Here is a 72089-nt window from a genome sequence, read left to right as displayed (position 1 = left end):
GTTTTTTAGGAGTGGGGCTGGGGGTGTTTCTGCGATGTTTTATGAAGACAGATGTGCACAGAAACATTTTTTAAATTACCGGTGTTCAGGAAAGCTGCTTGGAGATGAAAAGAGGGATTGTCCAGGGACGAGACGCATGTGTGTACTCAGGCTAATCAGGAAGAAGGATACAACTGCTAGACAAAGGCAGAGATAAAGGCAAACAAGCCCAAATAGTCATTTTATTCCGGATCTTCCTTATAAACAGTTCTAGGTCCATTTTTAAAGTTATTATGAGAAACACTGGATTGCTGGACAGCAAAGACATAACACAGCTGTGCTTTTTCTTGTTGCTAACCATCCTTTAGTGCTAAAAAAACGCTGAATCTTTGTCTGTTCTTTGTTTTCTGAAAGCAGGTAATGGAAATGCTGGACATTTCACCTCAGGAAAACATTTTCCATTCTCTAACCATGTTAGTTTTATCCCCAAACACTTTTCTGTACGCACAGATTGGTAAATCATATCCATTGCTTATGCAAGGCACAATATATCCCCCACATTGCACTCAATATATCAACACTGCAGTGATTATTTGATTAACATTAAAATCAGATTATTAATGAACAATATCAGCAGCTTCTTTATGTTAATAATGACTAATTGCACTTCTATTTTGGAAAACAACCGACCTCCCGCAATGGATGAGAACAACATTTGGTGCTGGCGTGTCTCCTGCAAAGCTTACAAATAATTTGGTAGAGCAGCTAATTATCTGACAAAGCCAATCAGTTATTAATCTCTTAGGAGATTCCATGAGACCATCCTTTTATAGAAGTCAATAATTATTAATTTTTTTTGCTCTTTTCACTGGACAGACTCTCTGATGTCAGCACTCAAATTCTGGGTGTGCTAAATCAGGAGCTCTCCTCAGTCTGCATGATTAAATCCATTGGAGCTGCACCATTTTTATTAAAATCAAACATTTATTGAGTTCTGAAGTTCTTAAAAGGAAGTGTGTGCAGAAATTTGTTTCAAAAATTATATATGTTATATGGAAATGTTTTTTCATAGGAATTTAATACTTAGTACATAATCAAGTGGGTTTCAGCCCAAATACCAGCAGTTTAGTTTGGATTCTGTGATACATAAGGAACTTCGAAATAAGAATTATTAAACACTCATCACAGAATTGGCCCATAATATAGTGGTGAAAACTTCACAAAAACTGCTCCTATTCTCAGAAGAGAGCTTCCATATTAATTTTCCTTCCAAAATAGGTCACTCTTTGTTATTAAATAGCTATTGCTTGCTTGATTTCTTTTTTTAGAGGAAAACTACAAGGCTGACATGAAACTTGGGAGGTATTTTTGACTGGAATGTGCTTTTAAATGAGACCTACTTCTACTCCTTCTAGTTCTTTTTCTGTTTCTTGCACCGGTTCCTCTTGTTGAACTTTCAAATTCAGGAGGAGATTATGCCCTCATTTATTCCCTCTTGCTCTGGGTTGCTTGCAGAAACTTATTTTCCCCACTTTTCATTCCCATCACTTTTTCAAAAGGAGGTGGGATGAAAGGGGTGTATTTATGGAATCCTTTGTTATTTATTATATATTTTATAAAACGTGTGGAATACTGGATCAGATCCATAGGTGCACACCTGCAGGCAAACTGAGGAGCAGGAGAAGGAAAACAAGCCTGGCAAGTGGACAACTGTGAGATTTTACAGTATCTTGAGGGGAGGGGGGTTTTTTATCCAATGAAGATGCAAGAAATTATCAAAACACTGCGTAGAATGCAATGAAACATAAAAACCTCAATGGTTTTACATGAGAATCCATCAAAAAAGGGGTGGATTGAGGTTCTCCAGGCTGGGGGTGCTCTCCAAGGGATCTGCAACAGCTGCTCAACCTCCAGGCCACATGCAGATCCCAAATTTCAGCTCCTCCCATGACCCTGGGCACCGTGACCCACTGCCAACATCGCTTTGTTCCTCTCCCCACCACCTGCACCCCACAGAGGGTGTCCCTGCTCCATCCTGTGGGAGTCCAGGGCTTCCCTCTGGTCCGGGACCCTGGCAGGGGTCAGGAACCCCCTGGACAGAGCCCCCAGGGACACTGGCTGTGATCTCTGCCCATGGAAAAGAGTTTCCAGTCTTACAGCATGAATTACCAGCTCTGAGTGTTTGATATCAGTCATAATTAAGTGTGGCACAGGTGCAAAAGTAAAATTTTAGGATTCTAGATGAGGGGTCCAAAGGGGACAAGATGGAGGAAATTGGGTGTGCCTTGTCCTTTTTCTCCTCCTTCATGCCCTCCATGTCTCACTGTGGTGTTGGCATTTTTCTGTTGGTTCAGGCTGGGGACACACTGTCCAACGTAGGTGACAGATATTGGCACGTTCTTGTAAATGCAGCCCAGGGAGTTTCTGGTATTTAATGTTTGTCACATCCCACTGAGGGCAGAGCCCCACACGCTGCCCTGCAGGACAGAGCTGGGCAGGGCAGCAGAACATGTGAGAGATCAACAGAATAAACAACCTGGAAACCAGCACAGACCAATTATGGCTTCTGCTTTGGCAGGGGGCTGAAAGACAGAGACTTTTACAATCTCAGAATCATCAATAGCACAGATTCCAACACATCCCAGGTGTTTGGAGATGGGGAATTGATTCCCATGGGCAGCTTGTCCCTCTCCTGCACCCCAGAGCCCAAGGACATCCCAGCAAAGGTGGTACCCATGGAAACCATGGCGCTGCCGAGTTTTACAGCCCACATTTCTGATAAAGTGGTGGCAAAGTGTTTCCCATATCTTTTTTCAAAGTAGCAATTATGGGATCTCCTGCGCTTCAGCTTACAATAAAACACCTGATTGTAGAAGTTTTTTGGAAATGTCTACACACGACCCTTGCCACTCGGTGGTTTCAGCCTCATAAACCCTTTTACTGTTCACTTTGCTTTGCATAACTGCAGGACAATTAATTTTCCTTTACATTAACTTGCCTGAGCAGGAACACATGGTCCCCAAGGGATTGATGCATTCCTTGCCCTCCTCATTTGCCTCCCCAAAATGAGCTGAGGGCACTTTGGGTACCCAAAGCAGCTGTAAATCTCCCAGGCTGTTCAGGAGAGGTGGGCTGCAGGTAAGATGCCATCCAAAATTTCTCCTAAATGCACTGGGATTGAGCCATGAGGGAGAATCCTTGCACAGAACTTGTCTTTGAAGAAGGGAAGCTCAGCCACACTCCCTACCCATGTCAGGAGGTTGGAATGAGATGATTTTTAAAGTCCCTTCCAACCCAAACCACTCTGTGATTTTTTTGATATGTTCTTTACCAGAATCCTCCAGGATTTTTATTAATTCCAAGAGTTGCCAGGTGCCCTTTATAAATAGGGGACATACCAAGATATGAACAAGGAGATGTTTTCTTGTCCCTCAGCCATGTGGAGGATGATTGCAGAGCATCCATATGGTTCCTCTTCTGTGCTTGGTACAACTACACCTGGCCCAAAACATTTATTGGATGTAGTATCCCAGGAATTATATGGCCCCTGAGACAGCAGAGCTGGTGTTTCTGCCAGGGTAAGTTATGTTACAGCTAAATAATGTTACAACCCAAAGTTCATTGTGCTACAGGAAGTGTGGGAAAAGGTTTAAAGGGATCTTTGCTTTCCCAAAGGACCTATGCTTCTTCACCTTCCATCTCTGCAGTCTAAAAATGTTATCTCTATTACCTCAACAATCTTTTTTTAAGGCTTTGCTGGTTATTATTATGTGTGCTTGTAGGTTTTGGTGGCTTTTTCCTCTTTGCTGTCTTTTATGTGTGCATGGAAAATGAATAAAAGCAGTGAAACAAAAGATATTTCATTAATAAAAGCTTTTCAGATCTTTATTAACCCCTAGTGCCATTACTAAGGGAGAGGAGAAAATTACTCACAGTCAGAATTCCCAAGCTGATTCTCTGAGTCAGCAAAAAAGGGTAAAAAAAAAAGGGTAAAAAGGTGTTGCAATAAAATAAAATGTCGAGCTGCTGCCTTCACTGCTTCATGATTGTGTTGTTTACATTTGTCTGATGAAAAGAAGCACTGTCTGTAAAAGTAAAACATCAGGATCTGAAGCAGAACTGATGGTGCCTGGCCCACAGTGGAACCATTTCCACCCCACAGTTATTGCACTTATTGCCAACCCACCCTGCTTTCCCCTCATATTTTGTATTTTTGTGACTCACCACACACTAGAGCTTCACACAAATGCTTCATTAAGGAACTTTTGATTAGTCATGAGCGCTCCACAGCCACCAAGAGATTTGCTGAATATTAAAAACTTTTCCTGTCCCACCTTGCCATGAAAAAGTTTGACATATTTAATAGGAGCAAACAGTCACATCTATTCTACAGTCATCATTTTGGAATCTAAAATCCGATCTCACACTAAGAAATACTTGTCTTAATATCCTAATTAATTTCCTTAATTTTCTCTTTCTCATCCTCTTTTTTTATTCAAACATGATATTTGTTTCTTAAACACAGGAACACACAAAGGCACTTGTGATCCCTGCACCGAACTCTATTTCTGGGCAATTCCTGAAGCCTTGTTGAGGCTGTGCAGCCAAACATTCTCATAAACACTTTGCAACTGCAAAATAAATTTTCTCTTCACAGAAGCTCTTTTAGGGTACAGGGGAATTCCTAAAGATATTGCGTTCTTTAAAGGAAGAGAGATCCCAAAGGTTGGATGCTCCATGAGCTAAAGAAATGGTTTTTATGAGCTGGTTAACATGGCAAAGTTAACTGCAGTTAATCAAACACAGGAACGGATGATCTGTTAATCAAACACAGACATCAATGACCTAATATTATTTTGGGGATAATTATTTTGAAGAAAATGAGCTCCAGGTTGTCAAAGATTTGGACTTGGACTTCAATTTGGTTTTAGATGGACTCAGAGTCTTGTGATGATTCCTGTCATGATAGTTGAAGTCTTAAGCAAAGAGCCATAGGAAAAATACTGTGAGGAAAATATTCTGGTGCTCCAAAAGTGAGGATTACATTGAAGTTCTGCAGGATGAAGAGAAGCATTTTTGACAAATTATCCTCAATACTTCAAACAACCGTGCCTTGTAGGCACTGATTAAATTATAGGAAGGAAAGAAACCAAATATTTGATTTCTCATGGTAGCTTTCCTAAAGAGCATTTTAGCCATCTCTGACCCTTTGCACCCAACAAAGGGAAGGACAAAACCGATCTCGTGTTGTGCTTTGGTGGGGTTGCTGAAGTTGAGCACACACGTTGGAGACACCTCATTCCTGCAAAAAACAGGAGCTGATTTCCCACTAACTGGGATCATTTTCTCAGGTTCAGTGGAGACACTCCTTGTTCATATCCTTGAGACAAAGGAAGGCCCACGGTGTTTGCAATAAATTTTGCTTTTTGCCTCAAGATAAAGCAGCCAGGATTACATTTGCAGCAGGAACAGTCATGGCCTCTATCCTATTGATTTTCCATGCTGCTGCAGATCAGGAATATTGTCTGCTCCTGCCCAGCTGGAGGTGTTGGGTGAATTTCCAAGATTTAAATATTTATTGCTCTTTCAGTAATTTCACAAAGTTTCCTCAAGTTGTTTTCAACTTGTCTGATCTCCACCTATGGGGAGGAAAACTTTTAAAGCTGCCAAAAGCCAAAGTATTTTTAGAGAGGGCATCATGTATTGATTATTGCCAAATCTCCATGGACTAAGACAATATGTTATTGTCAGCATCTTTATTGCTGCCACTGCTTTTTCTTTTTTTTCCCCTTAATGGTTACAAGTGAGTCTAATATATTTTAGGTCAAACTCTTCTACCAGCTAGAAGCCACTGAAAACTTTCCATAAGAACCATATCCAGCTTCAAGAGGCAGAAAAATGAATATTTTTGCTGTGTTTCTGTTTCTATCAGCCATTGCAGAGAAGAAGAGATGCTATTTCTGTTTGTTTTGACAAGCAAAGAGAATAATCTCGCTCTTCTCTTGATCTCACTATCCCTTCACAGATTACAGTTATCTCACTTGTAATGTAAAAATCATATAGAAATTGAAATGCGTGAAGGGGAGACAGGAACAGATCCCTCCGGATGCAGGGGAACAGGAGTTTGTCAGGGGAGCTGGGCCCAGAAAACACAGGGATAATTTGTGAACGATGAAGAATCCACCCTTCTGGAAAATGTTACGGAAAGTTCAATTTGATGCAGATCCAAGAGGCAAAGCCCTCCTTGTGCTCCCCTCTCTCTGCAGCTTGGTCAGTATTTACCCTCCCAAAACCAGCCCTGGACAGAGCACAAGGCCAAAAGAGACATCAGGTCTTGGGGCCAGACCATTCATGGTCCTGTGGGGAGGGGCTGAGGGAGCTGGGAAGGGTTTGGAGCCCCAGGAGGGGCTGAGGGAGCTGGAAATGGCTCAGCCTGGAGAAAAGGGGGATCAGGGGGGACCTTGTGGCTCTGCACAGCTCCTGCCAGGAGGGAACAGCCGGGGGGATTTGGGATCTTATCCCAAAGAACAGGGACAGGAGGAGAGGGAGCGACCTCAGGTTGAGCCAGGGAAGGCTCAGGGTGGAATCAGCAGGAATTTCCCAATGGAAAGGGTGAATAAACTTTGGAACATACTGTCCAGGGAGGTTTGGAGTGCCCATCCCTGGAGGTGTCCAAGGAATTCCTGGAGGTGGCACTCAGAGCTCTGGGCTGGGGACAAGGTGGGGATGGGCTACAGGATGGACTCCATCATCTTGGAGGTCTTTTCCACCCTTCATGATTCTTTATTCTGTGACCTTCATGGCTGGCAAAATTTTATTTCTGCATTTATCTTCATGAAACAGCTTTTTATCTCTCTTGCTTTAGATTATTCAAAAAGAGAAAATCATATCAGAGATGCACTCCTTTTTTCATGTCATAATTTGGTATGGACCCTGACATTAAGCAGACCTTTTTTTTTAGATCCTGATAGCACATTTCTGTTCCCAAACAGAGCCAGACAACCAAGGCCACTGCTGATGAGAGGCTTATCTGTGGTGTTTCTGTCAGAGAAAGTGCAGCGTAACACAGGTCAAGTAAGCCAGGGTTTGTGTGAGAAAAAGGAAAAATTAATTGCAAAGCCCAGCTTACAACATCTCCAATAATGAACTCTTTCAGCTCACAGTTCTCTCTGATGTTGAAATTCAGGAGTCTGGGGTGGAACCCACTGCATTCCAGCTGTGTGCACAGCATTGCTGTCCGCAGGAATAAATGGGATTTTTATTCCTTGCACTCCTCCCTCTGGGTCAGATCGGGGGATGCCAGTGGGGATGGTGTGACAGATCAAACAGGAGCATCAGCACGCCCAGATTTCCTGCTGCAGTTTGGACGTGCCATTCCTGTGTCCCGGTGTCCCTTGTCAAACATCCTGGGACAGAGGGAAAGCACTGAGGGGGTCACTGGAGAGGAGCAGGAATGCTGCAGCTGCTTCCCAGGGCCACATGGAGGGAGCAGGAACCACTCCAGAAATGAGGTGTGAGGAGACGTGAGCTCCACTTGAAAGGACTTAGAGAAAACTCAAACTGCTCGAGTTACTGGATCAGCAGTGATGGAGAGGAGAGCAGCTCCTCTGCTCCATGCCAAGGCAAATCCTTGGAAAACGGGGTGGGAATTACCCAGGTACACACATTGCCAGCACTGGAAAATATTTCTTCTCCTCTTCTCTGGTGTTTCCTATTGCTTAAGTAAGGGGAAGCATGGAATGAGAGCTGGAGCTGCAGAAGCTCCAAGGATTTTAAAGCCCTTTAGCTGATCTGCTCTGGTAGCACCTCCCCAACACCTCTGCTGTGTCCAAACCCGATGCTCTCATCCTGCTCATCCCTGCAAGTAACCCAGATTATTTCAACCAACTTCTGGGCAAAATCTAAACTGTTCCATGTGTTTTCCACACCCAGAGAGCAATGACAGAGCCAATACCATGGATCACATTGAGAGTGCCCTCACTAAACTCAGCCTAATGCACAGCACAGGCCAGCAGGAGTATCCTGAATTTGCTCAGCAGAGTTCTCCTTTCCGCATTTGTTTCACACAAACTTTGTACAAATAACATTATTTTCTTTCTTTTTCTTTTTTTTTCTGCCTTTGCTTATTATTCCCATCAGCTTTGTTTTAGTGCTGTTTTGCCATTTCTCACAAGTTTCTCTGTGCTGTAATTATGCCAGTCTGCTTTCCAGATATACTTTTTTCTTGGTACTGAAATAGAAAGGTTGGGGCTGCATGAGGAAAGGGGGAATAATTTTCACAGAATTATTTCGGCGACTTTGGGGACAGCACACGATGTTTTTACAGCTTTCCATAGATTTTCCTTCTCCCTCCTCTTGCACATGTTTGGAAATCACTCAGGCAACACGACATCCTGAATATCCCAGCCCAGGAAAAGCAACTGCTGTGCCTGCAGGAGTGGATATTTTACATGAGACAAGTGGTTATTGTCAACGAGACTGGGAATAACTTGCCTGAACATTTGCAAGCTGGCTCCAGCTCTGTATATGCAACACGAGCAGTGATGGAGTATTTACAATATTTCTCGAGCAGCACAGCTCCCTGCAGACGTCAGCAGGTTTTATCAGGCTCACAGGGAATGTTCCCACTGTTTATTGCACTGGGGAAGTTCTGCCTCCAACAGCTCAGGCCAGATTAGGCCTATCAAAAGCCCTGATTCTTGAATTTTATATTTTAATGCTTTTTGACTGGCAGGTCTGAAGGGGTTTTTTTGGCAGATTTTTATCAGAAGCAAAGAGGCAAAATACTTTCCAGAGACTGCTCAAACATCCATAATTTGATATTATTTTGGGGCTGAAATGTGCAAACAACGTGATTAGGCAACATAAGAAATGCCATATAAGATAAAACCCCCAAGAACATGTTCCTAATATTCTGAGCAGACTTTGGGGCTGGTTATATTTAAAGCTATGAACTCCAGCTCTCTTAAGATAAGCAAGAGAAATCCACTGCAGCTGTCTGCACCAAGGTGGAGATGCAGGGATATCGCCTTTAAAATCTCTTTTCATCAGTATGGGAGGCCAGCTCTCCTGCCTCAGCTCGGAACTCTCCCTCCAGCAAGGTTAGAGAGTGCCATTACCATTTCATAATAAGGCACAGGATGAGCACAGCATTCCTGATATGTGCAGGACTCTTTGGAACGAGGAGGTGCCTCCAATTAAATAAAGGCAAATTGCACGGCCCTGTTAAAATACTGAATCGGAACTTTGTGCAGCAAAGGGCTCCAAGCCCAGCCCTTCCCAGCAAAGCACTTATTTCTGGGGGTAGCTCTCAGCTGATTTTAAGAGGGCTTTGCTGCTTAGATGCTTGTTGAAACTAAACCCAGGAGAAGAGTTTAGCAAAGGCCACCCAGTTCTCCTGGCAGAGGCATCAGCGCTCACATTCGCAGAGAAGAGATTCTGCTCCCTGCCAGCACAGCTCCTCTGCCTCTCCCTGAGCCCTCAGCTCACTTGCTGGCCAAGGGACAGGTCTGTCACTGTGCCAGCGGGGAGGAGATGTTTCTGCCAGAGAAGTTCTGTGGTACGTGATCAGGAATGGCATTTCTGCCATTCCCTTCCATTTCCCGCTCACCCCCGTCCCAGGATAACTCTGTCATCACTCCTCGGAGCACAGTGGGGACAGAAACCAGATCTCTGACTCCATTTCCTTCCAGGCACCTGCTTGAAGCAGGATTAGAAGGATAACAAGCCCAACCTTCCCCTGCCAGGTCTGCAAGAGGAGCTTGCAGGCCAAATATTCTGTCCCACACAGGATCCAGGATTGCAGTGATCTTGCTGATGGCAATTTACTCACACACATGAGATAAAATAATGAATAAATGAATAAACAAACCCCCATATTTTGAAGTCCTAGCCCAGCAGGTGACCTCCACAGGCTCCCCAGCTGGCACACTGGGCTTGGCAGTGTCACACATCCCTGTTTGTGAGATGGGAGCAGTTTGGATAGTCCCACCGTGGGGTTTGTTGCCATCCACCACTCCTGACACGAATCCTCAGGAGGAGGATGGAGCTGCTGAGGTACCTCTGGTCTGTGAGACCCTTCTGCAGCATTCTAATATATTATTGATATCATAGAATGACTTGGGGCGGGAGGGGCTTTAAGCTCATCTCATTCCACCCCTGCCATGGGCACCCTCCTCTAGACCAGGTTGCTCCAAGCTCCTTCCAACCTGGCCTTGGACACTTCCAGGGATGGGGCATGAAGAATTTGGTGTTCCCCTAAAGCTGTTCCAAAATAAATGAAAATAATTAGTATTAAAAGCACCTCTCAAGAGTGTTAAATCCAGATTTTCCACCCCAGATGAGGCCTGGAGACAGTTGATGGCAAAAGATTTTGGTCTCTGAGTTCTCAATTGGAATAGCTGGCTGAGCTGGTGGCTGTGTTATAACGCTGTGTGGAATCACAGGCATAATAAATCCAGGGAAAGAGCTCCTGAAATCGAGAGGGAGATTCGCACTTCATTGAATTCCGTGTCAGCTTCCATTAAACTCAAAGGGACAGGAGAGTCTTCACGGGGTTACTGAGCATCTGTAAACACTTCCAAGCATGCCCCAAGTTACAGGTTTATTTTTCAGTTCAAAAAAATTGGCCAGGCGAAGAAACGTTTATTTCTTATTACAGAAATAGGAGAGCAAAGAAGAACGAGCCAAGAGGCTTCATAAGTGAGCAAAGGCATCAAAAAAATTGATCTAAATATTACATACTACACAGTTTAGGAATCCCATTAGATGAGGGGAGCCTTATCTAATATGACTTATTTTATTATTGTTTACTGCTCTTGGCAGTGCATTTTCATTCTAGGGTGGCCTCAGAGGCATTCGATATCCTCACATTTCATGTCTGATGTGCTTCACGTTGAGGCTCTGGATTAATGGACACGTCCACAGAGCCTCAGGATGGGTCAGGTTGAAGGAACCTCCACAGATCACTTGGTCCATCCCTTCTGCTCAAACAGGACCACCCAGAGCCAGTTGCCAAGGTCAGCTTGGATGGGACTTTAGGAAACTGTGTCTACTGAGGGACACCCTGCCCAGGGCAGTGGGGTTGGAAGGAGATGATCTTTAAGGTGCCTTCCAACCCAAATTATTCCATAATTCTATGACTGTGTCCAGACACCTTTTGAATAATTACAGGAATGGAGACTCCAGAACCTCCCTGGGCAGCTGGTTTGGCCATCCTCACAGTGAATGTGTGTTTGGTCACCCTCCCGGTAAATTTGTGGTTCCTGATGTTCCTGGGTTTCAGGTTTTGCCCACTGACTCCTGTCCTGGAGCACCACTGGAACGAGGCAGGCTCTGCCACCTTTGCACCCTCCCTTCAGTGATTTACAAACTGATCACACCTCAGCCTTCCCCCCTCCAGGGTGAGCAGCCCCAGCTCTGTTTGGAGACTGCTTCCTCCTCATCAAAAGGCAAACTGGCAGCTCCTCTCCAGGCAGGGGCAGCAGGATCACTGGGGTTTGTGTTAATTAATCACAACTGAAATGAGGGGAAAAAAAAACCCTGCTTGTAATGAGGTTAAAGAGCTCTTGTTCAAATAGAGCTTCTTGCTTAAATATCACAGGGAGAAAAGAGGAGAGGAAAGATAGGTAAATATTTCAGGTTTAAAGGCTGTGCCTCTCCCAGCAAAAATAGCAGAGGCCACTAGCACAAAAGTGAAGCTCTAAATCTTCCTGGGGAATGTTATGGTCAACAAAGCACTGCAATTCCTGAGCATGTGTGACTTACTCATACATTCAACTTCAGCTATAAATAAATGCTTAATTGTTCTGGACTCTGTGTGTGCCTGAGTCCAAGCACAACCCATGGATCCACTGCTGGAAGGGTTGGGGCTGGCTCAGCTGGTAAATTAGAGTTCACTTTAAAGCCCACAAACCCCAACTGCAAGGCTGGCAGGCTTCAGTCACCTTTATATGAGGTTTTTAGTGCAAAATATTGAAACAGTTGGGAGCAGAAGAATCTTAGAAAATTAAATCAGAGGATGATTGAAAATAAAACCATAAAGTTTTCTTAAATTTTGGAGTTTCATTGCTATTGGGAGCTCAAAGGACAAACACAAGAGCTGGGGAAAGGAAAAGCTCTTCTAGGCTGAAGCTTTAAGAGTTATAAACTATCTGGAGTGGTAGAAAAGGCAGAATGAAGAAAGAATGAAAAAATTATTGCAGCTGAATTCTGTGTATGGGAACATCCTGGCTGGCAACCTCTATGGAAAATCACCTTGTCTTTTTTTCATCATAAAGCAAAATGATAGAGAAGAATTGATTTTTCAAAATTCCATAAAGCTGAGTAGCAGTCCAGGCAACACAGAAAGAAAAAGCAAGAGACAGAAAGGAAAGGGTCAAAAATACATGAGTAACTGAAGCCTACATGATGCAATTTGCCACAGGGATTCAAAAGAAAAATAGAGAGATTACTTAGTGGTTAGTGAGGGATATTAACAAATGGCAAAAGAAAATTACCTAAGTGTTTTTCTTATGTGAATTTGGATTGAAGCTGGAGACTACAAAGTGCCACAATCAGCTGAACTCTGGATTCTGATGTCGAAAATTTGTATGTATGTATGTAAAATGTAATTCCTATTGTGTAGCTTGCTGGATTTTAATAATCTAAATATTCATCAGGATAACCATTACAAACACACACATGAAAGAAAGGATGTTTGATTCAATGAAATGGTTCTTCCCTCTGGAGATTTTCTTGATAAATGAGTTTTTCCTTTTCCTATTGCACGTTTCAGGTTAGTCACCGAAACAGGTCTGGAGTTGAGGGGGTCTTTAATGGGGTTGTTGGGATGGTGCATCCCAGGCTGGAATGGTGTGTCCCAGGCTGGGATGGTGCATCCCAGGTTGAAATGGTGCATGCCATGTTGGAATGGTGCATGCCAGGCTGGGATGGTGCATGCCATGTTGGAATGGTGCATCCCAGGTTGGAATGGTGCATGCCATGTCGGAATGGTGCATGCCAGGTTGGGATGGTGCATCCCAGATTGGAATGATGCATGCCAGGTTGGGATGGTGCATGCCACATTGGGATGGTGCATCCCAGGTTGGAATGGTGCATCCCAGATTGGAATGGTGCATGCCATGTTGGGATGGTGCATGCCAGGTTGGGATGGTGCATGCCATGTCGGAATGGTGCATGCCAGGTTGGGATGGTGCATCCCAGATTGGAATGATGCATGCCAGGTTGGGATGGTGCATGCCACATTGGGATGGTGCATCCCAGGTTGGAATGGTGCATCCCAGATTGGAATGGTGCATGCCATGTTGGGATGGTGCATGCCAGGTTGGGATGGTGCATGCCACATTGGGATGATGCATCCCAGATTGGAATGGTGCATCCCAAATTGGAATGGTGCATGCCATGTTGAGATGGTGCATGCCACGTTGGGATGATGCATCCCAGGTTGGAATATCTGACAGGACCGGCGAAGGAAGCAGCAAAAAGTTTTCCTGCATCAAGGAGGTGGAAGGGGAGGAAAACGGCGGCGTCAGCAGCTCAGGGGTGGTGCCTGGCAGGTCTGAGCTGTGCCATCCATCAGGGCTGAGCTCCTCCCGTGGCTCTGCATCACTGCAGGTCTCAGGAGCACCGAGGTACCTGGCTGGGGGACCATAAAGTGAAGCCAAGCAGAGCAGACCTGATCCCCAAACAGCACCTGAGAAGTTCCATAACTCAAACAGAAACGCCCTCGGAGCAGCTCACGTATTTATTGCCAACCACAACTCATTTCTTTGTGTTTTATTTTACAAATTCTCCATTACTTGCTTCAGCTGCGCTGAAATGGCCTCCTGTATTTCAAAGTATTTCAGGCTGATCCTGTACTTGGCTTTTCTGTGTGGAGAAATCTTCAGACAATTGAACAATCAGATTACTGAGGAGCTGTTAAGTGCCTCGTGATGCAAAGAAGTGTGAGCTATTTAAGAACTAATGTGAAAAATGGCAAATTATATGCTACCAGCTAGGTCTGAAACGGAAAAAAAGGAGGAATAAGTCAATATGATTAGACAGGACTATATTCAATAAGCACAATTTTGGTTTGAAATTGTGCAAGAAGAATTTTATTCCTTAGCAGATTTTTCCTCTGGATTATTGAAGATACCTCTGCTCTGCAAGACACATTTTACTTTTCCAATCCTCATATTTATAAAAATAATCTGATTGAAAAGAACTGGATGCACAGAAATGAGAATTTCTTGTTTTATATGATGTAGATATTAAAATGGATTCTCTATATTAAAAACTGCAAAGATTATTTATACAAGAAGTGCCCAATCAATCATTTTCCAAGCAGAAAAGCTGTCAAAAAGAAAAATCTTGCATTAATGATCATTCTTTGGCAGCTCTGTACAGGTTTCTCTGGAATGAGAAGTGGTTGAGTTCATTTGAGTGGACACAGCACAAAGCCATTACTTTAGGCAGCTGGTAACTTTGGCCAAAGGACTAAGTGAGCATTTCCAGAGAAAAACCGAATAAAATTGACTGCAATGCCTGCGTTTTGCTGCATTTTATTGATGAGGATTTACCAAATGCTCAGTTCTGAACTAAATCTGTGTTTAAAAATGCAAATATTAGCAGAAGAATTCCCCCATCACCCACAGAGGCACTGGAGGTTTAAATGAGAGTGTCCTTCTTTTGCACAAACACAGGAGAAACCCAACAGTGTCAGAGACTTCTTGGTAGAATAAGAGATTGTTTGGAATTCTTACAGTATGTCCTGGTCACAATAAATTAATTAAATCCAGCTTTCAAACACCAAAGTTCTGTTCCAACTGCCAAACTTTTGTTCCTCAGTCCCAAAAATGCCCCCCTTCCATAGCACCATCATTTCCAGATTGTACATGTAAAAAACTCGTGTTTATCTTCCTAAAATTATTCCACTCTAGAACTTATTTAGGTCTGAATGTGGCTTAGAAGGGAGTAGGAATCTGGCAATGCAGAATATTCAGTAATTTGTGGGTCATGTGCTCATAAAATGAGAAAAGCTTTATATCAGAAAATACTTTTTATAATATTTGCAAAAAATATAGCAGAAACTGTGTTTTTAATAGCATCTCCAGCATGGAAATACAATCAATGTTTAATATTGGGGAAAAAAAATCCAAGTGTTTATGGTATTAAAGATGGAGTCAAAAGAATTTACCAGCCTGCCCGCTTCCATCGAAATTTAAGTCAATGACAAACTATTAAGATGTTTTCATAAAGCCCAAAGGACTGCAAGGAAAATGCAAAAATACTTTTAATTACAGCATTTTGTACCATTATCTATATATTTACAGAAGTAACTATACCCTAGAGAAAGATGGCAAGTGTTTGTATGAAGGAAGGTGAAGAAGGTCACAAAAATTGCACATTCTGTGGAAAATGGGGAACGTGGGCACTGTAATTAATGGATCAAATTGCTAGGGAATTGTAGAGAGGATCAGAGGGTAAAAAGATAATTAGCAGATCAAAGGGTAAGAAGGCAAGTGTTGAAATAAAGTGGTGGTAATAGAAACAGCTCAAGAGGAATTATTGACCAATAATTGTATTGCTTTGGGCAATGTCTGCTTTGATAGAGCTGTTATTAAGGAGGTTTTTAATGCACTAATCTGTTTTTATAAAAGTGGAATTGCGAGTGTCAAATGCCACGAATTCACTGCAGAGCTCTGACTCTAACCTGCTTTTTAGGAGTTTGTAACCAATGCCAGTGGGAAAGAAAAGGAATTTGGGCTGCAGGGGTTGGACATGTGTCAAGAACTCCTCCTTTAAATGGAGAAATAACAGAATGGGATTTTCAGGGATTTTGGCATTTTTCTTGAATCAACAGAAATTTCAAGGTCTATTCTGAAATAAGGCAGTGGGGGAAATGTTGGGCTAAAGCTTCCACTGCTCTGAGTTGTTTTCTCTTCCCTGCAGGCTGAGCTTTGTCCGAGATCCCTCTTTGGACTAACAAGTCCCAGGCTTGGGAGCTCCTGCAGAGATCTGTTGTCAAGACCCCTCTCTAGAAAGGAATTTTTGGATGTGCTAGTCTTCATATTTAGAATAATACCTACTCTGAGTGTGGATAAGGATGGGAAATGCCACAGTGGATCAGATTTATGGGACAATGACAAAAATCTGTGCAGAGCCTTGGTGAACAGAGGATCCTCAGGTGGGCTGCAGACACTGCCAGTTTTTCCAAGGATTGGCAGAGGAGAATTTTGGTTTCTGCTTCCATTTTTTCAGGGCCCATTTACTCACAAATAAGAGCAGCATGGGATATGTAAAGGAAATGGCATTTGTCGTTAGCACCTGGTGGATTTTCCTCTGCAAAGAGGAGAAGATAAACACAATTTGTTCACATCTTTACTCTCCCATTTAGCTCATCATTAAGAGAAATGTGTGGAAAAAATGTTCTGAAGTGTGGCTTTTTTTTTTTTTTTTTTTTTTTGTTAAATAGTAAATACCTCCCAGTTTTTTAAGTGATAGGGAAGATTGAAAATAAATATCACTCAAAGGAGCTCTTGTGCTTCCACTGAAGGCAATGACAAAATTTTAATTAGCTGAAAGTCACCCAATGATCAAGAAGTGGGAGTGCTGTGTCATTCCCAGAGATAGAGGGATCTAGAAGTTGCATGGAATGGAGGCAGTAGTGAGTGTTTGTGCATGAAATTGTGAGTTTGGTTTGTAATAATCATTTTTTCAACCAGAATTCTGCAGTGAGAGCTCCAGGGTCAAGATCTTCTTAAGAGATGGGGAAAATTCTAACTGTGCTCATCACTGTAGCACTGAAAATGAGACATGAAATGGGATGAAGCTCTGGATAAAAATATGCTGAAAAGTAAAATAGGAGCTGTTTAATTTTTTTCTGCAGTTATAGCTCTTAATTAAAAAAATAAAATAATTTAAATAGATTTGCTTTAGGTAATGAGAAATGAGGCATGGTTAAGGTTATTTAATGACTGATGTAACTTCTGCTAACAGTACCTATAAAATTTATATCTCTGTAATTAGTGAGTGAGAAAAGTTTAATATTTCAGAAGCATCCCTTTGGATGTGTAATTTCAGCTGGTTCTCACAGTACTGAATAAGGTCCTTTGAATTACTTTCTAAACAATTCTGGGTAAATGATCAGTCACGTCTTTTGCTGCTTTTTCTGGGTTAAAACCTTAATTTTCCCACATGTGAGATGATAAAATCAGACCAGTATTAAAATGCAGTTGAAATATAACTATTTTGGAGGAAAAGGTACTGCACAGGCTGTGCTGGAGAGAGGCTGATGAGGTGATTAAAAATCCTGCAAGGAGGAATTTCATCGGGAAGATTGAGAGCTGTGGTGAGAACTCCTCTCTGCCTACACACTTTTACCACTTTTCACTCTGGGGACTTATAAATAGTTTATAAATTAAAATAATTAACCCCAGCACTCCCAGTTTACACCTTTCACATGTGGTTCTATTAGTAGTGGATAAAACATTCATTCCTGCAACCAGGGCATATTTTAAAATGGAATTGAGTTGGAAATATCAGCAGCTGTGTTCTTTTCCAGGCAAATATATGGATTTGGAAGGAATAATGGATAATTTGCAATACAATGATGATTTAGTGCAATAATAATTTCCTGGCTAGCTCCAGATCCCTGAAAAGAATGCCAGGGTTTTTAAAGAGTGATACATGTAATGACCAAATTCAGTAAATCCCAAAAAGCAGTGCCCACAGCCTCTGGGAATGTCCTCAAGCTGTCAGGGAGGGAGCTTTTATCACTGTTCACTTTGTGGAGAAGTTCCTGTGCAGGAATTAAACATCATTTTTTCTTCTGCCTCTCCCCAAACCCACCCAAACCATCACATGGCTGAAGCCCCCCCAGCCCTGCACTTAGAGCATGCCTGGAAACCTTTGTTAATCTCACCTGCAATCCAATTAAAAGCCTCTCAAAGCCTTGCACCTGCACTAATTGTAGATTCACATCACTGCTTTGCAGTCATTAAGTCCACGAGTTAAAGTTTGGATGAGTGCAGCTAATCTGGTTTATCAACAAAGTGCTGCAAGGTTCCCGTGCTAAACCAGGATAATCAGCAGGGGTCAGGCAGGAATTATCTTGTCTCACCAAGCATTTCAAAATGGCTAATTATGTTTGTTCATAAAAGTTGGACCTAAAACAACTGAAATCTGAGAGAAAAGCTGTGGAACTTTTAACTGCGAGTAACTCATTTGGCTGAGGTGTTGATTTATATCAGAAAGTTCCGTGAGGGTTTTATTCTGCAAAAACCAAGATACTGGGGTTGTGTTTTCAAAGTGCAGCAGATGAAACTGCATCTCCATGCTGCTGAACCTGTCTTTCCATGGATATCCGTGTGCATGGATGAAAGAAACGCACAATGTGGTCCTCCCACCTCACAGAGTCCAGCTCTTAAATATTAACCCTGTTGCCAAATTTCTCTTGTAGATCCCAAAGCTGCAGTATCCAGTCTAAAATTCTATATTTTTCCAGAGATTTTTTTAGAAGAAGTTTCGTTGTGCTCATTCACAGCAATGGAAAACCCACCTAGAGCTGTAGATGAGGATAAATCAAAACAGAGCATGGAGAAAGAGAGAAATAAGTAATTCAGCCAGGAACCTTTTTTTTTTTCTCCTAAAGGATTCTTGTTCCCAATTCACCCAGGGTAAATCAGCACACCTGTGGCATGTGGAACAGATGGAGCAGGCATGGCAAACACCTCCAGCTGCACAGATCTGCTGCACAGGTGCTGGGTTCAGGCTCTGCCTGGCCAAGGGCACCGAGGCTTTGGCAAATGCCCAGAATTCCAGGGGCTGGAAGAGAAAAGGCAGGGAGAAAGGAGTCAGCTGGCAGCAGCATCTTCCAGAGCAGCCCCCAGGCCTGAGCCAAACCTGCCCGGCTCATCCCTCACCCCGTGCTCGGAATCACTGTCCAATTCCTAAACTTATCTGGCAGCTCATGGGGAGGAATTTTTGGCTGGATTTACTGGAACAGAGACCCTGGCATACTCAGTGCCTCAGTGGATGGTGCTAAACCCTTCCGTGGCTGAGCGCTCTGGGGCAGATGCTCCTGTGTGAGGTCTTCTTTTAATTCTTTTCTCTTTATTTGCTTGGGTTCTTTTCACTCCTTATTTTTTATCAGTCCCATTTTCTGCTACACTTGCTCCCCACCTTGGTTGTGGGTTTTTTCCATTTCTCTTCGTTTTCCTTGTTTCTTTCCTTGTTTCTTTCCTTGTTTCTTTCCTTGTTTCCAGTTTTTTGTTTTTCTTTTTTTTAATCCCCTTCTTGGTGTTTGGGTTTTTTGGTTTTTTGTTTTGTTTTTTTTTTTTTTGTGGGGAGGGTGGATGTTTTTGTTCATTTTATTGTGTTTTTTGGGATTGTTTTTCATTGCTTGGTTTGGTGTTGGTTACGTTCAGTTTTTTAATATTTATTTTTCCTATTTTTTTTTCCCCTCATCCTTATTTATTTTCCTCTCCTTGTTTTTTGGGGGGGGATGTTTCTTTTCTCACTTGTGCAATTCTCCCCCTCCAGCTGAGGAGGGCAGGGGCAGTGACAGGATGCTCTCCACTCTCTGGACACGCTGCAGGTGTTACTCAAGCACGGTGACGTTTGTTATCCCTCTAAATAGCTCTGCTGATGGTGCAGAATTGGTGCTGAGCCAGGAGAAATGATAAAACATAATCAAGCCCCAAAAGACAACGTTGTGATGTTGATAGAGACAAATTTATATCCCTCCTCTGCCCATATTATGTTCAGATTAATCCATTTGGTATCTGTGTGTTATAGAAGCCAAAACACTTGGTAATGATCTACTGGGACAGGAACATCAGAAGGGCTTATAAACTCATTTTCTCTCCAAAATTCGAATAATAATTTTTATTAATATTAAATAAAAATAATAATAAATAACTATTATAATTATATAATTATAATATTATATGTTCGATATTACATATATAATTTATATTATGTATATTATATATATTATATAAGATATTATATATAATTTATATTATGTATGTTATATATATTATATAAGATATATAATTTATGTTATATATTATAATTATGATATAATTATAACAATTCTAATAAATAAATAAAATAATAATTATTATTATTATTTTCAATTAATATTTTTTCTGTTAAAAAAAAAAAACTAAAAAAGCTTCCCTTCCTTTTGTTGAAAAGGCACCTTTCCAGCTCTGAGCTGCTGGGGATGAGCTGTCTCCTCGTGAAGATTTAACTGGGTACATAAATCCATGTGTTTATAGAGCAGAAATCTCTGCTGTATAAACAGACAGAGCCTCTACTGACCACAGAAATCCAAACCCCAGCAGAAATTTGCCTTTTTTAGTGTGAGAATATCAGAGTGACTGCCAAGGTTTGGATGGCAAGGCCTGAACTTCCATTCCAAAAATCCAGGCTATGAGGGGTAAAAAGCTGTGAGGGGGTACAAGTTATCAGGGTAATATCTGCACTGGGAGGAAGCCTGGATATTTTGGGAAGATCTAGGTTGTTTTAGGGATAATTTTGGACTCTGTTGAAAGTCAGAAATCTTCAGCATTGTTTGGTCCAGTTTTGCAGACCAGGCCTGGATCGGGCACCGTGATCATCCCAACTCCTTTTGAGTTTGATGCTCCAGCAGGAGAACAGATGGGATTTCACACAAGTAATACTTAACTTTCCTGAAAGCTTATCTAAAAAAATTTCTTCAGACAAAACATTTAAAATGTGGAAAAAAAAAAAAAAAAAAAGTGGGTTTGGTTGCTGGGAAATGTCTGACTTAGTCCTCCAATGCCAATATCTAAAATAAGTGTGAAATATCTGTCATTAAACCTGGGAGGTTATAAACCCAATGACAACTGGTTTAATGCCAAAGTTTTTGTTGGCACTGCAGTTCAACTTGTTCTGATCTTTCATCAACTCTGTGACTAAATTCAGAAATCTTGCTTTGGTTATCAAGAATGGTAAGAAGGAATCAACACATTTTCTCAGGTTTCACAGACCAACCTGTGTTTCTTGGCTCTCAGGAGTGAAAATAAAACATCGTTAACAACACTCCATCTTCAGGAAGGTCTGGGTGAGATATCCCTCTAATATATAATCATAATTATCAGCAATCACAGTCTTTTTTCACTCTTCATTACCTTAACCATCCAAGTACTTCAGTTTTTTCTTTTTTTTTTTTTTTTTTTCAGATATGAGCCATGAATGACTAAATGATGTACTGATTTTATTTGAGTGATAAATGGGGATATTACTTCCCAGCAGATGAATAAATACAAAGCTAGCAAGTCACACCAAGAAAATCAGTAAAACCTTCAAAAAGTGGTTCAACCTTCGTTTTACACAAACAAAACACACTTTTGCAACCAAATATTTTATAAACTCCTTCAGCACCTTTCTAAAGGTTGTTTTACATTTTATTTGGCTCAGATATTCTTCCCCCATTGATTAGGCCGATCAGACAGATGGATAAGGAAATATTGCTGCAGAGAGGATGGCTAAAGAAATAAATGCTGCTTTGATGGTGCTGACAAGGCTCACTGTGGCACAGCAGCACCCAAAATACCTGTGAAGAAGCACAGAAATAAAATGGGGAGTGCCAGAGTTGCTCAGGGATGGACAAAAATTTTGCCCTTCTTTGTTTATTTTCAGTATCCCATTGTTAGCCTAAAGAATATTTGATAAATACTATGCTAATCTACATAATGCTTAATTACCTGTGGTATAAGCATCATGTAGTGCTACACAAAAAGGGATTTTGGAGCCCAGATAATTTCAAGTTTTCATGTTCAAAACTGATCAGATTTTTTTTTCTTTTTTTCTGTGCAGGTTTGACTGCAGCCTTTGAAAATCCTGTGCTAAAACGTGGTTTTCCATAAAGTAGTCAGTGAAATAATTGTGTTCTTTTAGAAAAAACTGGAAAGATGATAGGTCATCCTCTGTTGCAGAATTTGGCCTTCCTGTATAAATTAATTCTTACAGTGGAGGGAGCCTGTGTGGTCAAACTGATTGCCAGGAAGAGAACACTCTCAGTTCATTATCTGGAGTTCTTCAGCTCAATCCAAGGAGGCATTTTGCAATCACTAGCACAGAAAATAGATGCACTGAGATGCTATTGCATTTACAGAAAGCTTCAGGATAATTTATTTACGAGATGGCTTGTTGCTCTTACATACTACTTACATTCATCAAACTCTTGGCATTTATTCTTCCCAGTTGGGCCAGTGAAAAGCAACCAATTACGGTGGTGTTCAGGCAGAAAAATTCCAGCCCCATCCAGAAGCAGGGAAGGAGGAAGAATTATCCATGGGTTTCTTTAGAGGTTTTTAAGAGGTTCAGCTCAAGCAGGTGGAAAGGAGTGTGGGAGATGCCAGCTCACAGGGCAGGGACCTCACCTGTCTGTGACAGAGCCCTTTGGGTCCTTCCCAAAATGTCCCTCTGCAAGGATCCTCTCCCCAGCCTTCCATCATGGAGATTTCTGGCCAGGCCCCACTCTCCTGGCAGTTTTTGGGGCTGGGAATCTCCTGACACAGAGACTGAGGCACTTCTGCAGGTGTAAAAACCTGCCCCTCGTGTCCCAGTAAATGTGGGCTGTCCCTCAACCAGGAGGCAACTGAGTGGACAAAAAAAAAAATCATAATTGGAGCTTGCCTCCAAAAGAGGGGCTTTTCCCAGGGTGCCTGAGCTGGAAAGGTATAAATTCATTATTTGTGACTGCATAATTCTTTACTCCTTGAAAAATGAGGATTGTGGGAAAGGCATTGGGTTTTCCAGCTTATTTCACTGCAGCACTTGGTTTAGGCTTTCAGTACACAGCTCAAATCCTCTCCTGCCTTGGCTTTGTCCACATATTTGGCCAGCAAAAAAGCTCCGATTCACACTTTTATGGCAGTCTTACAAATGTTTGGTCTAACAAGCAAGTATTGCCTGGTGTGTCCAGCAAAGTTATTGTGCCTTCATGTTTATGTCGATGAAATGATGTCTGAAACAAGGCTTGAGTGTGGTTGCAGTTAAAGATTAAATCTGATTGTGTTCTGCATGGCAATGCTGTAAAACTGCTATTTCTGTTTAAAAAAAATCCATTTTCCTCTAACAGATTACATTGTTTCTTTGAAGGGTGAGTTTAAGCAGCGAGTATTTATAAGAATATGTACCTCATTAATCTCCAGCCTTTAATCTCTACAGTCCTACTTAACCCAGAGAAGCTTCAAAGGCTGTGGGGGCCTTATATTTTTTTATTGTGAGAGGAGGTAAAACATAAATGAAAGATCTGAAATCAGAGTGGTATCTGTAACATTTCCATTTAATCTGCATAATATATTTACTGCTCGACAGGTTGGGAAGCTACCTGGATATTTGCCTGATGAACAGTTCTAGGGACAAACTGGAAAGAGTAAACATATTAATTAGAGACTGCACAGCTCCTTCTTGCTGGTGTAATCATTAAATTGATTTTTCCAGTCTGACATGTAATTGTTCCAGCGACGGAATCCTGCTTTCCACTCTCGTTCTGCTTCATCAATATTTCCTGTAAAACATGAAATGGGTTACATTAATCTAAATTTGAATCTCTTTGTATGCTAATTGAAAAATAATTTTGATTATCAATGTCATCTGCTCCGAATACATTATGGGATGGTCTTTTGCTTCTTTTCTTAAACCTGGAATGATGGAAAATTCAGTGATTGGCATTTTATCTTTACATCAGAAAGGAAGGAGTGCAAAGATATCATTCCAGCAGGGTAATAAATATACTTTGGATTTTTTAAAATACATTTTGGATAGTTCTTCTGTCCATCAAAATCATACATTTAAAGTAACATTATTATTTTTTTTTTTTAATCCTCAAAATATTCCTTTGGTTAAATATACCCTGCATTGAAACCCACATACCCTGAAGACTAAATAATGCAAAATGAGAGAGATGCTTGTAAAGATAAGGTGAAATCACAGCTTTGTTTAAAGGAACAACAGGATTTCCATTGTTTTAATGGATTTCAATGGATGTCCAGGATCTTGACCTCACATGGAATAAATCCCCAAGTTTGAAGAATAAAGGACAGTAGGACACTGTCAAATGTGCACTATGTCAACATTAAACCATCTTCCCTTTTCTTTTTCATCCCCACCTTTAAAGAATTTTCCAAGTAATCCTGAGTCCCAAGGAAATATTTATTGCCAAAATTGTTATAAGCATGGGAGCAGAGGGTGAGGATGAGAAGAGTCATAAAAATACAGCATTTCTCAGGGTTCCCAGAGTATTTTATGGACTGGGATCCCCTCCTGCAGCCCCAAAAGGTGATGAAGACTATGAGAAAGGCTGTGGCCTTGCAGGGACATCCCAAACACCACCAAAAGCTGGATAAAACCTGCAGGCTGTATCAGGCACTGGTGCTCATCATTTTGTTTCAGCTGTAGATTTCAGGATAAAGTTCAGAAACCATTGATGATCTGTGAGTGCTTTGTTCATTCTGGACCAGCTCTGGTGGAGTCTCACACTGGCATGGCTCACTTCCAGAAACACTTGGTGATGGAGTTCCTGAGGTAACAGCTCCGCGGGTTCTTTATGCTCCTTTGGCTTTTATGTTCTTCTGCTCTTCTTCTTCCCTCCATAAATACACCCCTTCCTCCTTTTTTATGACCTGCCAGTGCTGCAAGTGTAACTGGTGATGTGAAAATGAAATACTTCTGTGTTTTACACATCGCTAGAGAGAATATTCGGGAGAGAGAGTTCACTGATTCCGAGATTTAGCTTGGAGAAGCATCCAGTAATTTGGGCGCTTATCTGCAGTTTAGCTCAACGTTTCCAAACCTTTCTGGTCTGGAAATCCAGATGGCAATTTAATGAGACTTTGAAATGAGATTTACTTCTTGGTTCCAGTGAGACCAGAAATAAAACCAAGATACAGTTTTTTTCTCCGGGAAGTCCCGTACTTTTAAATGCAGTCAAAAAGAAAAGTGTGAAAAACAAATATGGGGAAAACAGTCAATAAATTAACCACATCCTTCTCCCTCAGCTCAAAGTTGTAAATAATCTTGGTTATAACAGAGATCAAAGGAAAGTTCAGATACTTTAAAATTTTCTTTCTGCAGGCCACAAGTGCTATTAACTCAGAGATGATTTGGAAGTGCTGGTAACAATAAAATCTCATTTTCATTGCTAACTATGCAGATAGAACTCAGAAACACAGGGACAAAACATGCACAACATTCTGCTTTCCTGACTCTAAGAACTCTCCTTTTCACATATTTAATTTAAACATGTAGTCAGGGTCTCAGGCAAAGCCAAATTCTTCACATTAAGTCAAATGGATTGGTAATTTACTGCATGAAGCAGTAGCAGTATTATTTGGAGAAAACTGCCTGAACTGTGTTTCTCATCTTATTCTTGATTTTGGGTGTCTAGTTTTATTTATTCAGGCAAAACATCCACTTATGAATTAAAAAGGAAACTCAAAAACCTCTCTTCTTTAATTATTCAGGTGTAGAGGTGTTTCAAGTCTGCCCAAAGACACCGAATTATCTCTACCATAGACACATCTTGAATTAAAAGTCACTGTTCTGGAGTATAAATTATGGGGCTTTTCAGTCCTTTTTAAAGATTATGGTGAACAAGTGAGCTAGCTAGAGAAAGAAGACATCAACAAATTCAGAGGAGCCACCATTATGGATCTAAAAGACAAAACGGGGATGGAAATCACTGAAATAAGAACTTGGATTCCCATTTGTTTGCTTTTCTTCCCCCCAGTGATAAGATCCAAATTGAAGTCACAAGTCAATGCATCCCATTATCACCAACATCATCAATCTCTGGGAGGCAACCACCCATGACTTAGATGAGCTGACAGCTGGGAGGCAGAAAAGAAAAAGATCTGAGAGTCCAAGCTGACCAATAATTACAGCTCAGAGGTGCCTGCAGAGCCAGCTAACAGTGAAAACAGGGAATTTTCTATAAGCCACATGGACAATCCCAAACTTTACCTTAATTCCCATTAGCCTCATGCAAAGCCCAGTGAAGCTGACAAGGAGAAAAGGGGAGATTCTGTAGGCAATGAATCAGTGCTCTGAAAGGTTACAGTTTAACAGGTCAAAATTTTAAAAAGGGTTTTTTGGGGTTTTTTTTTGATTCTTCAGCAATGCTGGAATTTTCTCTCATTCCATCTCTCTCTTACTTTAATGGTGTTGCAGCAAAGTTAAATTATCACCATCCCATCCTTTGAGCTGCTGGATGTGCCAATAAAGTGCTAATCTTAATGTTAACACACAAAAATACCTTTAGGATTGGGATAAAGGCCATATAGTTGTTCATGAATAAGGGTTGACAAGTTAAGAATTAATTTTTCTGTCTTCAACACCTCATGATTGCAAGTTTCATGACTGCAGGTTTTTGCAAACTTTCAAGTTTTTGATTTTAATAGCATGATAAATGCCACAGATTTATGCTGTAGATTCTCATGCTGAGAGTTTCTTCACAAATGTCCAGAAAGGAGAAAACAAATAATACCTATATTGAATATTCTTTAGTCACACTCTCTGGATATCAAAGCTTTGTTAGACACAGCAGTATATTAATTTTCACATGTGTTTTTAAGGACTACAAAATCCTTTTTTTTATTGTTTTAGTTCTTCCAGAAGTCAGCAGAGCTCTCTGGGAGATGAATCATTCCAAGGGCTGTTATCTTTCCAGAAGTTTAGGTACAGAAACCTCTTGCTCATAGGTGCAATGAGCAAAGTCTTTGTTGGGAGGTGTGGTAGTATTGGTGAGGTTACCTAGGATTAACTCACATTTCTTCATGTATCCAGCTCTGTGGAAATTAAATATAATTCTGATGGTGAATCTTCTATTTAGTCTTTTTTTTTAATTTTCTTACCACTCTGAGTATTTATCTCTGTAGAATCCAGATATTGCTTGGAGGATCACAGCAAACACAATAATTTTTGTTGCTCATTAGTCAAGAGGTTGAACATTTCTCTGCCTCCACATTAAAAAATCTTTTTCCGGTGGTTTAAAAAAAGTAATGTATTTTTATGACCAAGCTTGATTTCTTCATAGATGAGACATGATCCAGTAATATCAAATAAAATAGAAAAAATATGTATTAGGTAGACTAGAATAGTAATGGAAGAGTAAATGGAAAGTTTGGCTGCCTGCAGCGTTCTACAATCAGGAGGAAACAGGCTCATAAAAATAGGAAGGGCTTTAGATGCATTAAAGGTTGTGTTGAGGAGGTAAAGCCTAACACAGATTCTTTTATAATTAGCATATGATTGCTCTAAAAGCTACTTAAAAGTCACTTACTGTTTCCTGTCCCTGCAGTGTGACTCTCCCAGCAGCAGCCAGCAGAAACCCTTCTGGTTTCGGGATGAAATGGGAAATGCGGAGCGGCTGGGCAGGGAGCAGGCTGTGCTCAGGGCTTTGGAAATGGGGTTAAAATCCCTGTGGGAATTGTGTCTGCTCAGAACTGAGAGCCCAGGTCCACTGGTGCAGTGTTTGTCATCAAACCCCAGGTTCTGACTTGTGTCTTTAGTGATGGATTTATGAATTGAAGCCCGAGGAGAAAACCTTGAGAAACCTTCCAAAATCATACCAATTACTCTACAGGTATCAAGGTCATATTTTATATATGGCTGTTACTCTTGTATTAACTGTGAGAGGCTTATTTTTTCCTTATTATTTTCCTACTGCACAACCATAATAATTTAAAAAAAAATATTATATGATTGCTTGAGGAAAAAATGAATTTTCTAACAGTAAAGATATATATTTCACATATATTTTACTGCCTCAGGGAACTTGTCTTACCCAGCCTGTGATGGGAACAGGCTGGTTCAGGTCCAGGACACATTTGGAACTGGCCTTTAAAGGCCTTAAAATCCCCCAGTGGGTGGCAAGGCTTGGGCTAGGAGTGGGTCAGGAATTAGGCAAGGGGTTACCAAGCACATCCATGGCAAATCCTGATCACTTGATGCTGGAAAATCATAATTTATGCAAAATAAGTTGTTTTGATTATCCTGTTTGGGTTCCACCTGATAGAATTCTACTTTGCTTATCTGAACCCTACCTGAACTTTTAACAATGAGAACATAAAACTTCCTTACTTGTTCCCTGTCATCTTATATCACCTCATGTTAAAGCAACCTTATTTTCCTGAGAATATTTCAATGAAAGGAGTAATAGAAAGAACAGACCCTCAGAACAAGAGGAAATCTCTGCATTAATGCTGTGCACTGTCCTTTGGGCACAAAAGGCAAGAGAAAATGCAAAATAATATTTCAGCGATGAGAATTATTGCAATATAAGCTATTACATCACATTTGTACACAGGATTTCAAAGGGTTTTCTGTCAGAATTGGATAATATTGTACAGGGAACATAATGGAAACACTCTGCTTTTATTATTGCAATGTTTCAAGGACTGACAGATGATACAAGACAAGGCAGTGCCACTTGTTGACAACATTCTTGCCTCAGTTCTATATTTGGATCCAGACGCGACGATTCTTCTCTTTTTGCTAAGAATACGCTCGTGAATTTCTTTTAATTAAATTATGTAAATTTGTGTTGCAAATTACCAAAAGTGGCGCAGTGATGAATGCATGTCTGCTGGCGGGTCCTGAGCGTTGCTCCATCATCCCTCACCCCACAGCACCAGGCAGAGCTCTCCTCTCCTCTCCCCCAGGGTGTGCAGAACTCTGGGCATCTGCTCCCTCCTGCTCCACGCTGACTTCGTTAAGCTCAGCCCATCTCTAGGATCCACATTTTTCCCTAGGGTTCCCCAGCCAGGTTAGAGGAATATGTAAAAGAGTTCAGTTCTCCTGGCTCAGCACAAAGTCGTCGGAATCTTTGAAACCTCCCTGAAATCCACCCATAATTGGGAAAGCTGTGATTTTAAAATCACACAGTAGGCTTCATAAATTATTCATTTTACCTACTGATTTCGTGTCTCTTGATTTAATTGAAAAACATCTGTTGAATTGAGAGGGGATAAAAGTTGATCCATAATACAGTCACAGACTCAAATGAGGAGGGAATAAATTATTTCAGAAGGAATCATCTGTGCACCATGACAGTTTACATATTTTTAAGGCTTACGTGATTTTTTAAGATGAGCATTCAAACTGAGTCTTAGAGAAAGATTTTAAATTACTAATTAGCATCTTAAAAGTGTATCTCATTTTTGAAACGAGACTTTCCCTCAGTCAAGCTGCAGAATGTGATTCCAGAGCTGCAAAATCACTTTATAAAATCAATTCCTTTTGAAACTCAGAGCATAGAAGTTTCATCTATTGCTGAGCTTTGGTAAAACAGGGCCATCGGTCTTCAAAAAATTTGGGTCTTCTCTGTTCAACTGATCCTTAAATTTCAAACAATTATACTTTTCTTGGCAGTGAAATCTCATAAATCCATTGTCTACATGGCCAGGCAGAAATCAGTTCTGTTTTCTACAGGCAAATCCTGCAGCCTCTGGGCTGTAAGCAATGACACTCCAGAAATAAAACACACGGCTCTCACGTGAGCTGGAAACCAGAATCCCCTCTTGGCAGTGCAGGGCACTTCATATCCTTGGGGGATCAGTTGCATAAAATAGAATCCCATAAATGATAGATAATATAATCCAAACATAACATCCTGTAACGTCCCACAGTTTATGCAGAACATCTAAAGCTTCCAGAGCTCCCAGAGAGCAAAGTCTCCTTTAGCACTGATTTTCCTGCTCACTCCAGCACCCAGGAACCCTGGTGGCACCAAAACTCTTTCAAAGGGTACCCAAGAACAGAGGTTTCAGCACTCAGTGTCTCACATTGTGGCTGCATCTGAATTTTGGGACAGAAAAACTCCGTATCACAAAGTCCTGGCCCTTGGTGTGTCAAAATAGGGTGGTGAGCCCAAAGCCAGAGGCACAGGGCACGTTCTGGGGTCCATCCTCAACAAAGAGTGGACAGTTCTATCCAACACCAATTCAGTTTCACCCAACTGAACATTTCAGTTACGAACAGGAGTAGAAAGAGCTGAACTGAATTATCACATTATCATCCAGCAAATGATCCTTCGTGAAAGTTTTCTATAAAAGCATCCAAAAAAGAATTTTTACCTGTCATTTCCATGACTTTGGGGAAAAAGTGTTTCCAGAATCGACACTGCTGAGCTCGTAGTTTTGTCAGTACCTCGGAAGTGTTGGTGTTCAGTGTCAAATATTTTTGGTTGGTGCTAGTGAAGACTGGCCATCTTGTTCCATTAGTCAGGGTCCCATTTGGAGCTCTAAATGAGAAAAGAAATACTTCATTTCAAATGAGAAACCACCTCAGCACACAATAAAGCATGATTTGGGTTTATTTAAGTTGTTCAGATAAATTTAATTTACTCTCATTTAAAGGAAAAAAAAAATCCCCAGAGGTGTTCTGGGTTCATCAAAGGGAAAAACTTAATAAATTATCATATTCAAACAACCTTTTGAATCTGGATATTCTCACAGAAGCTGTGAATTGTTAGGGATGATTGTAGAACTAACCAGCCTGCTAGTCTGAGGGGTTGAGTGGTTTGTGTTTTAGTTTGAAAGCCTTTGACCCCTTTAGATGGACAAACAGAATGGAATAAATGACTGGGATAAACATTGCAAGTAAAGGTAAAAATAATGTCTAAACTGGGATGAGATCTGTACTGGGAGGGAGAGCAATTATTCCTCACTAAGAAGGAGCTGTCATCCTGGAGGCATGTTGAGTCCTGCTTGTGGAAGGGGCCAAAAGGGAAAATCTAAAATCTTGTGGAAACTGGGAAGAAGTACAGAGGGCTTGACCCTTTATAAAACCAGCTCTGCATGAGAAAGGAGCACAGCTGTTGGTATTAAAAGAGTTGTGATAAATATTTATAATACAACAGAATTCAAGAGGCTCTAAGCACAGGCATCCAGATTTCACCTCCAGAAATGACAGTATCTGTATGAGGGGGAAAAATGGTTTAAATGTGTAGGAGAACAACAAAATGGGCAGTGTTACATTAGGGAAAAAACAAAACAGAACATGAATTTTAGAATAAGTAGATTTGTATTTCAAATAGTCACAGATCTCCATTAGCTCTGAAGAGGTTAAGAAAAAACAAGAATAAATAAATTAAACATTTTATTTCAGTGCAAGCACAAGGAGCCATTTTCTTTGCTAGAAGCTGATATTAAGGAATGTGGGATTTAGGGCAGAGCAACAATAATTGATTCTTGGTGGGATAAATTAACTCTGAGCTGAGTTCATTTGGTTCTCTCTACTTCACTTTTCACCAGGACTCCTCTTGGAAGACAGAAGGCAAAGAGGAGTCCAGGGAGTGGTGCCCATTTGGGTTCTGATTCCCAAGAGAGGGAACAAGGCAAAAGGTGTGGGTGGGAGCACTCAGAGCACAAGATGCTAAAGCAATATTGATATTTCTCAGTTAATTTGGAATTAATCAAGTTTTCAGCCTATCTTTTTGTGTTCTGGGGTCTTTGACACTGGCTGCTTCAAGAATCAGCATTGGAATAAAAGTTTCAGGCTATCATTTCCTGACCTGCTCCCTTCTTCACTGATTTTTCCAGACTAATTCAGCTCTGATTAACCCATGGCACCTTTTTTAAGTGCACATTTATTTGTGGCTCCTGAGAATGACGACTTAAGCAGAGCTGACTTGCACTTCAGTTCAAGATCAGGATGCTAATGGTGCTGTCAGTATTCATTTAACAGCTTTTACGCTATGAAATAAATCATGACATCCCACATTATAATTTACAGGTGTGTGGGAGGATTACACAATGCCTTGATGGCTACAGATGTATTTTACTAAAAAATGATTGAAAGAACTGTCAGGTGAACACAGCACTTTGAAGCCCGTGAACCTGCTGATTAGGACAATCTCTGCATTTCTAGGAAGTTTACTGTTCAAAGAAATGCCCAGTAATTTCCTTCTTGGCTTTAATATTGAAAATTTCCCAAGTTAAAAAGCAGCTCCCAGTCGGAGCAAAAAGGGAGATCACAGGAGTATAATTTGGAACAAGTTATGATTATAACCTTGTTGTTCCCTCACAATTACTGTTCATTCCTTCTTACTAATAACTTCATGATGAGAATTGCAGTGCCCAGAATAGGCTGCAAAATTCCCTGTTCTTTGCACCAAATTCAGTCTAACAATATTCATACAGAAGAGTGGAGGTGTGGTGGGAATATCTTCAGTGAGCAGACAGGAATCCAATACCCCGCACAAACTTGTCGCTGCCCATTTAGGTTTGGATGGACAATCTTTGGTGATCGATTACAGAAACTTGTTTGTACTAAAAAAAAAAGTTACATTTGCATGGAAAGTTCCATTCTATCATCTTTTATTAGTTCCTTAAACCTCTGCTCTTTCATCTTCTGGTATTGCTTAATCACCTCTGCTTCAGTAATTCCAATTTTGCCACTTCAGTGCTTGGACTGGGGCCTGATGGTGTGTTTTTGGGCTGTGCATCTTCAGGCCAGGCCTCTATTTTGTGGTTTTATTTTGTAAAATTACCTTTCTTGGACAACATTTATTCAGATATGGTCTTAATTTTATTTGGAGAAAATCGTCAAATAGTATGGCTTGGAAAGGAAGTTGGAAGATCCAACCTCCTGAAATGAGCAGGGACATCTTCATCTAGACCAGGAATATGAGCTTCACTGAAGATCTTAGAAAGAATCTTTTTCCTTTTCTGCTCCTTTTACCATTTGCAGGAGCAAATCATAAGGCAATGAAGAAATACAATTCTTTGAATTGATCTCAGAAAAGAAATTGGAGACAGAAAAACAAAACAAAACAAAACACAAAACTCAAACCACCTGTGTTTAAACTCTAGTGTAAACAGAATTTGTCTCATTCCTGCAGCTATGTTTTCTCTTTGCATATGCCCTGAAATTACAGACTGGATTCTCTCTACTCTGGTAGTGGCACAGCAGCTCATTTATAGTAAAATATTTTGTTAAGATATGTTTTTAAGTGGAAGCTTCTTGGTTGTACTTGTTGTTACTTAGATCAGGTTCTTCTCCCTTTTGGTTTTTCCATCCACAATTGCCAATACCTTTTTGTGTTTAAGATTAATTTATAGCAAGTGTACTAAATTTGATACAGGCATGAAGAGGGTTTTGGAAGAGCTTATTCACCAATCATTTCTCTGTATTTAATATTCCTCTTCAGTAACTTCAGAAAGTTAATTTCATTCCAATGGAAAATGCAACATGAACAGAGCTCTGTTAATCATAAGAAACATACATACATTACCATTCTCATTAATATGATCAATATAGCCTGAGAAACAATACCAGCTCAGTGAATTTTTATTAATATTCACACAGCATTTCCTTTACAAATGGTTTATCCTGCAGACACACAAAAAAATATAATTCATCATCTGACTGGTTTTGGTAAACATTCAGGATATAAAGTACCTGGAAAACATTTCCCCTTATTTTTGGGAGCAAGTTCTGAATAGCAGAGTGAAAACTCATGGAGTGAATTCCATCGTTACCACAGAGGTTACTCTTTTGTAGTGTTAAGTTGTATTTTGAAGAAGTCTAGAATGAGAAATAGTCTTTTCTAACCCTCCTGGAAACATGTTTAGGGTTCTTTAGAATTTACTTTTGTAAAACAAGTGTACTACATTGTAGGTTAGACTGTCCCAAGCTTTCACCACGCTCTTGTTTGTGACTTAGGTTGTGGGTTTCTGCAGAGGACAAGAAAAGCAGTCCCACATCTCAGTGCCCACTAAGATGAATGAAAATTAATTATAATTCTGCTGCTTTCCCTGTGCAGGAGGAATTAAAATCCAAGGGAAACCTGTTCCTCCCAGTGTGAGTGGATTGCCTTCACCCTGGTTGGAACTGCTGATACTCATTTCCAATTTGGCCCCTTTTCTTTCAAAAGCTGGTTTAAAGGCAGGAAAGAGGGAACGTGAATCCCTTTTGGAATGTGAATCCATTTTATTGGCATTTGTGATTCCTGGTGGGCAGCACTGGCAATCAGCTGGTTTCCATGGGATGGTATTTTATGAAGTGTTACCATGGGCACGAGAAAATCCAGGAGGGGGAATGGCCCTGGAGGGAATACAGCAGCAAAAATAACCCCAACTCTTGCAGGTTTCCTGCAGCTGCAGTACAAAACCTCTGGGAATGATGGCAACAGCCAGTTCAGCATCAAACAAGAAGGACAACATCAAGGTTTCACCCCAAGGGTGGCTCTGGGAGTAAGGGCTGCTTCTGCACATCTGATGCTTGGATGATCTTCAAGGTCTAAACCAAACAGATGAATAATTTTTTTTTTCTCTTCCCTCAAATTTTGGAAGAAAACATTTTGTTGCTTTTTCTCTTTCCCACTTGGGCAGGAGGACACTCCTAATTAGCAGGAATGTTGATGAGGGTCTCCAGGCTCCCCTGTGCTGCCCCAGCCCCGCTCCAGAGGGGCAGGAGGTGTTTGTGGATTAGCCAGGCCAGCATATCCAGATGTCTCACGCGATTCCTGAAGGCCAGGATGGATGATGTTTACACCCATGCTCATTTTCCCACTGCAGCACACTGGCTGCCAGGTAAATCTCAATTTGGGGTGCTGGTGTGGTCCCCGGGGGGATGATGGGGTAGTGACAGCAGAAGGTTTTGTAAGGCTTTGCTTGGATGGCACCATGGATGTGAGAAAATAGTGATGGGTTTCTGAAAATGTAAGTCATTAGACATTTCTTATATACTTGATTTAAATTACCACGTAATTGAAATTTTAAGAAAAGTCATATAATTGTCCTTAATAGGGTGCAAAAATCCTGATTTTGTGGCATTTGAGCCTCACTGAGATTCTCACTGTAGGAAAGAAAAGGCTCCTCTGATGAGCACTGTGAGTCTGTGCAGACTCGAATCCTTCAAACTCCCTTTTTAATCAGCTGGTTCTGGGAAGTTCATTATGCCCTGCTGTGCTCAGTTCTCACTCCTAAATCACACACACGAGTCCATAATCCAGTGACTGCAGTGTCCCTGAGCCAGAGGGAAACTGCTTTGCAAGTCCTAGCCTGGGTAAATATTATTCCTTCTGCTGATCCCTGAAGAAAGCAGCAGGATCCAGCTGGCAAAGTCCTTAACTGAGAGAAACTGGAGAAGAACCTTTGCAGCCAGGCTTTCTTACACCTTCACAGGCTAAATAAAGCTCAGGATATTCCTCCCAGATTCCAGCCTGGACACAGCAGCTGTCTGTTTAAATGCCTTTAACTATAAATTATCGTGGGATGTGCTATTATATATCAGTATCAGGAAATGAAGGAACAAGCTGTTATTCCTTTTTTTTTCTCAGGTTTTTTTTTCCAGTTATTTTTTTTTTATTTGTGCTATTTGTTATGTTGTCTTGTGTTCTGCTTCAAAGAACCTCGTGGAGCACCCACTGAGTTGAAACAATTCCTGCTCGTGCATGTCCTAAATTCTTGCTGTACTCGAGGCAGGCCTCAAGATATTGGTCATAAATAATGAAGTATTTGAGACATTTCGATGCAGGATGTTCTGCCTCAGCTCTTTGCTGAGCGTTTAGGAGCTGGGTGCTTCCAACCCTTGGCTCCTGGACAGGAACTTGCTCTGGTGGCAGGAGAAATAACAAGTTTGAGTCAGAGCTAATGAGCCCTTCAACCCCTGCCTGCATTTCTGCCCTCTGGGCCGTGCTGCACGTGGGTTCTCCTTCACTCTGAAATGTTCCAGCCACGCCTGGGGCTGCTTCAGGAACCCCAAACTCCACGCAGAGCATGGGATGGGATGGGATTTTATCAATGAGGTCTGGAGCCGTCCCACTGTTCTGTGTAAGAGTCACAGTGAGGATTTCACACCTTCTCCAGAACTCAGGTTCTGTGTGAATATTCACATTTCATATTTACATGGCTTTTGGATAGACATGAGAGAGGCAACACTGCAGCTTAGTCCTTCTTTAAGGACCTTTTTCCCCAATGTTCCTGTAAAGTGTTTTATGAAATCCTTCTGCCCTTTTGTGTGGTATCAATTTCAGCTTTCAAGGGCCACTTTCTAAAGCTGTTATTTCTTAACAGTCTTGGCTGCAGGAAGACATCAAATGGAACTATAGCTTTTATTCTTAACTCGTTGAAGAGGGATATTTGGAAATGGAGGAAGGTCCTGAACCCCACTGAGACCTTGAATGAGGAAGCACCTTCCCTAACAAGTAAGTAAAAGAATGAGTAGACAGGAAGGCACATGGCACTTGCCCTTTTGATCTCCCTCTGAGGTTTTTTCATCTCCTCTGCAACCCCTCTTCTTCCTCATGACCTGGAAAAGCACCAATTTACACAATATCTTAACCAGAATTACTCCCTGGAGCAAACCAGGGCTTCATAAGAAACAAAAAAAGAGGGCGTGAAAGAACAGAATAATATTTTTATAGCCATAAAACTATTCATACTGTGTTTTAAATTCCCAGTGTCTTTGGGAAAATTTGTCAGCCCAACTGGTTCTGAGAGAGAGTAAATACTGTGCTCATGGATATTATTGCTGGTTCCATTCCTTCCTTTCTCTGCCATTAATAAAGTTCATCCCAGGCACTCAAAAATTGTTGGATAAATGTGTTCAATGCTTTTCTTATCTCTAGAGACTAAATTTGCAATTGAGACTTGATACTATGCCAGGATATGATATTTGGGATTTGTTTTCAATGGAAATTGCCCTAATCATGATTTATTTTCAGGATGGATGCTCCACAGAGCCCTGCACCAACCAAAACCCTCTGGATTCATCGTGTCCTGATGAATTTCATCACAGTGGCATTTTTCTTTATATTTTCTACTACTGTTTTATTTCTGTGAGTGGGAGGAAGTGCATGAGTCACAAACTTTCACGACCATGTAATCTAGGCCAAATTGAGCAGTCCTAAAAATGAAAGTATTGGGTAGTTTTCAGAAGGGAGAATTTGTGTTACTGCTTCATCAGAAACAACCACTGCAGCTTCATGCTGGGAAATGTAAACAAGAAGACAGAGTATTCTCAACCCTCTCCCCAAATTTATTATTATTATTATTATTATTATTATTATTATTATTATTATTATTATTATTTCTTCTTATGGTATAAATTCATTATGGGTTTGACATTTACAAGTGGAAGTTACATATTACTTCCTTTGATAAGGAAATTTGATTTTTTTCCCATTCTTGTAACTTCTTTTGAGTATCTGTTTTGAACTGCAGCAAGAGGGAGATCTCCAAATACCAACACATGTACTGGGAGCCATGGAAGTGTTGCTCTTAGGAAGAAGCAATATGAACAGAAAGTAGGAACCTGTTTAAAGTTCTTATCTTTCAAATCTGAGAGGGTTTTGTGGAAATTATTGTATGCAGACTACTTTATTGCTAGGAAAAACAGCTGTTAAACGTCTGAACATTTCCAGTTGTACAGAAAATCCACTTGGAGGTTGCACCATGAATAAGATCCATGAGAGGCAGATATTTAAAAGTTCATTAAAATGAAAAAAATTGTTAGAATTAAAAAAAAAAAAAATCAGTTTTTAAACAGCTGTTCCTGTAGGAAGAAGTATACATTTGAGAGAGTGCTCTTTTGGGTTTGTATTTTATGAAATTAAGAAATTCTCTTATGTGCCTGCAAGGAAAGGTAGAGGACACAGAAGTGTCTGGGGAAGCAGAGAACGTCAGCTTTCAATTTTATATTCTTACAGAATTGTGTAACATCACCAACTGCAAGCACAAAATGCCCAATTTCTACCAACACAGCTTCAGATTCTTGGGGACAGGATCTCCCAAATCCCAACACTGAATTTCTAACTACATTTCCCCACCACTGCCTTCCCCTGCAGCTGATTGAAAACAGAATTAAACACCGCATTGAGCTCCCTTCAAAAATGTGGTGTTAGGTAACCTCTGCTGCTCCTCATTTCCTCTCCTCTCGCCTTTGCCACTTCCCTGGAACAGCCAATCTCTGGCGTTGGGGAGTAAATTAAAATGTGCACTGAAAGGTTTCCATTCCTCCCGTGGAACTTCTCAGCATCCCTTCAGATTAGTGTTCCAGAACCACCTGGAAAAATGGGGTTTGCAGACCTTTCAAACTTCCATTTCTGCCTTCTGGTGATGAAACAAGGACTAGGCTGCAGGAAAGCAGCATGGAAGAAGAGTGGCCCTTAAAAAGAGGATTAACTGTGGGTGAACATTAATTAGACTTCCCCAGTGCCTTTTGGAACCGTGTGTTTACATGCCTGAAAAATGTATTCTCTCTGAAGTGCCTGGTTTTATATGTGAACCTGCCTCAAACACAACTCATTATATAAGTCCACGTGTGCCCTTCCTTCATTTCTCTGTTCTCAGATTTGTTATCCCTCTGCAAGAGTCTCAGACATTTTCTACTTTCATATTTCAATCTCTTTTCTGTTTTTTTCTCCTTTGTGCATTTCTCAGTCACCTGATGTTACAGCAGTTACATTTCCCTCTCTTGCTTTTCTGTTTTCCTTCCTTCCCACCAAACACTAAATTATTTCTATCCAGTCTTCTCACTCCCTCTCCCAAATTTGAGATGGCAATCACACCGTGGTTTTATTTCACTCTTGAAACATTTCTTTCTTGTCATGCCTCTCCATTCCCCAGAATGTGTCTGTGTGGACACTTTGCCAGGCCCTTGGAACAGCAGGGAACCCTGTCCAGCTCTTCAGCCTATTCATGAGGAAAAGTAGAGCCACATCCAAGATTTGGATCCATAGAATCACTGAATTAGGTTGGAAAAACCCTCCAGGATCTTTAAGTCCAACTGCTGACCCAGCACTACCAAGGCCATTGATGTCCCATGTCCCCTGGTGCCACATCCCTATGGATTTTAAATCCCTCAAGGGACAGGGATGGTACCACAGGCCTGGGCAGATTTTACCAAGGCAGGACATCCCTTTCCATGAGAAATTCTTCCTAATATCCAACCTAAACCTCCCTCAGCACACCCTGAGGCTGTTCCCTCTCCTCCTGTCCCTGTTCCCTGGGAGCAGAGCCTGACCCCCCGGCTGTCCCCTCCTGGCAGGAGCTGTGCAGAGCCAGAAATTCCCCCGAGCCTCTTTTTCTGAGCCCCTTCCCAGCTCCTCAGCCTCTCCTGGTGCTCCAACCCCTTCCCCAGCTCCATTTCTTCCTCCAGCCCCTCAGATCTCCCTCTCCTCCACGGCTCAGGAGTTCTCCTTGCTCAGCCCCAGGCCCGTGAATCACCACTGATGGTTTTGATCCCACAACCTTAAACAATTGAATTGGAGCTTCCCCTGCTCCACAAAGCCTTGCCAATGTTCTCTCCCAGGCAATCCTCTGCATTTCTCTGGGAATGCAGGGCTTCCCTCTGGCTGCCCTGGCTGCCCTGGGACCCTGGCAGGGGTCAGGAACCCCCTGGACAGAGCCCCCAGACACACTGGCTGTGATCTCTGCCCATGGAAAAGAGTTTTAAATCCTACAGGATGAATTACCAGCTCTGAGTGTTTGATATCGGTAATAATTAAATGCGGCATGGGTGCAAAAGTAAAATTTTAGGATTCTAGATGAGGGGTCCAAAGGGGACAAGATGGAGGAAATTGGGTGTGCCTTGTCCTTTTTCTCCTTCTTCATGCCCTTCATGTCTCACTGTGGTGTTGGCATTTTTCTGTTGGTTCAGGCTGGGGACACACTGTCCAACGTAGGTGACAGATATTGGCACGTTCTTGTAAATCCAGCCCAGGGAGTTTCTGGTATTTAATGTTTGTCACATCCCACTGAGGGCAGAGCCCCACACGCTGCCCTGCAGGACAGAGCTGGGCAGGGCAGCAGAACATGTGAGAGATAAACAGAATAAACAACCTGGAAACAGCACAGACCAATTATGGCTTCTGCTTTGGCAGTGGGGCAGAAAGACAGAGACTTTCTACAATCTGTGAATCATCAATACCTCAGATTCCGACACATTTCTGCTCTAGGTTTTAGTTTTGTTCTCATTCAAAGGCTCCTACAATATTTGGACATTTCCTTAATAGATGTTCTCATCTCCTGTTTGAAAATAATGGTTTGACTCATCTCTTGGAGGGAGTAAACTCCGCATGGACACAATTGAGTTTGCTGCACATATGGAAAGGAAGGAGACATCTTCTTGTAATTTGCAATGTTTGTAATAAAATTAAACCAATCTCAACAATTTGTATCCCAGACTTGTTTTCAAAGGCATCTGAATAAAAAACTCCTGTTTTCAGTTTAGAAATTCAGTGACAGCTTGTCAGCTTGCAAGCCAGAGAGGGAGAGATGCCTGGCAAGGTGAGTGTCTGGTTACTGATATTTTCCATGATCCACTGTTTCCTATTAGTTTGCTAAAAAGGTGTTTCCATTACTGTTTCTGAATATAACAATGGCTGTAAATTCTGGGAAAGATGATGAGTCACTTTTTAGAACTCAAAACTGGAAAAATAGGAGTAACTTTTCTTCAAAATGAAACTTTTTTTTTATTTCAAGACTATAATTTCTGCAGTTTCTTTGCATGGCTCAGAAATTTGTCATATGAAAGACAGTGAATGAGAGAATAAATGTGTCCTTTTGGGTCAAAATGAAAGCTTTAATTTTCCCTAACATGGGGAAGAAAGACTTTCCACATACATTTTTGTATTTTTGGGAACCTCTCTCCCACTCTGTTCACTCTGTTCATACTCCTTTTTTTTTTAATCCAGAAATATTTTCTCCTGGATTTTTGACCTGACCAGGAAAAATCACTTGTTAAGGTGAAAAAATAATTTTTCTGGAAGGGCGTGAGATCCCAGGAGCCTCAGGGAAAGGCTCCTCTTGGTCCCCCTGAGCTCTGCCTCTGGAGAGTTTGAAGACCCTGTGAGGATCAAAGTGGCTCCAACCCAAAAAATTTCCTCTATCCCTGTGAACACGAGTGAACGTCTGGCAGAAATACAGCCCACAGTAAATTTCTTCCCTTGAAATGGCTCAGAGGGACATAAAACTTCCAACTTCCTGAAGTATAAGGAAATTAAAAGTGGTTGGAGTTTTTTATTTTTATTTTTTCCCAGTATATTCAGTCCTTCCCATACCCAGAGTATATAGGTCCCCAGTTCAAGTGCTGCCTGGACTCTATATGAGGCTGTTGGTTTTGTTCTCACTGCTCTGAAACTACTCTCTATAAACAGGTTGTGATAAGTTGGTAACAAAAGCACTGAAATTTATTATGTGTCTACCAGAGGAACATCAGGGAAAGGCAATAATAACCAGACAAAATGCTTCACAGCTTTAGTGGGACAATCAAAGCCTCACAAATTCCCCTAAAACATAGGAGGGAATATTTCAAAGGCTTCACTTTATAGAAAAAGCTGCAAAGATTTGTTTCAGCAGTTGTAAAACTGGCAGGGAGACAAGTTTTGCCCGTTTCCTTTTATCAGAAACATTTTTCACAAAGCCTTAAAAAATATTATCTTTGTGTGCTCCGTTATATTCTTGCTTGAGTTTTCAGCTCTGATTTGTCTGGCTCTTGTCACTTTGCATCTCCCATCACTAAAGAACACAGTTACCAAATCTAATGGATAAAGGAACAGAAAAGTCACCCAAAGAGTTGGGATCCCATCTAGTTTTTCTAGGAATAAATAAAATTTCTCCTTCCCAGCGCTGGCAGAGCATCCTGGAGCTTGGGATCTGTAGGACCTGTTAGTGTCTCCTGCCTGCTTTCAAAAGCTTCCTGAAGAGTAACAAAAGTGAGGCAGGAAAAGGAACTCTGAAAGATTAAAAATGCTCAAAAAGAGAGATTTCTATTTTTTCATGAGTGTGGCTTAAAGTCAAGTATGCTGAAAAAAATTTAGGAGAAGGCCACTGAAAATGAACAATATTGTTAAAATAAATGTTATTTCCACACAAACACAGTCATACCAGAGCTGATCCAGCACTTTTTATGACACCACACTATGGTTTCCTGCTGAATCCAATCTGCCCATCTCTCTTTGTCTAACTGTGGTAATATCTGGTTTTTTATGCAATGATTTTGAGGATATGAATTGATATTCAACTGCCAATACTCTAAAATGCAAGATAAACTAAGGAAATCCCAGGCCAAGGTGAAGGGAGGAATTCAACCTTGAAGTGCAAATCAAGAATTCGATTTTGGAATCTGTTCTAACCCAAATATTTTATTAGGCTTGATTTATTCAGACAGCAGGAGTAGTAAGTCTCCTTCTTCCCTTGCTGGTAGAACAAGGATTTTTCAGGGTATGATGAAAATGTTGTCCTTTCAAGGCTCAAATGTATGAAAAATAAAAGTATTTTGTGGAATATCTTAATAGCTTAAAAAGGAATGGCTGGGATACTTGGTTAAACCTACTTGATACCCAAACTCAGCCATGAAAATGACTTTTTGAGCAGGATCTTCACAGACTATGTCAATATATGGCAGATTCCTAAAAATGACCCTGTTCCCTGGGATCCAGAAGAGAAATTGGAGTCTAACAGCAGCACCAGCTCCAAGGCTCACAGGAGAAATGTGTGTTCCTGCCTCCCACTGAATCCTCTACATCTCCATTCCCTGTATATATTCAAAAATAGAAATGCCTGTAATTTTCCAGGAAAAAAAAAAAAAAAATAAGGTCACTAATCACTGATGTTTATTTTTAGCCAGGATGTGAAATAGGAAGTGCCCAGAGATTTGGAAAATTGCATCCTCTCCTTCTGGGGATGGTGGTGGGCTGGGAATGCCCTGGGCTGGCTGACAGTGTCATTTTAGTTACTGATAAAGGCAGAAATCAAGGATTTCACACTCTTGGGATGCTTTGAAGGAGTCACTTTCTGCCCCTAACACCTTTTCTTTTGTTCTTACATGACATCAAGGATTTCTCACAAGGTTTCTTTGCTTTCATCTCTCCAGTTCTCTCTTCCCTCCCTCTGTGGGGGAAGAGGGCAGCAGTTTTGTGAGGTTTAGCTGCTGGCTGGGGTTAAACTAAGTGCATATTTTTAATTTTCCTATCATTATTTTTATTCATTGCATGATAATAAAACCCAGAGATCACTAAGGTCAAGGTTTGGGCTTGAAGGCCCCTCATGAGAGGCAGCTCTGGCACTTCTCAGTCCCTCCCAGCCAGAAAACACCAGGAAAAACAAGATTTCTTCCAGTTTTGTTGACTCTACTTCATCTCCTTTCCTCTGCAGGCTGCTCTCCCTTGTGCTTTTGTACTTCAGCACATTAGAATATTAGGTCAAACACCCTCACTAAAAAATGTGTTGTACAATATTTCTCATTTTTGCTTGATTTTTCTCTTCATCTGCTGGAGACATCAATGGTAATTTTCCCCTCAGAGGTTTGCCCTTTGATCATGCCAGAGTTTCCTACAAACATTATGTCAAAACGGGGCTTCCCCAGCTCCTTATAAATGTTTGCTGTGCTCAAATGTGCTGGGCTAAAAAAAGAGGATTGCTTATTAATTTTAGAAATATTAAGAATTTTTATTACTTCCCCACTGCTTGCACGCTCTGAATAATGGGATGCAAAACCTTAGGTGTCTCTGGTCTGGATAATTTGTAAAGAGTCACACAGAGAGTTAATCCTGATCTGATCTTTCACTAACACAGAAATTGCTGGGTTGTGTTGTTTTTCCCAATAGTGATGGTTTGGATCCTCGTGGTGGGAGCAGAGGGAGGGATTATTTGCTGTTTGCTGTGGAAACCACTTGAAATTCAATCTGTGGGGTAATCTAATTATAGTGTGAATGATGATCAGAGTAGGTGACAGCACTGTCTTCCACAAACTTAAACCTGAATGTACCTTATGCTGTCTAATTTTAGGAGCTGCAGTGACAGGAACAGTGTTTTGCAGAGCAGGTTATTGAGATTTATATATAAACACGTATACATAAAAGTTATATACATGAAAATTAAATATATACATGAAAATTAAATACATACATAATCCAGTGGAAACCAACAGTTCAACTAAATGTAAATATCGCTCTGCAAAATCAAATATAGACCTGAATTTCTCTTTTTCCACTAAGAAATAGTTGTGTTTAATGGCAAGATGTGCTGTCTTTGGTGGAAGATCCTGCTGCAGGCTCTTTTAGGGCAGGATGGAACAAGGAACTTTCACTCAGTTTGCTCTCCACCAACACCAGCCCCAAAGGAAAGGTGTCACAGCAGAACTCCATGGTGCAGGAATTGCTCCCAAGCCTTTCCCAATGCCTGACTTCATCCTGGGAATCTACCAGCTGCATTTTTGGCAGTGATAAATCAACCTCCCTGCTCAATTCCAGACTGAACCCCACTGAAAGCTTTGCTCTGCACCACAGCCCTCCCCACCAAACTCACCCCCGTGAGTTCAGCCTCTGAGTGGAGAGGGAGGCAGGACGAGCTCGTGGATTAAATTTTAGATTAAATTTTACAATAATTAAAGCTGTATGAAAGCATTATGCAGTGATGAGTACAGCTATTGGTACAGCTATTTTCTGAGTTTTTATGTGCTCATCTCTTCTGATAAGAGAAATATTTATTACAAGCTCCAGCATAAAAAGGGGATGGGAGTTGTTAAGGTAATTAATCCTCCTACAAATCAAGGCAATAAATCAATCACACTCATTGATAAGTAAATATGTTAAAAAAGGGATGCACATAAAAATAAGCAGTGGATTCACCACGGAGGGTGAGGTGCAGGGACAACACAGGGTTGGAGGTTGGCAGCCTCCAATTTTGGGGTGTCCTGGAGCTGGAGAGAGCCCAGGCAGGGAGGGAATGTGGATTTGGGATGAATGGTGGAGCCTTTGACACATGGCAGCCCCAAGATAACACCACAAAGCACAAAACAAAACTTGCCTTGGATGGATAAATATGGGATGTCAGGTTGAACTGAGAGGGAGAGGTGACAGCTGGAATTACAACTCTTGAGGGGGATGACAGTGTCTAATTCTGGCAGGGAAAGTTCCAACAAGGTGTGGATAAATCACAGGTTTAAAGGTGAAGAGTTATTATTTGAGAAAAAGCACATTAATGCAAGTCTTAAGGTTATGTGATCTGTTTAACAAACAGTTTAAAAAAAAGGATAAAGGATTATTTTAATAGATCCTTAATAATCAATAAATGGAACAAAAATCATAAAATGAATCTTACAAATTGTCAAACAAAATGTAAAACCTGGAAAATGCAGAGTTAGAATAGGCAAATTCAGTCTGAAAACACTAACTTTTATATTGCAATATTTTAAGTGGAATTAAGATTTAAAACAACCTAACAATGTTTGTTCTGGATTTTTAATCAGTGGAAACATTTTTAATCAGTGGGAACATTTCTGTCCTACCTGTGTTTTGTGTTATGTACAAGGTTGGGTGGACTAAATGAGCACAGTGGTCCCTTCTGGTTTCTAATCTATTAAAAAAATTAATTAGATCTTGTTCCAATGTTGATTTCAGCCTGTACAAATCTATATATCCTTGACAAATCAAACAAAGGCTCCATCTTAGAAACAAAATTAATGCAGGATTTTAACACTAAAGTTAAAGAAATGTTTCTAAAGTGTGATTTGACTGGTTGCGTGTTCTCCAAGGAACAGATTTCTGTATGCATAATTTTCTCAGGAGAGAGCACAAACCAAACTTCTGGAAAAAGATACCACCCCTTCCCACCAGGCTTGGGACTAATCCTATATGATTGTTGTGGCAGGGGCTGTTTTTGTAACTGCTCTGAAATGTTTTCATTTCCAACTGAGCATCTCATTGAGAGCCCCAGCCCTGCTGAGAGGAGCAAGGGCTGCCTCCCTCCTCCTGACTCCAGCTGGAGAGGGGTTGGATTTAATCCTTTCCAACACCCAAATGAAACATTCCTATTTGCTCCTTGTGCAGGCTGGGCCATATTTCACTTCAAGACGAGTGGACTGGAACTGGAGAGGGATTTGTCATGGGCTTGCACTCAGAGCACACAGGGAGGAGAGGCTTTCTGAAATCCCAATCTCTTCATCATGTGAACGTGACACACCTCCCTGTTATACACCTGAATGTTCTGAGCAAATTACATCCTCAAGGAAATTGGGCTTTTTTTCCTCCTACTTCTACTGCTGGAAGTCTTTTCTAGCGTTTGAAATATTTTGTTTCTGACCCTAGAAACCATTACCTGCTTTTGGAACAAGAACTGCCCTGGCAAAGAAATGTTTTGTACTTGCTTTTATGTGTGGATAAACATTGTTCCCTTAAGCTTGTCCAATACAGGGAGCAACACATCAGTTTATTTTATTGAAACAGTGCTTTTGTCAGAACTAAAATAAGAATTCTGGAAAACTGAACAATTAATGTGTTTCCATCATTCCAGCCAGGCTCCAAAGCAGTCAAGCTTTTTCCCCTGGAAAAACAACATCCAACCAACCAACCAACCAAACTTCCAGAGTAACTCACCCAGTTTTGGCAAAAGTTGCCCAGTGTCTCATGATAGAGCGGCTCAGGAGCTCCTCAGCTTTGGTGTAATTCACTCTCCTCTCCAGGGGCAGCCCGAACACAAACTCGATCTCGTAGCCGTGCAGGACCCCCATCCACTCCGGCCAGGGCAGCTTGGAGGAGCGATGCTCAAAGAAATAAAAGAACACGTGGTGGCCCAGCTGGGCGAAGCTGGTGCCAAACTCCACGGCGGGACAGATGATGTTGTAGTCCCCGATAACGTCATCGATGGCATCCCGGTAGTGCTCCCGCTTTCCCAGGTTTTCCCAATCCGTGTAGTGGAAGATGATCGACTCAATCGCAAGTTTGCTCGCTCTTGGGAAGGCCAGAGTTAAAGCTGCTTCAAACTGGGTTTTATTGATCAAGCCATCGCTATCCTTGTCGAGGCCAGGGACTCCGTATGCCAGAAATGATAACCCTTCATCTTTATTGACGCCCACCAAGACCTGGGTCTCTTTGAAAAGACCATTCTCCATCAGTACTTCTGGCATGTCCACCAGAAAATCGCCGTCCACGCTCGGACAAAAATATATTTGTAAAAGAGAACCATATGGAACGGCAAAAATTTCATTTTCCACTATTTCCTTCGGGTCCTTGTTTTGGAGGCAGAAAATGAGCTCTGACTCGTTGCTGGTGGGACACTGGAGCTGTTTGGCCAAAGCCACTGCTCTGTTCCTGGCCTCAGAAGATGTAATTGCAGCCCAGGGGGCATTTGCAGACCCACTCTGCAGGATGGCCCTGGTGAATAAAGGGTGGCTTTCAGGAGAAAGGAGGTGATAGGTGACAGAGGCCGAGCCAGCGCTCTCTCCAAACAGAGTCACGCTTTTGGGATTGCCTCCAAAGGCTGCTATGTTCTCCTGGACCCACTGCAGTGCCAACCTTTGGTCAAATAAACCTGCATTTCCAGGAGCTTTCTGGTTTCCTGGCAAGGACAGGAACCCCAGTGCACCAGTCCTGTAGTTCATGGAAACCACGACCACTCTTTCCACCCTGGCCAGAAACTTCCCATCATAGACAGGCAGGGAACTGGACCCAGACTCGAAGCCACCACCATAAATCCACACCATGACAGTGGCATTCTTGGGCTTGGGAGAAGGAATCCACACATTCAGGTATAAACAGTCTTCACTTAGGTTGGTTTTTGGGTTCCACATCTCTGAGCCAGCAAAACCTGGGTAAGTTGTGTCTATGGGCTGGTAACAGGAGTTGGCGTGTTTGGTGGCATCCCAAACCTCTGCCCATTTCTCCCGAGGTTCTGGTTTTTGGAATCTCAGCCTCCCGACGGGGGGCTGCCCATAAGGGATTCCCAGGAAGGCTGTGACTGTCCCCCCCAGCACCTGCAGGCTGGTCCCTCTGAGTTTGCCCTTCTTGGTTGCAATGATGTTCTCTTCAGGCACCACCTTCCTGGTGAACACGGACAGGAGAAGAAAGCCCATCAATAATTCAGTGACGAGACTTAAACCATTTGTCCAAATCATGATGCCTGGAACACAGGACGAAAAATAAATTCAGAATTAGTGCTGCAATATATTAGTACCAAAATAGTCTGTTAAATAGTTCTTGTTGGTTATTTGTGTTGCAAAGATGGTGTTCAGCACTTAGTATTTGGTCAGTGCTTCAAAAAAATTCTCTTGCTAAAAACTGTAGAACTGAAGAAGACAAACCAGGAGAGATGAAGTAGGCTCTGACCACTGCAGATGATTTACCCACCAACCAAAACCTAAATGATTAATTTCTTCTAAGAGCTTGTTTTTCTAGAGCATCTTAACCAAGTTTACAACCAGCACAGTAATATGAAACAGTCATACTTCTGCTATTTAAAATTAATATTAAAATGCTAAAACATCAAGGATTTTTGAATATATGAAGATAGTGCCTAATAATTTGGGTATGGTCTGGTCTTTCCCTCCTGAGAACTTTTCCAGGTAATAATCAGTATTACCTTAAAGCTAAGTATATAAATGCTGATTATGTATCACATTTAAACACCCTAATAATCTTATTTACCCCAACCTTTTCAAATAAAACATCAGCACCATCCTTGAAACAAAAATTCACAAAAAAACTCTTTGCATAAATCTTTTTCTGTGGTTTACATATCTGAAAATGCTCAACAAAGCTCCTTTCTATTTATTTTTTGTCTATTTCCCTGTCATACATCCCACGCTTTGTCCTGTCCCTTTAAACAAGCTATTCTTTGTTAATGAGGAGCACTCGTGTCCTTAAAAGGAATGAGGATAATTTCTCTGGAAAATACAGCTGTGGCCTAATTTGAGCTCCTCCTGCTTGTTTGCCTGTTCTTGGAAAGAAAAAGAAGCAGAGGGGAGGAAGGGAAGATTTTGTGCAAAGGGGTTCCTGACTTTGAGACAGCATCAAAGGAGCAGGGAGGAATCTTCAGGGACAATATTTTTAGCACTCATCTAAACAGACAGAAAATAGATACATTTGAGAAGAGAAAAACATTTATAGTTGTTTTGTTAAAATAAAATAGATGGGGTGGCAAATGGGGGAGATAGACGTCAGAGTTGGTCTTACGCTCCACCAAGAATTCAGCTTGACTAACAGAAACCTGCAACTGTCACATTTTTTATTAAATATTAGAGATGTGATTTGTCAGCTCCCGGGGTCCAGCAGGTCCCAAGGAGTGTGGGTCAGGACAACTCGCCCCGGCATGGGCAGGAGGCTCAGTCACACATTCTCTGGCTTTTGGCTCCCCTCTCTCTGTGCCAGGCGTAGAATCAGGGAATAGCCTGAGTTTGAAAGGCCACACAGGGATCATCCAGTGCAGCTCCTCTCCCAGCAATCCCACGCTGGGCATCCCTGGGAATGTTTTCCAAACCTCCTGGAGCTGTGGCAGCCTCGGGGCTGTGCCCATTCCCTGGGGAGCCTGGACAGTGCCCAGCCCTTCTGGGGGAAGAACCTTGTCTGATATCCACCCCAAACCTCCACAGAGACCAAAACAAGAGCCTGTATTCACCCCAGTTTGCTAAAATATTCAAGTCTAAATCCCACTGTTTTTGAGAGAACTGGGCACATCTTACCCGGTTTGCTGAGTGTTTCCAGCCTGCTAAACTAACACAGACTTGGGATTATTTTTTTAACACAGCACATTTCATTTTAAAACTCTCTCAAGAAGATTTAAGAGAGGCCATGGAAGGAGAGGTGTGAAGAATGATCTGGTTTGCTCTGTAAATCTGTGCTTAAAAAATCATTAGTGCTGAGCATCCCAGGGCTCCTCTCAGCCCCTCTGCAAATCCAACCCCAAAATCCTGAAAAGCCACTAGAGCTGGGAGAAGGATAATGATGGAGAAGGGATGGAGGAGGGATCCAGTTGGGTTTTGGAGCACCCAGCAACAGTATGAGATGTAAGAAGTTATTTAAGTCTGTTGTGACACTCTTACTTCACTGAATTTAATTATGACCAAACCACAACAAACTGGAAATAATAAGGTATTTAAAATATTGTCATTATGAAGAGAAAATGATGCTAAGAAAAGCAAGAGACTTTTCCTCAAGATTAATCCACGTAAATGCTAATTAAAATTAATTCTCCTCCTGCACGTTCCTATTAATTAAAAAGAGATGGGATAAACAATGTAGCATTGCAAAATATAGAGGCAATAGTTTTAGATCATAATAGCAGCGAGAAAAAAAAAAACACCAAAAAATTCAGTTGTGTTCCTTTTAAATTAGCTCTGTCATTTCAAAGAACAAGCTGGATCAAGCTTGAAAAACACAGAAGTTTTGTGGTACTGAATGAGAGGTCTCATCTACTCTCAGGTCACTCTGCTAATATTAACAAAAGTAGCAAGTGACAGAGGATTATTACTACTCCTTGAATGCCTGGCAAATATTACATTTCATAAGGATTTTAATACTTCTTTAAACCAAACTCAGCAATGTAAAGCAAACGGAGCAAAACAAACATTACTTGATGATTACAACGGGAGTAAAAGGGTCAGAAGATTGCTTTAGCTCATCCACAGCAACCCAGCAGAGTTACATCATGCAGTGTATTTGCACATCCTAAAAACCTTCTGCTGTAGTAGTTTCCCCCAGCAAAAGTTAAACAGACTCTACTTTTGCATTCTTATTCAGCGAGGGAACACTATTTATTTCAAAGCCTCTTCCCTCTCCCTTGCAAATCTTTACCCAGCCAAAAATCTATACACCGGACTACATAATCGCTATTTAAATAGGAAAGATGGTTGAATTAATAAGTGATTTCTAGCTCAGCTTAATTTACTTAGCCCAGGATCCCTTGAATAATGCCAAGGTCTGCTACACACGCTGTTCCATTTGCAGAGCAGAGGCAGCTTCCCCCGGAGAGCAACAAATGGGCAGAGCAGAGCGTTCCCAGAGATCCCAATCCCCGCGCAAATCAAGCTGAACTGCAAATTATCCTGGCAGGCAGAGACGTGCAAAGAGAGAATCACTTACCCTGCTCCTATTACAAGAAACTACAAAGTTTTTAAGAGTGGGGATCTCGGGATCCCTGGGGGAAATGCAGCGGTGCAGCTGCTGCTTTAAGCCCGTAAATTGGCCAGTGCTGACATTATAATCAACTCTTTCTGACATGGAGCTCGCGAGAGTTGGCAGCAGCCACTTGATCTGCCTCCCATCCCACATCTGCTCCCAGAGCAGCCCTGGAAATGCTCCAGGGACAACCCCAGGCTGGGCAAAACCAGGCACAGGGCTGGGGGAACACAGCAGGGATTTGTTCCGAGCGTGGGGCATCTGCTTTACAAGAATAAATAGAATTGTAAATTCTCTCTCACCTGAATTTTTTTTTTTTTTTCTGTACTCAAACCTCAGATTTTCATTGTAAGTAAGTATTTATTATAGGTTTTAACAGCTGTGGCAGATAAAACAGGAATGTGCCCTGCCTGGACATGTCAAGCACCAGCTGCATCACTTGGCTCCTGCCCATCCAGGCTGTGGCACAGATCTGCATCGTCCCCTTCTGATTTTAGGGTCAAAAATGTGACCCATGTGGTGTCACATGCTGCTTGCTCTCTTTTCTTAAGCCTCAAACAGGAAATCACCCGTGGTGCTGAGCACACCTGACACCCTCCTTTTTCCTGAGCTTCCTGAGCATTGTTCCCACCAGAATTCCATGCTGCAGGTGCAAAGCCAGGCTGAAACACGGCCGGGGGACGTGTGCTACAACACAGAATTAAAATGCAAAAATTCTACAGGGTACAGGTGAAAACAGAAGGGTGGAAAAAAGAAAAAATTCCATATGCCACCCGTACCAACTTTCTTGTCAAACCCCCTTTCCTGAGCCACCCCATGGAACCAGAAATCCACCCCTCGGAGCTGGGACTGCTGTCCCCCAGCAGCATCTGCTCTCTAGCTTTGCTCTGGAAAAACAAAAAAAAAAAAAGAAAAAAAAAGCACAATTTTTCCACAGTTTAAGCCTTTTTTTCCTGCTGTCCACATTTGCTTCCCCTCTTTAGAGCCAAACCCAATTACCTTCCCTGTTTAATAATCAAACTACAGCTCTGTTTCAATTACACAAAAGCAATATTTGGCACCGCATAGAACAGGAATAAAGCAGAAATAAAAAGTTAAGGATGAAGTTTATAGACCTTAATATGGAGATTACAAGTGGGGTTTTTAAAGCCAGACTGGGAATTAGTGTTTTAACAGAGGAAAGTTCAAGAAAGCAGGATTATTTAACTTCTCCTGGTAATTTTACCACGTCCTTCATAATCGGAACTTCCACAGGTATTTTGCATTGATATTTTCACTGGAGAATATATGTCCCACTCTAAACCTAAACCACCATGGCAGGGGTTGGAACTGGCTGATTTTTAGGATCTCTTCAACCCAAGCTTTTTGAGGAGTCCATAATTCTATGAAAAATCCCTACAATTTCAGCACAGAACTGTCCAATACAGTGAAATTGCAGAATTCCTAACCAAGATCATTAACTCAGCAGTTTAATAGAAATATTTAATAATAAAATAGTAATATAATATTGTAATAATAATAAATTAATAATAAAATATATTAATAATAAGTAAACATTTAATAATAAAAAATTAACAACAGAATATTCTAAGTAATAAAATTCATTCAGAATTATTTCTGGTGACACCTCTTGCTGATCAAAACCTTTCAAGTGCAGGAAACACTCAATTGTGCTACTCATACTGAGGGAGTTGTCAATGTTTCAGCATTTTCTGCCTTTCTCTGCTGCCTCCTCAGCCCATTTGGGGACGTGGCCAGGTGACACACACTTCCTTCATTTCTGTTACGTCAGAGGGATGAATCATAAACCCTAAATCTCATCAGAGGCCACTTTAAAGCAAATTTCAGATGCTTATGACCATGCTTGTGCTCTCAACCTCTTTGCCTTGAGAAGCAGAGAACAGCAGGAGACTCAAAGATTAAAAAAGCTGCTCCAGGCTCCATCTGATTTCAAACCTTGTCTGTTTTTTCCTTCATTTGCTGTCAGGGCTGTGCCTTCCCCTCCCTGCTCCTCTTCGGAGAGCCCAGGGCACCCGCAGCAGCCTCCTGCTCCCAGGCACTGCTTTACCAGATGCAAAATGTGGAATTTTCTGACAAGGTGACCCTGGGATATGTGAATCCACCGTCTCAGGCTGTTCCCAAGGCACCAGGAAACTCCAGGTTCAGCCTTGGGGTTGCCTGGATGTCTTCAGGTAACTGTCAGACCTCTCCACTATTGTCCTTCATCCTAATTTAGGCTATTGTGCTGTACTTTTAAAGAAAACTAAGTCAAATTCTACATTTTTCTCCCTTTAATTAAAAAAATTAACATATAAATTAAAGTTTCACAACTGTGTGCTGTGAGAGGAAACCGTTCTTTTTAGTTATTACATAGCTTGCTAAAAATACCTGGGCTAAAATTAGAGATTAAATACATTTATTGCCCTCAGTAATTGTGTGGAGAGTCATCATTTTCTCAGTGATCCTATGGGAGAGTGGAAGAAAAGGAGGTGCAAACCAGTGGGAATAATATAATATATATTATATGTATTTTATATATTATATATATTCATATATTTATACATTTCTATATTTCTATATGTCTATATTTATATATTTATATTTAAAATAGATATAATAGATATATTTCTCCCACCTACATATATATATTTATACATAAATGTATAAATATATATTAAATATATAAACATAAATATATAAAATTTATACAAATACATAAATATCTATAAAGATATAAATATTATATATATATGTATAAATACATATATTCCATATACATACATATATGTGTTTATACTCATGGATTTTGCCTTTTTTTTTTTTCCAATATCCATCAATCTAATGAGGTTAAGTAAGGTAATATAATTTTTTTTATTCAGGGCAAGGTTCTTAAAAATCACCACAAAATATGAAAGTTTCTTTTTGTTATCTCACGTGTACATGTGAAATTATTGTCACATTGACACGGGGACTTTGATCAAAGAAATGTCCAAGTGTCTGAAGAAATTAAAGCAAAGTTCAGCTCTGAGGAAAATTGATATTTGTTAGTCTAAGAAGCTTAGAGAATAGGTATAATATATAAATATATATGGAAATACATAAAAATATTTACTGTAAAAATATAGTATTTTTTATTATTTAGTTCACAATTAACTGCCCCTCAGGATGCTACCTAAGTATTATTAGTATTCTAAGTCACACACATTCCATATTAGCACAGAATCACAGAATCACAGAATGGGTTGGGTTGGAAGGGACTAAAAAACAAAGGGACCAAAAAAGGGACTAAAGCCCACCCAGTGTCACTCTGCCACGGCAGAGACACCTCCCACTGTCCCAGTGCTCCAGCCCCAGTGTCCAACCTGGCCTTGGGCACTGCCAGGGATCCAGGGACAGCCAGAGCTTCCCTGTGCCAGGGCTCAGAACCCTCACCTGGAACAATTCCTCCCCAATATCCCACCCAAACCTCCTCTCTCTCACTGTGAAGCCATCCCCTCTTGTCCTATCACTCTTGTAAATTCTCTCTTTCCATCGATCTGCAGGACTTAGCAGAGCTGAGAAATCTTTGAGAGAGAAAAATATTTGGAGAAAGACATATCTCAGGCGTTTCTGGTGGAAAACATGAGCCTCTCTCCCAAGGTGTTCTCTGACCTTGCACACGAAGATCCCTTCCACCAGTTTTGGTCCTGCCCTTCCAAGGCATCCACAGCTCGAAAACAGCACCAGGATAACTGGGCTGAAAATCTTTCCAGGTTTCACCTCAAAGTAAAGGATGTCACACACCAAGAGTGGGCATGTCTGAGGAAATATTTACATGTTCGTGGTATGTAAAAGTAAGAAACATCCTGATTTTTTTTTTTTAATGTCTGAGAGGGAAATCAATAAGACAATTATATCCAAACGATATTTGATGTCATTTCTGTGAAGACGTGGGGATGCTGCTTTAAACCCCGGCCTTGGTAAACTCCCCTGGGAGGGCTCAGCTCTCTCTCTGATCCCTGGCTGGATTTCCACACCGAGCATCTGCGTGACCTTGGCTCGAACCTCTGAGCAAACCACCCCGTGGTGAGGGAAAGCGGTGAGGGAAACAAGTAAACTCAGCTCTAGAGGCTCCAAAAGGTCACACTGCAGACACGGGGAAGATTGCTGAGAAGGGGACAGTTAGCAGCTCAAGGACTCGCAGGGAAACACATCAAAGCTGCGAGCTGTGAAATTTTCAGGTTAAATAAAAGCCCACAGAAGGTGGGAGCTCAGCAGCAGCAGTGAGGAATTACTGATGCTCAGCTCTGGGGCAGGCAGAGACGTTATTCTACTGTGAATATCAGGAAATAAATCATTGCCTTGTCCTTTGAGCTCATCCTGCTTGCAGAGCATCTTTTCATGTCCACAGTGACCCTGAAGGGTTACACCTCTCAACCATTTCTGTGTTTCTTTTTTCTAAATCTCACCTCGTGTAACCATGCCCACATGTATATCCATGGATTCAAGCCAGTGTTGATGAGGTGTTGATACAGATAATTGTAGCTGATGGTCAAACCCATCTGTAATTCTAGTATTATTCTGCTTATTCCAAAAATCCTCACCCCCGAGGGGTTCCAGGGCCAGCAGAAGTGCCCAACAATACAACTGAAGGGTAATTTGATAATATCAGGAAAGGTGTTTCAGATACACACCATGAAAATGGGTACCAATTTATTAAGTATACAGAAGACACTAACACTCATGTAAGCCATTAAACATGATTATATTTTCCCCTTATTGATTCAATTATGATCTGCTGTACCTTTCTCCTTATTACTCTAATTATAGATCAGTATAATTTCCTCTTTATTAGCACAATTATGGTCTGTACTTGTATAAATATCTTGGAGAAATCAGAGCCATTGAGAAAATACAGGCAGTGAACATTATTATTATTATTATTATTGTTGTTGTTGTTGTTTTGAGTGTTAGCATATTCTTATTTCCTTGTGGAATTACATAATTCCATATTTTGCCTTTTTAGTGATCAGGTTCAATGAAGAAAATAAAAAAAATATTAATGTGTGCTCAACATGACTTGCATGCCATTATTGCAGCCTGGTGTTTAGCTTGTAAGAAAAAAACAAGTTAAATTTTAAGTTAGGTTTTTTCTGCATGACTTTTTTCCTTTTCTGTTTCCTGTTTCTTTTCTATAGATAGTAAAGCTCTAATTGTTTAAAATAATAATATTTGAATTCCCATAGTCACCTAACAACAGCAGCTTGAAATTCACCATATTATGCCCTCCCATACCAAAATTCTGCAAATAACTAAGAGGTTTGGGGGATCAATGAGCTCATTTGAATCTCTTAAATAGAATTTGTATCTGACAAGTGGGAATTCTTCCCAGTCCTCCCAATTCTCACTATTTTAGGCTTTGTCTAACATGATCCTCTGCCTTTGAGTTTCTGCACCCACAAGAGAGATGACATCTCTGATGGAAATGCCATAAGGATGTTCAAAGGTTCAGCCTAAGCCACTGCAGTTTTCAGATTCCAATTTCATCCAGCACGGTGAAAATAGGAATGAAAAAATTGATCCTGACACCAGGACCTGCTGGGACCTGTGGGTGGGAAGTTACAGAGGGAACAAATCCAGCGTGTCCCAGTCTGCAATCCCATAAAAGGGTCATGGCTCCTGAATATGTCACAGCCATGGATTTTAGTGGGAATAATTGGGTGTTTGTCATGAGATAAAGCCTCAGGTCCACTGGTGACCCGCTGTAGGTCTGAAGTTTGTGGAGAGGACGTTTGAGAGGTCACTGCAGCTCCCATACAGCCAGGCTGCACCTTCCCAAAACTTCTCCAGCAGGAGGAAAACAGCAGGGATGGAAGGATTTAAAGATGCATGGATGTGGCACTTGGAGATGGTTTAGTGGTGGGCTTGGCAATTCTGGGTTTGTGGTTGGACTTGATTTTCCAGGGCTTTTCCAACCTAAATGATTCTGTGATGTGTTGGTCAACATCAGCACACACTTTATTTTTCCTCATAATTACAAAAAAAATATTCCAGAGCCATCTTCCCTTTGTTTTCTATAATTTCCTAGCAGATTTGATATTTTTGGCTTTTTTGTTTCATGAAAGAAATATCACTTTGGCTGTAACAGATGAGCCTGGAAGAGGCTGTGATTATTTTGTTACCACTGTGGCTCCACATGCTGACCTCTTCCAAAGGGTCATGCCCAGATTCCATTGGGAAACAGGCCTGGGAAAGCTTTTCCCCGGCACAGAAACAAACTCCTCAGGCTGGGTGGCTTTTCAGCAGAAGGCCACTTTGTCCTGTGGATGTGCAAATGTTGTGCAAGCAGGAAAACCTCATTATAAACATCTGTGCAAATTGCTCGGGAAGACGCCGCGATGGGCGAGGAGCGGATAATCCATCACAGGACCATCTGCTTGAAAAAACAGCCCTGGCAGAACAGGTGGCTTCCTGCTAAAAGACAGGAGACTCCCTCAGGTGTTGCTGTATGTTTATACATTAAGTACATAACACTAAGTGAAAGGTAAGATGATGTGCAAAATACGATGCTCAGTATGGATTTTGAGGACACAGATCAAAAATTGTGAGGCCACGTTGATTCCAAAGCTTGTCCATGTAGAACTATTAGGAAATATTTTATTATAGAGGAGTTAGAATTACCTTTAATAACAGTACATTCTGCTCATGGTCATCCTGCCCTATGCAGGTCCCTGATGGTTCATGCACCCCATAAACTTCTCTTTCCTTCCTCCCACTTTTGTTTGCACAATGGGAACCGTACTAGCCTAACTCACCAACTTTTCCAATCTCTCTCCCTCTATCATGTCAGAGCATTTCAGCTCCAAAATGATTCTGCAGCGTACTTTCCCTTAGCAGGAGTTGCAAGAGGTCGAAACAGGAAAGGAAAACTTTAGTGCAGTGCTGGAGAACCTGGCAGAGTTCATGGATCTTGGCTGGGGAGAGGAGTTTTAGTGGCTGCAGGAATGTTCTGATTCTCTGCTCTTTCTCTTCCTTTTGCCTGGAGGCAGGTTCAGTACAAAATGCATGAAGAGAGTCCAGGGTCTGAAAGATTTTCTGTTTAAGTTGTCAGACCAAGGAGCCTGGGAAATTGAAATATGTGCCTAAGATCATAAGAAAAGACTGGATTGCATTCAGACACCCAGAAATTGGAGACATGGCCATCCTTTTTGGTTTGTTTTAAATACCCCACTGTTATAGCTGCAGTTTTATAATTTTGTCTCAATATATCACCAAAAATAAAGAGCTTTTGATGGTAATCTTGACTAAAAGCATCATTTCCATCCATTCCCCACAGTAAACAGAAGTCGGCCCTTGGGATTCAGAGGCTGCATTTTCTAGAAGTCACTACAGGCAATAACCAAAAGATGTTATTTGGAATATTCCTGGGCTCCCTAGCTGGCAGCCACCCCTGGGGAAGGAAAACCACTTGGAATCAGTCAACCCAGGAGCTGACAGTGCTTCTTGTTGGAGCCACCAGCACAGCTGTGAACCCTGTGTGCCCAATAATCACCCCCAATGAGAGATGCAGTGAGGGCTCTGTCTGGAAATGGATTTGGAAAGCACAGATGGAACCTCATGGCACAAACCCCTGTGCCTTCATTTTTGCCAAAGCAACAACTTGCTCACGCTGGAGGAAGCCCACAGGTGGGCGGGTGGGTGCTGCTGAGTTTCACATGGATTGCTTTCCCTCAGCTTCCATAAAACAAAATCACAGCATCATTAAAGCTGGCAAAGACTCTCAGTCTATTTCCCTGGAGGAATAAAGCACGATGGCGAGGACTCGCTCAGTGAAAGCGTTCAAGTGATTTTAATTTTCATGTTCACACAAAAGAAAATAATAAAAAAAAAGGGCAAATACCATCATCAGCTGCAGAAAACATTGGAGGTTTTGAATGTCACACAAAGAATTGGAAGTGCCTGTGGGGTTGTTTCTCTGATTGAGCCCATTTGTACCTGTATCACAAATGAGCTGCCCTCCCCACTGAAAGGCCATTTACCAGTGGTTAGGATTTAACCATTGAAAAGGGAAGAGCAATTTATTCACCTTCCTATGCTGCCTTTCCTCTCCTCCTCCTCCTTTTATTCCACACCCCCCTCCCCAAATTTTAGTCACAATTAATGTTGCCAAAATATCTGCAGTGATGTCCTTTCATGCAGAGTATAAATTAATTCCTCTAGTAAATGTTAACAGCAGCCATAAAACAGCAAAATAAAATAACACCAAGCAAAGCAATCAATAAAAATCTGTACAAAAATTAAGTATTGGTGCATGAGATAGGAAAGGGCCTGAATCTGAGGGTTCTATAGAGAAATCTGGAAGCTATTCCAGAGAAGATGAGCAAGGAGTAAAATTTATCAAATGTTGCTGGGATAATTAAACCAGAACAGAGAGGAAACAAGGTGTCTGACCAAAGGGAATGTAAGTGAATGGATCCAGCTCTTTCCATGCTTCCCAAATCATTGTCCCTCTGGGCTTAGGTGATCCCAGACTGTCACCATGCAAATTATTTCAGCTGATGCTGAGACAGGCATCACCATGATGGGTGCCTGGGCAGAGGGAATTTAGTTTTTGCTGGCGTCTGGTGCACGAGAAATGGGGATTCAGTCTTTGGGATCAGCACAGAGATTCTCCAAAGTGGGAGAAAAAAAAAAAAAAAGTTAAAAAAATATAAATAAATAAATGAAAGAAAGCAGGAGGCCTGCAGCGCTAACACCACCAGAACATTTTGCTTGAAAAGCTGTGCTGGGTCACTCCATGGCTGGATTCATGCTAGGATGATCAGCTACGAGCAGCCTCAGTGGAAAAAACCTTTCCAATTATGACAAGGGGAATCTGGTGGGAGCAGAAAGGTGGGACCTACCCAGGGAAAACCACAAAGCAACTTTTGTCAGCCCACACAGGGCATGCCCACAGGAATGTCAGGCAGTAGGAGCTGACAGAGCTGTGTGGAAATGTTTATGGGAAGCACTGAGGAACTGAGAGGTGCTTGCCTGGGACAGAGCCAGCCAGAAATGGGGTCTGGAGTTTTTGGCAGGAGCTGGAATCTCAGTGTGTAAACAAGAGGTGGGATGAGGGCAGGCATTGGGTCCAAAGGCACAGGAAGGGCTCTGGCACCACCAGGATGAAATAAACCCATCCTAACCCAGTTATTAGCATTGTGTCCCTTTGACACGATGCCTGGAGTGTTTCTCCACGGGGCAGCTGCTGGATTGCACAGCATGGAGCTATTAATGGCTTTTAATGTGATCCGCTTGATCCTGACAATACCTGCCACTAGGCAGGCCTTAATCACAGCATCACACATATTGATATGCTTAAATCATTAAGCAAAGACTCAAAATGCTCTTCGTTCAAAGAAAAATGATGAAACTTCTAATTAGAGCATCCACAGATCCAGTGCACGCTGGAAGAAATCCGAATTTTTATTCTCCACGTGTCCACCTATTTTTGGGTTAATGTCTGAGAGTTACAACCAGCTTTTCAAAAATATAACCAAAAAATATTGCCATTCAATTCCTTGGCAGACTGCTTGCATCACTTTAATTTAGGAAGCAAACTGTGTTACAGCAACCACAGACATGTAAATGAGGCAAAAAATGGTGCTTGTTTTGTTGCTTTCCAAATTTAAGCTGACCTAAATAATTTAATACAAAATTTACAGCAGTGAGAACACAATTTGGTGGACAAATTTGGGAACACAGTGAATTTGTACGACAGAATTTGTACTCCTCTGGGTAAAGGGATGATTCACCATCTGTGTGTACTGAAAGCAGCTTTCACTTTGGGGGCAGACACAGTGCAGACCCTCTCTATTATCCTTCAATTTAGCCTGGAAAAAGGAGAATTTTCCTTCATCCCAGCAGGAAAACTGGGATTGTTTTCCAAGTGGGTGTTTGACACTCATTTGTCAACATTTTGCTCTCTACAGGTACCTGAAAGGGGATCACACACAGTTGGGTTTTGTTTTTCAGGTGACAAGTGACAGGATCAGAGGGAACAGCCTGCAGTGGCCCAGGGGAGGTTTGAATGGATAACAGGAAAGATTTCCTCACTGAAAGGGTGAAAGGCAATGGAACCATCCCTGAAAATGTTCAAACACTGGGTGGGTGTGGCATTTGGGAGCAAAAAAATTAACGTGAACAACTTATGAATAATTAAAGAAATATAGGCCTCTTATTTTTTCAGTTAGTGTGGTAACAGTGCAAATAATATACTTTTTTCTTGTTATTAGTTAGAAATTTTTCATTGACTTGAATAGATGACTTTAGTTTTTAAAGTGATGACAGCTGGCAGATTCTCAGTTGAAAAACTTTGCAACTGCAATTTGCTTATAACATTACCAAATTAATGTGCATTTGTACACCTTAATAGATGTAGAATGTTAGATCAAGTAAATTATTTGAGTTTTCTAGGTTGATCTAGTAGCATTGCAAGGAGTAATGATAGCAGTATCATGAATAAACTTAGTAACATACATTCTAGGATATTTTTAATACACAGTAGCCCATACTTGAGGCAGAAATGTAATACTTTATTAGTAAGTGTAATAGAATCAGCTATCAGAGACTTGTTCATTTTGATTTTAGCAAACATAAACAGCAATAATGAATATTGTATTATGAATTCCAGGGCATATTTAAGAAACAGCTGTGTATATTTGTAACCCTTGTGTGACACCCTTTCTATAGCTTTACCCTTAGCACGTTATTAGTTTATTAGTCTGTGGACCATGAGAACCTTTGAATAGCTGAAGCAGCAGAGGGCAGGGTGGCTGTGAAGCTTTGTTGAGGTTTCAGGGGTCAGAACTTGGCGTTGCTTTGGTTGGCACTGCTTTGGCTGGAGCTGTTAGATTTTTTTTGCTTCCTCTTCACTGCCCATACTCAGGGAGTTGCTGGCTTCCCTCAGGGCTTGTTGAGAGGGTGGCCTGCTCCTGCTCCGAGAGGCAGCTGTGCCACGTGGCCAATACCATTTTTTTGGGCAGGAGTGTTGACTAATGTTCCTATAACACTCCTGTTTGCTCTTTACCACCTGCGGAGCTTTCTCCACGCTCTGGCAAACTTACCCTTGGTGTCTGGAGATGCTGCAAGGCCCTGGGGGGCTGTGGCGGTGCCAGGATGGGCCATGGAGGTTGGAGTGGTTCTGCTTCCGGGCTCAACATCTGCAGCTCTTGGTGATGACACTCCGAGACCCACCAGTGGAGGTTGGTTGGCTTGGGGTGGGGCCACACCCACTGCAGGCGTGGCTGTGTTCTCAGGTATTGGTTTGAGGCATGGTCATGCCCACTGCAGTCATGGCTGTGTTATCAGAGGTTTCCTTGGGGTGGGTCCATGCCCACTGCAGTCATGGCTGTGTTCTCAGAGGTTGGTTTTGGACATGGCCATGCCCACTGGAGTCATGGCTGTGTTCTCAGAGGTTGCCTTGGCATGGGTCCATGCCCACTGGAGGCGTGGCTGTGTTCTCAGAGGTTGGTTTGGGGCACAGCCATGCCCATTGAAGTCATGGCTGTGTGCTCAAAGGTTGGCTTGGGACAAGGCCACGCTCACTGGAGTCATGGCTGTATTCTCAGAGGTTGGTTTGGGGCATGGCTTCCATCTCAGGGGTTTGGTTTCTGTCCATGGTTATGGTTAGCTGAGGCACAGCTCAGCATCCTTCCCATGGCTGCTCCAGAGGGATTCAGGAACTGCATTATCTCCCTGGGCCTCAGTGGGATACAGGGAAAGGTTGTGAACATGGGAACAGTAGTAGGAACTCAAGGAAAAGAAGAAAAAAAATTTCTTTTTTCCTTCCTTCCTTCCTTCCTTCCTTCCTTCCTTCCTTCCTTCCTTCCTTCCTTCCTTCCTTCCTTCCTTCCTTCCTTCCTTCCTTCCTTCCTTCCTTCCTTCCTTCCTTCCTTCCTTCCTTCCTTCCTTCCCCCCCTTATTCTACACTTTTCCAAAGCTCTTTGTACAATTTTTCAGAAATATCCTCACTGCTGTTGAGTATTTTGTGCTATTCATGTAACAATGTGTTTCTTCTATAATAAACCAAAGCAGAATAATATTTTCACAAATTTCAGCAGAATTCATATACATTGGTTCACAATAATGTAAGATAAAAGAGAGAGCTTAAGAGAAAGCTTAATAGCGGTTTAAATGCATGAATCACACACACCTCCAGTGGACTCCAGTGCTTCCTTTAGAGTGATTGTGAGTCATTCCTCAGCCATGGACTGGGCTAAAGGACAAAGAGGAAGCAATGAGACACCTCAGCATTCACAGAATCACAGAATAGTGAGGCTGGAAGAGACCTCAAAGATCATCAAGTCCAACCATCAAGTCCCATGTGGAGACAATCCTGTAGGAATATTCTCTGCATCAAAACAATGGACCTTTTGCCCCAAAGCACTTCAGTCCTCCAGTGGCTTTGAAAATCCCTTTGCTCTCAGCTCCAAAGCCACTTAGGTGAAATTAAAGGTTCTTTATATCAAGTTAAGTAGGACTGAGCTTAACTCAGGGACTCCCAGTGACTGGAAGTGTTCAAGGCCAGTCTGGATGAGGTTTGGAGAAACCCAGGGTGGTGAAAGGTGTCCCTGCCCATGGTAAGAGTGGAATTGGATGAAATTAAAGGTGCCCTCAAACCCAAACCATTCTGTAACTCTATTATTCCATGAAAAAGCCTTGTCCAGTGTCAGGAGCAGCTCCAGCACTGGACTGGAAACCCCACTCTAGTCACAGTCAGTGGCTTTTGTCCCATCCCACATGATCAGAAAATGAACTGAACATGCAGTTTGCAAGATAATTTGTTCAGCACCCACATCTGCATTGCTGGCAATCACACAGCTGAGCTTCACATCCAAGCAAAACAGAAAATGTAATTAATTTTATTTGAAAATTCTTTCTGAGCAATTTGCCACCCGTTTCATTTCACTGTCACCTCAGAAGTTACACTCTGACCAACGCCACTTACCCTGAAGCCACACAAGAAAGAGAATAAATATTATTATTGGTGTCTGAATATTCAATCTATGTAAATGCATTATATACCTTGCTTGGTTTTGTCATAATAGAAAAAGCAAGACAAACTTCCAATTTTTTCTGCTCACACTTTCCTTTTGTCCTTTTTTCCCCCCGATTTTGCATAGTACATATTGAAAGATTTTTTTTCTCAGTTATACCCCTCTAGTTATTATCTTGAAAGCAAAATTCAGACATATCCAGTGCCTCCAGAATCAGGGATGTTGGGAAGGACCTGTTACTTCATCGTTTTGTGCATATGCCCTTGCAGTCTGCTGCTTTCTATTTACTCTGAAAACCTCGGGTAAAAGGGAACCTTACAAAGGAATTAATGAAAACAGGCTTCAGTTCTGTGCAGGCAACGAGCTGGGTTCTGGGGAAGGGAAATTCCTGTGCAGATCCTGATGCATTGGAATAAGCAGAAACCACCAGGTTGTGCTGTTGCCCTTAAGCAATGCACATCACCACAGAGCTGTGCTCAGCTCCTGGCTGCAGTTTTTCTGGGAAGACCCTGAAATCCTGGAAAACCACTTCCCTCAGACTCATTTTCACTTGTGATTATACAGCTCTGTATTTTTCCCCAGATTTTGGCTCACTTTGAAAGCCACCAGCAGTGTTTGCTGGCCTTGAAATTCGGGTAAGAAAAAGAATAAAAATAAACAGTAAAATAAAAAGTATTAAAATAGTCAGAATAAAACAATAAAAACAAAATAATTAAAAATAAATCAGCCATCAGCATAACACTGCACATCTCACCCAAAAACTAACATGTTTTTATAGTTTATACCCAACCTATTTATTTTTCTTGCAAACTTCTAAACAAAAGAAATTTTTCAGGTTTCCCTTTGCATGTTTTCTAAGTACACCACAGCAAAACTGAGCAGATTTGTTCCCACAGGACTGAACACCTCAGGCAGTGGAGTGACCCAGAGTTACTTTCCCACTCTGTCTGATTAAAGAGATGTGTTAATTGCACAGGAGTTGTTACAGTTTTCATTATATAAAGAATATTCAAGAACGGCCACGCACAATCTAAACAAAGGTAAATCAACAAATCATGAAATCCCAGGATGGTTTGTGTTGGAAGGGACCTTAAAAATCACCCAGTGCCACCCCTGCCATGGCAGGGACACCTCCCACTGTCCCAGGTGCTCCCAGCCCCAGTGTCCAGCCTGGCCTTGGGCACTGCCAGGGATCCAGGGACAGCCACAGCTGCTCTGGGAATTCCATCCCAAAATCCCCACCCTCCCAGGGAGGAATTACTTCCCAATATTCCATCTAAACTTCCCTTCTCTTCCTTTAAAATCATTCCCCCTTTTCCTGTCACTCCATGTCCTTACAAAAATTGCCTCCCCACCCTTATTTTAGTCCCTCCTTCAGAAAGGGCCAAATAAATTCTCCCCAAAGCCTTCTCTTTTCCAGGCTGAAAAATCCCAACTCTTCCAGCCTTTCCTCCATCCCTCTGATCATCCTAGTGCCTCCTTTGGGCTCTCTCCAAATGTTGGGGAAGTTTGCAGAAGTAGAAGAGCAGGACAAGCACAGGATTACACAAGTAAAACTTTCTAGCCAACAAAAACCTGCATCTCAGTAAGAGGTGATGTTTTTGTCTCCTATTTCCACCCAGAGGTTTTCCTTCCTTGAGTTGATCTGAGCACTTTTTGCAAACATTCGGAGTCCAGAACACCTGGTGCCAGATCCATGTTGAAAATGCCATGAGCTGTGGAAAACTTCCTTGTGGTTTGCTTTCCAACCCACCACCAGCCAGCCTCACATGTGATAAAAGAAAAAGCAAACCTGGCAAAGTTTCAGGGCTGAATCCTGATTCTTTCCCTCAGAAATGCAGGTAATTGGATAAAAGCAGTTTTAGGGGTTTGTTGAGACCATTCCACCACACAACACAAGCCAGGACCCCAAATCTTTAGATTTAGAGCAAATAACTGACAGTCACATTTAGAGATGATTTGGTTGAATTTACATCTCTAAGAAACTGATTGCTTATTCTCCTCTTAACATTCCCAAAGATTTTTAGGAGCCTTCCCCAGCTACCCTTGAACTTTTCCCCGGCGCTGAGGAGTTTTTCCACGTTGCGTGCTTTCCTCCTCAGCCAATGCAACACCCACCATCTCCTACCTTCCCTCAAAGCACTCCAAGGCAAAAAGCTTTCAGCTCAGCTGGAAAAGAAGAAGGAGGAAGAATCCTTTTCTTTCATGCACCTCGGTGGGACTACAGATCAGGAGTTGTTAGAACACAAGGAACACAACTCAGGTTATTCAGCTCCCAGGTGGGAGCCGGGGCTGTCCTGTTGTAGAGCACAACTTCAGTAGCAGATTAAGTGCTGCACAGTCGTTTTCTCTCCTAAAATAGTCTCCCAAAGGATACAACCAGATTTTTTAGCTACTGAAAATCACAGCAGCCCTTCAGAGCCTGCTCCTGTCCATCTATTTCACCAATCTGTCCTTCCACAAAGAGGGTAATTACACGTTGGGTGATCTCAGATTTCCTCCTGTCTAAATTATCGACAAGCAGCTGCTGCTATGTCGAGTTCAGAGTCTCAGATGGGCAGATAAATGTGAATATTTAACTCCAGAATATCTACAAAGTGAGGTAAGAGGGGCAAATCCTCACCCTCCCTTTGGACCCGTTCAAAATCTTGCCCCACAGATCTGTTGAGTGCCATCAGGAAGGTCCACAGAATAAAAGTAATCTGAAGGAGATAATCTAGTGCTGGTTTCAGAAGGCCAATCCATCCCCAAAACCTATTAGGGAAATTTGAAAACTGCAGGGTAAAAGGTAATTTTCTGCCATGGATTAAAATACATTGGTGAGATAGGGAAAACAAAGGAGAAGAAGAAAGATCTAATTCTTGACATACAGAGAGGTTAATGTGGAGTGCCCCAAGATTTGCTGCTGGGATGGATTTTTTTGTCCCTTTAAATCCCTGGCATAATGTAAGAATTCCTGGTTTACTCAGCAAATATTCTGCACTTCTCTTCTGCAATAAATCCTTGTGCTTGCTTTAGCTCAGGCTCCTGAGCTGCTGTGCCCCAAACTGTAGCAGGACCCACAAGAGAGGGCACACCAGGAGGGAGCTCAATCTCCACGTGCTTCCACTTCACCAGAAATATCCCTAGGGGGGAATCTGTATTACTTGTGATTTATCATAAATAAGAACAAAGACATTTTTTCTTTCAAGCATCCTGCCAGTCTGAAGCTCTGCAAGGTAGATAAAACATATTTTTCCCCTGTATATATATTTTTAAAAAAACTAGGAGCCATGCTGGTGCTATGGGAAATGTTGCTGTTATGGGTGAATGAATGGAATTGAAAATATTCTTTAAATCCAAAGTAAACTTTGTCTTGAAGGTTTAAGTGATACCACGAATGTGTGCAGATGTTCAGCATGAAAATAAGCCAGCAAATGGAGCCAACTGGAAAAAACAGTGGAGGAACTTTCATTCAGATAAAGATTTATGAGCCTTTGGTAGGCTCATATCATAGAGATACTAATGGATTCAGAGGTGGGTGTTTAGCTGTTAAAAACAAAAAAATAAACAACTCACTAAAAGTGTCTGCTTATTCTTCAAAATCACCCCAATGTTTCATGGCAAAAAAGATGAAGCCCAAATAAATGTTTGGTGTTATTGCACATCCTCTTTATTTTGAATTGTTTCAGTCCTGAGACAGAAAATATGGAAAGCGTTCTGAAGGAGCGGACAGGAATGTCTTCAGGGCAGCAAGAGTCTGAAAAGCATAAAAGCAGTTTTACACACGGTTCTGCTCCTTTTTGGCCATTTCGGCTGTGCCATGTCCCAGAAGGTGACGGCAGCCATGGGCACCGTGGTCAGAGAAACCTGACTTAAACATCCCAGGCAAAAAAGCAGATAAAAATCTTGAATATGATGAATGCTCACTATTCAGAACATAAATTCATTAATGGTCAATCCAGCCAAAAAGTTATCTTGGAGGTGTTATTTCATAGGCACCACGGCAGCAGGAACTGGCAGGAAAAAAACCTGAATATTTTATTTCCACTGTCAGGTGATGCAGCCATGATCTCAGAAAATCAAAATTGATATGTGGAACTCTGGAATATTTTTATTTGCATTAGAAAAAATGCTGCCTGGTGGAGGACACCTAAACCACCTCATTTTTCTAAAAACATGTTTGGGAGCTTTCCAGCTTACACAGTACTTTTACCCTTTTGAGAATAATGGAGAGCTGAAGTCAATAATTGTATTTTATTTCAGATTTTGTGTTGCACATGCAAAGAATTCACCTTTTAATCAAGATTAGCAGTTGGGAAGTTTTGATGATCCCTTCTGGAAGAGCATTTAGCAGTCACCCATGATTGGAAACTTTACTGCCCTTTCTAGATAAACCTACACAAATCTCTTTTGATTATAAATTTTACAATATCTTCCCTTTCTTGATGTTACATTTTTATGAAGGGAACACATTCCTAAGCCACTTTCAACCTATTTTCAGCTTTTTGGAGGTAAGAAAAAAGATTACTTTCCCCCATCATCCAGGTAAACTTTATCCACCCTGTCCTTATTTGAAAGCATCACCCTTGATGTAGAAGGAGCAAAACTATTACTTTTTTTTTTTCATTTTATGTTTTTGAGATCAGTCTGGTAGAGCACAGGTCATCAAAAATGATAGTGCCACCAAGACATAAAAAAGTAAATAGTTTGTGTAAAATACACACACACACAGTGGAAACTTCTCCAGATACAAATTCTCTTCAAAAAGCTGCTTTATGTAATTCCATATTGACTGAGAGGATTTGCAGGGTAAAATACATCCAAATTAAAATCAGCCACTTTAAAAACATGGAAAGAAAATTGCTGTGTAACAGCCAGAGAAACCCGAGTGCAGGAAAGGGAAGAGAAGCCTTTCTGAGGGTTTTACAGCTGGGAAAGCCTGGAAACTTTATTTTTCAGAATTCTTAGCAATGCAATGATTTGCTGCTATTGCTCAGTGAAACAAGAGTGCTGCTTATGGAAAAGTGTTTATGCAGAGATTGGGAGGATGAGGAGCTCTGGAGTAGCCTGGCTTCTCCAGCATCCAAAAACCTGAGCACAAATCTATAAAATGGGATTAATCCCAGGAGGAAGAATGCAAAGATTTAACCAAGCAGCACTGCAGGATCACAGGTGTTACAGCCGCAGCAGGAAATGATTAATTTAATTAATTGTGCAGCTCTGGCTGCTGCAGGTGCCCTTGGGGTCAGGGTGGGGAGAAAAGAGAAGGGAGAAGGGGAAAGCTGAGCAGTTTGTGTGTCCTGAGGAAGCTGGAGAAGAAGAAAGAGCCACTCCTCAGGGCTATCAGGAGGTTACATTAATAATTGGAATTTTTAACTGCAAAAGCTCTGGGGTGTTGATGCCTTTTATCAGGACTACTACTAAAAACAGAGGCCAGACAGAGTGAAGGGAATAAAAAGCAGTTTTATTTATTGAAGGGCCTTCAGACACATTCAGGGCTGACCAAGCCCCCAGGGGCTACACCCAAAATGGACCATGGGTTTCACACTTTTATAAAGTTGGTCCATTTGCATATTGGGGGTTAATCTTCCCCAAATTTATTAATAAATTAATATAATAATAATAATAAATATCTATAATAATAAATTATAAAAATATTTCAGTTTCACCTCGATGTCCTGCTAACACTTTAAAGAGAAAAGAATATATGCAGTTTCATTATTTTCTTGCTTTGCACCACCCAATGCTAATTGTCCCTCCAATATTCCTGTGCAGTTTTAAGGTTGACATTGATTTTTTTTTTTTTTTTTTTTTTTTTTTTTACCACACTAGATTTAGGTGATGTCTCTTCCTCCCCTGCAGCTCTGCTTGTTCCTACACTGTTCCCCTTTGCACAGGGGTGACTCTACATGAGCTGGGTGCAAAGCATCCCCTGGCATTTCCCTGTACCTGTTCATTTTGTACCTCTCAGCATGCCCCAGTGTTACACAGAGGAGTTTGCATATCCTTTCTGTGCTTGTCTAAGGTGAAATTTCTCAGTATTTAAACATGGCTGTGAGGTATTGCAATCTATTGAAATGTTTATCCATTCTTCATTTCCTGTACAAACTACTCCAGCGAGTGTCACCCCTCCCCATGGCAGAGGTGATCCTTAAGGTCACAAAGATTTCTAGGATTATTTATTTTGCTTTTAGAAATGACCAACACCACAACATTTTCCCCCATCAGCATATCCTTTTTGGGGTTCCCACAGTGGAGGAACCCCCCCAGAAATTTTCCTGCTTTAATCCCAAACCCAGGGCCAGTCCTGTGCAGCAGCTGCTGCAGGTTCTGGGTACAATTCCACGTTTTTCCAGGTTCCTGGGGCTGGCTGCAGCTCTGAACATCCTCCAGCTGCTCTGCTCTGCTTCCCGTGGCACCAGGGAGGGGACAGGGCAGAGCTCAGGACTAAAGGACACCAGGGACCCCCTCCAGCTGTGCTGCTCTCATCCTGCACCCACTGAAAAGTCAGAGCTGAGCTGTGGAGGTGGCACCAAATTAACCCAGAAATGGAGGGGGGACAGCAGGGTTTGTTTATTCACCATAACCTGCCTGTCTGATCACATCAGCACTTCCGCCTCTCCCACTTTCAGTTCTCTTGGATCTGAAAATGAAGCAGAAAAGCACCAACCTTGAGAGCTGGTTTTGCTGTCTGGCTGCTTCTTTCTTTGAATAAAGCAGTTTTCCTGGGCCAAGAGCTGACTACCAAAGTAGCCACATTATTTCTGCCCAGATTTGCTGGTTAGCCTGTCAGATAAGTGGGAAGTTCAGGAGCCAGCAGGACCACATGACTGCAAGGATATGCTCTTTTTTATCTGTAAATAATGCTCTGCAGTAACGACACTTTGGCAAACAAGTGAATGAGCCACACACACATTTCTGCTTCCTGTGTTTGCACATCTGTGCTTTTCCCACTTTGCTGAGACCTTTCCCTGTTGTTGCATATTTTTTATAGTTACTGATAGGACCAGGGTTTTGTATGTACTTTGAAATCCTTTCCAAGGTCCTAAAAAAGTACATGATGTTGATTATAAAACCATTTGGAGTTTTAATTCATGGGGTCAGCTTGTCATTTGAGTGAAATTTACATTCCACATTGCTTTTATGAGAAATAAAGAAGCATTAACATCTAGAATAACTCAGTTATTCAGTTGTCATGTCTGGTGTTGCTTGGCTGCTCCAGTGTGGGACATCACCTCAGGGAGAAAGGGCTGGTTCTGCACAGGGAGATGCTGGACCATTGAACTGCTTCCTTTTCCACTTCTTATTTTCTGACAAAAAACAAAACAGTTGTTTTGGCTTTGGTTTTTTGTTTTTTTATTTTTGTTTTTTTTTTTTTTAATACTATTTTCTGTGAGCAAATTAATTGAATATAAAACCTCTGGAAAGAAAATGTCTGGAAAATAATTCCAGTTGAAGAAACTCCGCTGTTCAGATCTCATCAGATCTGCAGTGTTGTCACTCTTACGTTGCCACCTGGTTGTATTGCCAGTCCTGTGTGTATTTACCATCTGAATTTCAAAACCTTGAGTCTGAGCCATTTATTTAGTCCTGAATTTTGGGCACCCAGATCAACCCAAGGAAGTTCAGCAGGAGAGAACCCTTGGCTGGCTCCAGCTGCTCCCACCCAAGGATCTTGTTATTATCATGCTCTTGATCCCAGGAAATGGAACATTAAATGTCTTAAAAGGTGACCATGACCAAAGCTGAAGAGGAGGGTGACCCTCAGGAAATGTTCAAAGCCAGGCTGGAGGAGATAAAAGAGCTAAAGGGACCCCAGAGGAGTCTCCCCTGTGGAAATCCAGTGTCTGAGCAGGCTCTGGGAGGAAAGCTGGGCAGGGAAATGCCCAGCTGAACATGAAAAACCCATCAGGAAACCTGACAGGAGTCTCTCAGTTGTGATTTCTGTTTCTACAGCATATCAGAAAATGTGACTTGGATTATGTAGTTTTTCAGTAAATATTATTGCACCTAAGAAATACTTCACTAATGCCAACAGTGCATTATTTCATATGAGTAACTAGTGGCATTTTTATTTTGATTATTAGCGTGTGAAAAATGTTCCCTGAGACCATAATATTTCATCTCTGGATATCTGACTTTTTCTGTGCACATTAAGACAGCTCTGCCTTTCAGTATTGTGATTTGGAAATATAATCTACACACACTTCACAAGAATTTACTGTCTCTCTTGATCCTTGACCTGTTTATAT

General features: G+C 41.5%; 1 protein-coding gene across 2 annotated transcripts; it reads right to left on the bottom strand.

Annotated features, from left to right (window-relative positions):
* Positions 1-23196: 23196 nt before the first annotated feature.
* BCHE (butyrylcholinesterase) lies at positions 23197-70672 on the bottom strand. 2 transcript variants are annotated; one of them, XM_021548206.2, is made up of 5 exons: positions 70508-70672; positions 63012-63074; positions 46325-47846; positions 30075-30241; positions 23197-23509 (listed from the first exon to the last, which is right to left on the bottom strand). In XM_021548206.2, exons 3-5 carry the CDS (start codon positions 47839-47841, stop codon positions 23388-23390), a joined length of 1806 nt encoding a protein of 601 aa, XP_021403881.1. In that variant the 5' UTR covers positions 47842-47846; positions 63012-63074; positions 70508-70672; the 3' UTR covers positions 23197-23387. The 2 variants fall into 2 exon arrangements, with proteins under 2 accessions (XP_021403881.1, XP_021403882.1); XM_021548207.2 differs by lacking the exons at positions 63012-63074; positions 70508-70672 and adding an exon at positions 50804-50977.
* Positions 70673-72089: the final 1417 nt, after the last annotated feature.

Source organism: Lonchura striata, chromosome 10 (assembly GCF_046129695.1).
Source record: "Lonchura striata isolate bLonStr1 chromosome 10, bLonStr1.mat, whole genome shotgun sequence".
Lineage (NCBI taxonomy): Eukaryota > Metazoa > Chordata > Aves > Passeriformes > Estrildidae > Lonchura > Lonchura striata.
Note: the sequence above shows the minus strand (reverse complement) of the source record. Positions and strands in the feature narration are given on the sequence as shown.

What these genes read in the sequence shown, in the direction of transcription:
- BCHE (XM_021548206.2), bottom strand. Translation starts at nt 47,841, where the DNA reads ATGATTTGGACAAATGGTTTAAGTCTCGTCACTGAATTATTGATGGGC. An exon ending in GCAACTTTTGCCAAAACTGG is followed by an intron (nt 30,242 to 46,324) that starts GTGAGTTACTCT and finishes TTTCTCATTTAG; the next exon opens with AGCTCCAAATGGGACCCTGA. An exon ending in CAAAGTCATGGAAATGACAG is followed by an intron (nt 23,510 to 30,074) that starts GTAAAAATTCTT and finishes CATGTTTTACAG; the next exon opens with GAAATATTGATGAAGCAGAA.